General features: G+C 45.1%; 1 protein-coding gene and 2 pseudogenes across 1 annotated transcript; 2 read left to right on the forward strand and 1 right to left on the reverse strand.

Annotated features, from left to right (window-relative positions):
- Nucleotides 1-8,933: 8,933 nt before the first annotated feature.
- LOC115324947 lies at nt 8,934-20,127 on the reverse strand (annotated as a pseudogene).
- Nucleotides 20,128-20,940: 813 nt separating this feature from the next.
- On the forward strand, nt 20,941-22,188 carry LOC115324945. The gene has a single exon (XM_040210401.1). The coding sequence runs from the start codon at nt 20,941-20,943 to the stop codon at nt 22,186-22,188; it is 1,248 nt and encodes a 415-aa protein (XP_040066335.1).
- Nucleotides 22,189-24,881: 2,693 nt separating this feature from the next.
- On the forward strand, nt 24,882-28,322 carry LOC115330241 (annotated as a pseudogene).
- Nucleotides 28,323-72,089: the final 43,767 nt, after the last annotated feature.

Here is a 72,089-nt window from a genome sequence, read left to right on the forward strand (position 1 = left end):
CGACTGAATGCTTGAACTGCCATCAGACGGCACTTGAACGCTCCACAAAAGCGTCGTCGGAGGAGCATTGGAGGACGGCGCCCAGAACATGCCCACAATTCCGCCGCACGACAATCCTTCTCACACTGCGGAAAGAGCCACAGGTTTTGAAGAAGATACGCTCTTTTCAAATAACGAAATAACACAGGGCAGAAGCATAGTTAGAATCAAGCATAGCTTAGCAAGCACACGGAACACGAAAAAGGTTGAAACAGCAGCCCACTTCGCAGAAACAAAAGGAAGTTGCTTACCGGCGTTTGCACGAGTCGTCCATGCTGTCCTAAACTTACGGGCGTTGGCACGACGCAGCGTCTCCCAACTCACGGTCATAGCTTGCTATTCTTGAACACGGTCGTCGTAAGGAAGATAACTAAAATATCCGCTAAAACGGCTAAAACGTAAAAAGAAGGAGATTTCTGAAGCCACTGCAACTCCAACGGCCGTTCAACGTCAGCCCCAACCGAAACTGGTTGCAATAGCGCTGGTCTTGCGCAGTCTTCAAGAGACGTTTTTTTTTTTCTTTTTTAGAACGAAAGGAAGCAAACCATTATTATATTAGTAGCAATATGAATTTCGCTACAATAATGATGTAAAACATTTTCAAAAATTTACTAAATCTTAGATTTTATTTAAACTTTAGGTTGTTTCTTTTTTTGTGCAAAACCGAAACTAACTCAAGCAACGCAACGTTGCTTGAGTTAGTTTCGGTTTGCGCGCGTGCATGCGTGTGTAGGTGCCTGCGCGCGTGTATGTGTGTACCTGCGCGCGCGCAAGCGTCTGTTTGTGCTTTCTATTGAACTGCGCCAGCAAGACGACCAATTGAATGTCCCTGGCCACTGTTAAAAACGCACTTATTTATTAATTTTATTAGGATTTTGATTATTGTCGTTGTGATTAAAGCATGGCCCTGTGTCTATAGGCTCGTAAAGAAAATTTATTGGTTCCCTGGCTTTAGGCACAGGGCCCTAGACTTTTCTATAGCTGGCTGTAGCTGAATGTATAAATTTCTAAGGCCGACCATACAAGGCTATAAGAGGTGATAGCCTGTCATTTAATTTTCCATAGACGACCATACACCATTTTTTATGGGATGTCTCGGACTGGTTAATTATGGGTTCTGCCTCTTTATGTCTGTGAGTTATTGTGCATGTAATCATATTTTCGCGTGAACATATAATCTAGGTTTACATGGTAATGTGACAGGTTCTAGCAGCACGTCATGAATATTTGTCGAACATATTTACTTTATTTTGATTTCATGTCATGTTGTCTGATATAAACTCGAGACTAACTGAATTTCTTGCTGTACACTTCCATCAATAAATATTTGTAAAAAACGCAAGTATTCAGCATTTCTCCTTGCTTTCAGATTTCTGAGTGCGGAGTAATTTGTAAGAATATTAGATATGAACTCAGATATAAAATTTCGTTTGCCAACATAAAAATTGTATGCAAAAGAGACACTTTTTTATCAGCTATTTGCATGAATTACAACTGACATAATAAAAAAAAGACTACTAACAAGCGTTGGTGTTCAAGCAGAAATCTAATCTGTACGTTATGAAGAGAGCCATCTATAAGCTTTCCAAAACCTTTTCGTATTATTTATTTAGCACCCTCTTCTACACCCTTCAGTAAATGGAGGGTGTAACAGGAAACAGCGCGCCTTTTAGGTTTATTAATATGAGGGTTTATTATTAGATTTAAAGGTGATAAAAATGTGTAGCTCATGGTGTAAGTTGCTACAACACCCCTTGTACACCCTTAAATGTGTGAAAACTTGTACGGGGGGGGGGGGGGAGTGTACCTCCGGTAAGGAGTCTGATACTCCCGGAACGTAGCGGAAGCGTATCCGTTAAAATAAAACCGAACAGAAGAATCGCGACAAGTTTTCAACCTCAATGTTTTCATTCGACGCTTGTCAATCTGAGCAGCTTGCAAGCACTGCATGTGCTCCCTTTAGATAATGAAAATAACACATGTTCATTGACTTCTTTGTACTATTCCAAAATAAAACAAGAAAGCAGCTTGATTTTTTTTACTGATACTGTTGATATTTTTTATGAGTTTACCTCAAGTGGTACAGCTTGCAGCAAGAGGACTGGTACAGGGCAATGCATGCAATTACAGGAAAAATGACATTATTAGAGTCCCTAGCTCATTAAAAAGTTAAAAGTAATGTTGGAATGAACGGTTGCTTTCCCTTTATTGAATAAAGTTGAAGCAAAACAAAAATGAACGCAATTGCTCAAATAATTATCAGTACTTGAAAATCACTTACCCGAGGTCTCGTTTACCGGTTAAAAAGGTATCCGCAGGCAAGTTGTCATCGAAAAGATATGCCCGCATACACACACGCATACCGCTCTTTCTTGAGCATTGTTTGTAATCCAACTCTATCGACGGCTACAGTTTTCTTCCGCATAAGTTGACGACATCCAAGGCTCTACATAAGTTCACTCGTTTATCTATCATCGAGATGTTCTCAAGAGCTTGGCTCAGAATAGTCTAGAAGGTTTTCCGTAACCTCAACAAAGTCGTCATGACATCAAGGATGACTGGCCACCATCAGCTGTTTCTGAACTATGCAGCTGAATATATGACGCACAAGCAACTGAACAGACGCGATCAAGCCACGAAAGGCAGGGTCGGCTGACTTGGTCTAGCAGAAGCATAGCCGCGGCATTCCCTACGCTGGCCAATGGTTGTTGAAATAAATCGCTCTCAAGCTACAATCTGGCACTCAGGCTAATTATTCGTTAACCCTAAATGGGCACCATCTGGAAGGATGGATATCTCAAACTTATTAAAGATGTCCCGAACTGAATTAAACTACTTAAAACGTGAAGGAAACCCGTAAGAAATTTACTCGCGCAGGTGTTCGTAAACGGGCAGGAAGACAGACACAGAAGTTTGTTTTCAAATCTCCTAGAAGTTTATTACGCACAGCATGTCCCGTAGATAAGTACAAACGTGGAAGCGCTCTGCGAAATGTAAAAAGGTGCTTCTAAGCTTTTATACAGCTGAGAAGATTGCAAATCATACAAGAACAGGGGTAATTCTAAGGTATATATTGCCTATTCTCCCGGCAGCTGGAAAAATAATTTCCCGAAATTCTACCTGTAAACGCCTCTCATTGGCGGTAACAATCAGCTTGTCGAACGATGTTTCATCGACAGATTGTTTTATAAACAGCTACTGTGAGTAGCCTTTTTTTTTTGTAAGAATTCACCCCAGATTGTCGCCGCAAATTTCTTGTAGGGCGGGCCCCGTGGGATAACGTTTCTGTAATGAGCCGTTGCAGAATGTCACCGCGAAGCTACGTGGACGGGACTGCTGGCCAATGATCGACACACCCGCGAAAAAAATGTCCCCGCAGTGTGAAATTCGCGTAACGAGTGTCGGTGATATGTTAGTGTCGACAAAATGGGTCCATCAAACGCGCATTCACGAAAAGTCGCCTATGACACATGTTTTCACGAAATGCCGAGAGAACAAGAAAATAATTGTTGTCCGGTATAAGTTTCCCATAATTTCAGCCAGCTATTTAGAGGCGACTGCGGGCAGACTTTCGGGAAATTATTGTCCCGTCTGCCGGGAGAATAGACAGTCCCTGATTCTATAAATAATATTGAAGAGTACCCGTAGACCAGTGGTCACTCGTTTCCAACAAGTCGGGTTCAGTGAACTTTCCATAAACTTAGCGGACTTGAAAGATGTATTCCGAGATATATGTCAATGCGGGCCCTGCAGAACAACCTCACAAAAACGGGAAAAAAGTGGTCCGTTCAGATTCATTTAGCACGATGTGGCAGAAGCAGTCACTTCCCGAACGCACACTAAACGCGTCAGAATAATTTCTTAGGCTTCTTTGAAGAAATCGCTTGTTGCCGTTATATGCAAAGGCCTTTTCAAATACTGGTTGCCTTGGATACGTTGTCATGGGCGAAATCTACAGCAGCCCCGCAGGTCGCAGCATAGCACAAAAGAAACTACGCCAGGAAGCAGACATTCCGGGATTGGAAAAGGCTACTGCGTCATCCGGGATACCTTTACAACGTGATCACGCTCCTCAAGTTACCCGCGCCCAGAGTGCGGAGTCAAGTGATAAAAAAGTCTCCTATTGATTGGTTCGGCGAGTTCGCACATTCTTCCACCCTTTCAGCTCAGGAAGAGAGGGGAGAAAAGAGAAGGGGTAGGAAAGTAACAGCTCCTTCAAGATCAAAAGGGTGTTGTGCTCACAAAGGCTTATCTTCAGGGGTATCCCAACAATGAACACAACGAGAGGATTTGTGACTTATATCCTCTTGAAAGTTCGACCCAATGTTGATAGTGCAGTGGATGTTATCCGTGGCCTTTGCCCTTGGGAGGTGCCGTGCTCTTTCTTATATCTTTCCCTTGTAAACTGTAGTCACGTGATCCTACCCGGAGACACGATTGGCCTAAAACAAGCATTGCCTCTACTCTGCTGTCACTACCGCGTGAACAGGACAGCTCCATACTTCCAAAGAAACTCCGTAGCCCGAAAATGGCCCCTGAAACGGGAAGCTTGAAGATCCTAATATAAAATGATGAATTAACTGCGACCACATTGACCGCGACTACGTTGACTGACAGCGTTCGCTCTGCGAAAATTTGAGCGTGGGACTCTCGAGCAGCGTTAGCTTGCTATTGATGCAGGACGCTGCTTTATCGTTGAGAATCTTTTGCCGTGCGAATGCGAAAACGTTCTCGTGCCACGCGTACCCTACGCAGCAGTGCCTGTCAGCAACGGCCCGCGCAGCATCACAACCTTTTTGTATAATCAAGATGTGAGAGTCGTCATGTTTAGGCTCATCCAAAACACAAAGCCCGAAAGATCCAATCTTATCCGATCCAAGCACAAGCTGTTCGGGGCGCGTGGCTAGCGCGGCGGTGTACTAATGCTGGGTGCACTGATACACCTATAGGATTTTATAGTGGAGGAGGGGGCTCATGGTCGGTGCACCAGTACACTGGTTGGGTAACGGAGGGTGCATCTTCCAGCAAAGGGGTGCATGTGCGCCCGATGCACCCGACTACAACTCTTCTTTACCTCTTAGAGTGCAGTTGGGAAGTCAATATGTAAAACACTAACCAAAAAAAAAAAAAAAAATTCGCGCTGAGAGTGCCGCGCAGCGACAGAGCGATATTGTTAGCGCGAAGATGACATCGGCGCTGTTTTCGTATTTTATTTTCAAAGAACGACGGGCAAAATATTTTCCCACTTCTGGTAATGTTCCAAATGAACATATCACACGACAGTGCTAGTTAAGACAGTGCTATTTAAGTGCCTTACAAGTATAACGAAAAAAAACTGAATAAAACGGTGATCGTTTGTTTGCGCTAACAGTGTTCGCGCGATGCACGCACTACAATCCTGCCAACCACTGACTTATGATGCTTCTGTCGTTGCCCGTCGTCATGGCAAAGTTTCGTCAGCGTGATGAAAGTTAAGATTATGGGTGTCCCTTCGGCGAAACTGAAAATCAACATTCCTGGCCAGACATTTGCCGGCCGTGTTTATGTCTTCGGCGGCCAAGCTGAAAATCAGCACTTCTGGCCAAACACTTGCCGGCCGTGTTTACGTCCCCGGCGGCCAAGCTGAAAATCAGCGCTTCTGGCCAAACGCTTGCCGGCCGTGTTTATGTCCCCGGCGGCCAAACTGAAAATCACCACTTCTGGCCAAACACTTGCCGGCCGTGTTTATATCCGCGGCGGCCAAGCTGAAAATCAGCACTGCTGGCCAAACACTTGCCAACCGCGTTTATGTTTCCGGCGGCCAAGCTGAAAATCAACAGTTCTGGCCAGGCGCTTGCCGGCAGGGTTTATGTCTCCGGCGGTCAAGCTAAAAACCGCTAGTTTGTGGCTGGACTCTTGCCGGCCTTGTTTATGTCTCCTTTGGCTAAGAACTTAAAGTGGCCAAGCTGTCCAGACACTGGCCAACCGTCGGCCGATCGAAAGTCACTTTCTGGTGCTGCTTGGGTTCAGCCTCCTTGAAATGTTAACATAATGTGACACACAGAATAACAATAAACCCCGTAATGTTGGCGAACCTTTAACTTTCGTGGCTTTAATTTTGCGGAATTCAGTGGCTGCGATTATGTCCTCTGTGACCGATTCGAGAAGAAATAGGTGCCACGAACATAAGAGGGTTTTACTGTACATCGGAGGAAAGAGGAAGTCCCTTTTGTTTGTATGCAAGAGTAAAACCAACAACAATCATGGTGTCGACACATGGTGAGCCTATCTGTGTCTATTGATTGTTATCAATTTTGTTTTAGTTTGTTAAACATTGTTACCTGTACACTGTGGGATGTCGTCTTCAACACGAGCAGTGATTTTCCTCTGAATCAGGCAGCATGGACGCGTGCCGCAGCACAACATAGTTCACTTGCAGGTGGTACCGCAGTTTGAAGGATGGTTCGCACAATATGGGGGAATCACAATTCAATGTTCTACCTCGGGCGTATACAAGATTTTTTATTCTAAACCATTTTGTCTAGAAATCGCGGATTTTGCGACGAACGTACCCGCGTGGTTGGAAGGGCCAGACAAGCCTTGTGAGTGCTTCCTTTTCTAGCCTCTTAGTCCTGAACCCACTCATGCACCTCATCTGTAGATGTTCCCATAGGTGGGAGCACTTATTTGGAAAATAGTGAATGGCAACTGTTATTTTTATCATAATTCTGTATTATGGTCAAAAGTGGACTGCATATTTGCCATACTTTTTCTCACTTAAAGATATGTCATACTAAAAATATGTAGTGTAGCCGATGACGAAAAGAGAATGGTTGGGCGTCCTCCAGCACGTGTTTGTGCTTTTCACCCCACTTTGGACAGATGTGCTCGCTCCAGGCTCATGAGGCGCTGAAACAACGGCTACTTCCCCCTGCCTTTCTTATGCTGTCAGTGAGCGTGTACTTCTATGCTCGAACTTAGCTTAACCTGCACAGAGCTGAGGAGAATAGGCTTGGCGAGTGCCCTTACTGAATATGCATTTCTACAGCTGAGGCACTTTCTGAATCCAGAACATTGTGCATCTTACCTTCAAATACACATCATTTTGGGGGTGCAAAAGGAATTCTAATGCATATTTTTGTTTGTATTGTCCTATTACGCATCGACTCCTTCAACTTAATGCGGAGTCGACCCACCCCGTTAAAAAATTTAATGCCCGCCAGGTAACTGTTTTGCATTTAGTTAATATATCAGTATTCAGTTAGGTATCCCAAGTCATTAGTCGTTGAGATGCAGTCTCTCTGTAAGTCAGTCATGTTGAACATTCATAAAACTGCTGGTCAAATAACGGCACTGTCGAGGACATGTACTCGGCTCGAACAATCGCTGTGCACAAGCTGGTCGTGTGGTTACAGGTAACAAACATCCCGGTTGGAACGTCCTACCTCGCAATGTAGCTGAAGACTAGGTCAGGACCCCACCCACAAACGTCTATACTTTGCATCTCTTTAAGCTGGACCACTTTTGACACTACAAGCCATTGCAGCAGAAACGGTGTGATACATAATTATAAGCTCGACGTACCATGGCATTCAACTAGAAGGTCACATGGCTTGCAGCTTCTGCCGTTGTTAACTTTAAGCTGAGATAGTTTGGAATAATGCTCTCGGTTTTTAGTGTTGCCCGGCACGGTTAACAATTTGGTGATATAGTGATGCATTGAAAAGTCGGCCTTCATGACTGTATCACCTTATGAATGCATACTAGCTATTAAACTCTCCGTTCTGCAGAGAAATGAAATGCACTTTGCTTCCAATCGCAGCTACTTCTGGAACTTCATGGTCAGAGCTTGCACCTTATGGCTGCAAGCTCTGACCGATCTTGTTCTCTGGTCTGCGCAGGCCCATTGCAGGGAGTCACTCCGAGAGCCTCACCAGAGTTTCCTGCCCGTGGTCGTTCTAAATTCTTTTGTTGTAGGTATGCATCCTTTCTGTCTTTCCCTTAGTTGTGCTCGGGCGTTTTCTTTTCATTGTCGCAGATTTGCCTCAAAATTGGTTCAGCACACAAATGGACGCTGTACAACTGAATCCCACCTATTTTGTTCAGGATAACTTTTCTTTGCGAACTTTAAATTTTTTTTATGAAGGTTAGTCTTTTTTTGTTTTTAGTTACAAATTTATTTGAGTTTCCATTGCCAACACTGAAACGTTATGCCAGGGGCAAGGACAAGTTCGCTGCTCTAACTTGTTCTCAACTGATTGTAAGAGATTTTGTTAATGTCGTGAAACCTTTTTCCAGCGCTTGTTGTGCAGCATGAAAACAAATTATACGTAGGACATACTCTGTTTTTTAGAGTGCTTGCTCATTCTGCAGGTCTGCCTGCTATAGATGTCGTGCTACTGGAGAGGAGGCGAATTCGATTGTTAGTTTTGCCATTGCTTTTTTCTTAGCCGTTCTCTACCTAAAAACCCAGTAGACATTTTTCCAGATTAATTTAGTCTGGATTATGGAATTGGGAATCCATCTGGAAATCTATCTGGATCGACAGCTACTGGAACCGTTCTGGAAATCAATCTGGGTATGTACTACTGGACCCATTCCGGTAGGGTGTCTTCTGGAAATCCAGCTGGATACGCAGTACTGGAATCCCGTCTGGAACGCAGTATTCTGGAAATCGGGTCGAGTTAGTGGCCTGTCGATGCCATACCTATTATATATATGATAATTTAACCGGATAAGGGGATATCACAGCTGGAATCGCTCCAGGTCATAAGGCAGCAAACCAGTACTAGGATGCTGACAACCAAGCGTACAATAGCACAACCATGACGTGCTACATAAAACCACAACCATGACGTGCTACATAAAACACAGTACAAAATATGGCGGCTCTGCTTTTTATTCCACTTGCCCATTTAGTTCTCCTTCTTTGCCCTGCGAGCAGCTGCCCTCTCATCAGCACGGTTGTTGTCACACAGGAAGTTAGACAACTTCGTCCGCATTGCTTCTAATCTTTCCGTTCTCGTGAACTCACCATCTGGAGTGTGTCGATCCGCGGACCCAGTGCAACTGAAAAGAAGAAACAACAACCAAACGTCAAACTTAAATTTTGTTCTGTCATATAAACATAACAGTTAACATGAAACTGACTAAGGAAAGCATAGCAGTAAGGTTCAATTATTTGCTGTTCATTCAAAATTCAATTGACACATTCCCTAAATATAAGCTTATTTCGCTAATATCAACGATAATAGCAAGCTAATTATTCCTAGATGAATAGCACTGCACTCTAATTTACTTGTCTGGACACTAATTACTCGACAAGCACCGGCACTGTTGAAAATTTAGTGTGGAAACATGCAATAACTAAATACAGTATGGCAAGGGCTCTAAACTCAAACCTATTACAGTTAAATCTCGATGTGATAAAGTCCCGTGGAGCTGAAAACTATTCAATTAAATCTGGGATTTCCTTTTTCAGTGTTTCGATTTGATAACTCCAAAGTTTAATGTCGCGGCTCCAAGAAACTACCGCGGTCCTGTAGGAGTCTGCACACACTGGAAATGTCAGCCGTGCATTTATAAAATCAATCATCAAAAGCAACCCACACCATGCTTGGGCATAAAACGGAAATAAGCCCTGAACTTTCGAGAGAACGACAGATTTATTTGTCTCAAAAAAGCCTATAATCTTTGCCTACAAGCGCCTTGTAAATAGTAGGTTCACATAGTTCTTGTAACCTGCAAGCATTTTCTGAAAGCCAATCACCAGCTTTGAGTCTGTCTATGTCTCTACTCGCTGCACATTAGTTTCCCAACAATCCCATAGCGTTCTTCAAAATGCGACAGCGACGCAGGACTCCCCTAAAGTTGTTGCACACCGACAAGCAAGCAAAAGTGACCACTTTCTTTTGCAGCACTTCTCCGCCTGTTAGAATGCATTATTGCTTTATTTTGTTTCACTGTACAAGCTTCCCGATTCAACTGCAGGAACACTCTTAATGCACAGCAATAAATACAAGCATGCCTTTTACATGGTTCAAGTTTGTACCAGGATTTGTTTAAAGCCACCCACCTTCCATGGCATTAACCTTTATAGGGGTCAGCTCTTTCTTGGCTGTGGCGCCATCCTTCACCAAGCGCCGGCAGGGCAGCCCCTTGACGCCCCTGTCCAAGAGTTCCTCCGGCTCCCACAGACTCCGGGCGATCCAACCAATAAACTTCGAGTCAGTTTTACCCATCTTTAGGGAAAGGTCCATCCGCTTCTTCGTTATAAACACGCCATTCCTCAGGTGCACCTGAAAAATGTTAAAGAAAAGCAAAGAAGTGTTGGCCCTTTGCATAAAAAAAAAGAAAAAAACTGTCTACAAAGAAATGTAAAAAAAAACATTCGAGAGATACACTATTATCGAGTAAAAGGTGTCCAAGAACCAGAAAGGGAGCACTTTTATGTCTCTTTTGTAGGTGTCATATTGGCTCGTATAATGTGCTAGTACTACAAAAGCAAAACATCTGACAGGTTAATAATTTTTTTACCAGAAACAAATCTTGAGAAAATTTCTTGCCAGAAACTGATTACTTGTCAAAACCGAAATTGCAGTTCCCTCTGCCTGGTCTCATAGACGGTACAAGGGAAAATCTTTCAGTGCCTATTTTCAGACTCATAAGAAGTGACAGGTCAAGAAAGTGTACGAACTGAAGAAAGTGTACGAGCTGATGAAGGAAGCAGGCAGAAACTCGGTGTGCAAGAAAGGTTCCTCCTCTCCCATCTGAGCTTCCTCCTTTCGAGCTTATACACTGTTCTTGACCCACCACTGACAATAGGAAACCTAAACTCCTTAAAGTGCCAGTTGCTCACTTGTGAAAAATTATACGAGGATGCCAACGTAGGTTTGCAAGCATGCACCCAGAAAAAGCTGATGAAGAGTGCAAGAAGGTTGCCTCCCACTTTTATATTCACCGTCTTCCCCACGGGTTAAAATGGGCTGCATAGCAATAATGGACAGACATTGCAGTTTTGAGCCGTAACAAGCTGAGCCAGATGTTTCTCAGCTTTGATAAAGCGCACATTCAATAAAATAAAAGCAATCCAGATGCAGTGGTTGCGCTACGATACTGTCAAGACCGGTTATAGCGAAGTCAACGGGAATCGGAAATCACTTCGATATATCCGCGGTTTCATTATAACCGACTTCGGTTAACAAAGTGCAAAAGGGAATGGGAAATTGTGATCGCTGCGCTGTAGCCGCTATTTCGTTATAATCGATTTCGTTATAACCGGTCTCGACAGTACATGGCGCAAAGATTGTCCCTTGAGCCTTAATTATAAGTTTATGAGATCCCTTTTACAGACAGGCTAGTGTAAATTGGGCAGATGGGACAATACTTGAATAATTGATTAAAATACCATGTCAGTTCCTATAAAGGATGCAGGTCTTTAGGCTTGCCGGTACATTGTGTGATTGTGCTAGCAAACTGTGCTCATGTAAATGGCCATATATTTAGACTGCAGAAAGCAACTATTGCAGGAGAAAGTCAAGGCGTATGTGATACAAGAAAGAAGGGATAAGGGATCTACCTGTGCAAGCCAATCTTCTATAGCTGTGTTAGGAAGTAAGGTGGCATTTAAAGTCCCAGTGAGCATCTCTCTTTTTTAACTGATGTTTGTCATGTTTACTTACGTTTGCACGTTGGTAGATTAGATTTCAGAATGTTGACATCACCATGCTATAGGCTAGGCTTGCAAACACCATACCTGAGCACAAATGATTCTACCGCGCGTCCCGCGTGCCTCGGCTACTTGGGCACTAGTGGCGATTAAAGCGACAGTTCTTCCAATTCATACTTCTGACTCTTCTGGGACATGACAGGATAAGAGCTGACCACCCAATCAAGAAATGTATGGAAAGTACATTTGATTCCAAGTACGACACATGAAGAAAGTGTTTTATAAGCGTTTTGAAGTTTGTACCAGCCATTAATTCATTATTAAAGGTTTTTGCCTCCAGCAATGAGCTAGTATGCTTTTTGTGGAATAGCATTGGGGAAGAACCCGACCACTAGCGCACATCCTTTGAAACAAAAACCACCACCATGAAAGGGTTAATAGTGTAGGACGTTGACAGATGAGCCAGAAATGTGCACAGGCCCGCCATACTGTTTAGTGGCGCTTTCTGGCTCAGTTCTGTAAGTGTAGTTTTATGTTGTGCTCAGAGATGGCGCTTTTCGTGCAAGGTGACAGTGTAGTGCACTACCCATTGTACGGCTTCAACATTCAGAACAAGGTTGAAAAATAATGAAGTAGAATGCCGAAGATGTGCAAGATATGACCGCCGGCGAATCTTTCAATGTGCAAGATTTAGACGACGCTATAACACGAATGGGTGCCTACCACACTCATAATTCTGTGTCAATTAAGAGAATGTCATTAGCTCAGAACTGCAAAAGCATGTTGGACATCATTGCCGATCTCACTATGACTAAAGAAGTTGAAAGCAAAGAGGACATGGACAAAAAAACAGTGATCACACAAAGCTCACGTTTGCAGATGGGATCATGGCCCTCGATACTTTAAAAATGTTTGTCAATATGCACGGCTGCACAGAAAGTGAGGACGGGCCGCGAGTGCTCTAGACTCTCCTTGTTGAACATTTGATCTAAGCACCAAGTAGCAATCACAACCTCTGGTTCGATGCTGCAACTGCTTGATAAGAAACGTGTTGTTGACCATTTGCTGGAAGCGCCGGGTAGCGATCATAAGCAGTCTGCAATGCGGTCTAAATTCCCCACGATCGTTAAATTATATTTAAATTAAATTGTCATGTTAGACTTGCTTCTTATCTCATCTGTAGCCCTGCTGAGCATTAATGAATATTACGTCTTCCCAGATAATAGGGTTTTTTATGCTAACCCATTGAAAAGACATATAAACAAAGTTTCATTAAATTTGCCTTAGCATTTTAAAAGAAAATTACAGGGATTGACAGTGTCCAGTACGTTTGAAAAATACAAGAAAACAAGAAAGCAGTCAAGCAATGATTTGGTTCTTTATATTTACCATGCCATCAACCTCCGCCAGCTCAGGAGGACAGTCAGGAGGGACGTCCTGCTGCTGTGCTGCAGCACCTGGGGCTATTTGCAGTGGCCGTAGCGGTGCACCGCCCGCTCGTAGCGGTGCAACATCCGGAAGTTCCGCAGGCTGTGCTCCACCAGGTTGGAGCCTTGCCTTTGCGATGAGCTCAGGTCGAGGACCAGCTGGTAGTGGTGTAGCCGCTGCGACGAACTCTGGTTGAGAACCAGCCTGTGCCTGTCCAGTCTCTGGAACAATCCTAGGCCGTGCGCAAGCCACAAGCGTCGCAGCCACTGCGACAGACTTGGACCGTGCGCCAGCCTGAGGCGGAGCAGCATCTGCAATAAACACAGAGCAATTTCAAAGCAGGTTAATGTAATTACAGCTAGAACAAGACATGCAAATGTAGAAGGAAGGCTATAAAGCACTATAAATTTCCAAAACACAAGATACATTACTTCACTAACACTTCTATCTGAGCCTACCTTTGCACTACAGAAGCTCATACTGGTCATGCAGTACCGATGTTGAGTAGCTTAATGGCATCGTCACTCCCAAGTTGTACAACCGGGAATATTTGCATCAATGATTAATTGGAATAGCTACAATGAATTTGTCAGCATCATCTGTGACAACAAAAAATATGAAAAAAAAACAAACTCTGGGGAGTATTTACACAAATATATAAATTTATAAAATAATAATATAATTACCTAGCTAAAAAGTAAACGCGATTTAAAGAGAGAAACTAGACTATCTAGTCGGGCTCGCGCTGGTTAGTCCCAGACAAACACTGACACAGCACTCGTATTCAATCCATGCCCTGTGGTGGCCTTTCTTGGTGACGCAATGAATTTCAGTACTACGGCCTTGCTACAAAGTGCTGTTGAAAGTTTCTCCCCTCCCCCCTCCCCCCCCACTTTTTTAACAGCTCTTCGATGTTTAATAGTTATGTTTGCAGCTCTTAGGCCGTGTCACTCAAGCCACCCATGAAATAGACTGCAAAAGGGGTGGCTTCAGCAATAAAATTTAAGCAAAGGAGGATGGGGTGCAGAAAAAGTGTACAACCTCCAGATTTTTTAACAATATAACACGACCTCCAACCAGCCGCTACATCAGCGCATTATCATGGCATGAAGCGGTGTTATCAACAAGTAGGCACGTGTGCAGAGGCCATATGCCACAATGGGGAACATCTGCCCCCGAGGCTGTTCCCTATCCAAACTTAAGCGCTTCTCCTGTTGTCAGCACCGTCCCCTTACCAGTAATCGCCGGTCAGTTTCCTGTAGGTGCAAAGAAATAAAAAAGTAACGAAAACGGCGTAGAAGCGAGTTCTGCTGGATCACGCAGAACAGATTTCTTGTTTATTGTATTTTGCATAAAATTACGCTGCTTGCTGAAAGAAAAAAAATTCAAATTTCATGAATAATTTGTTAGCGAATGTCATGGGTTAAATTTGGGTTAACAAAAACATTCAGTAAATGTTGGGTATTAACACATTACTCAACAACCCTGGAAGGCCCAAGCTGACCGACCAACACCAGCTATGTATGTGGAAGATTCGTAAAGTGCAGGTGGAAGGTTTCTTTCATTTCCGATGTAGCGTGATTTCATGGCAAAACACACCGTCACGCTCTCTTTTATTTTAAATTTTTTTAAAAGCGGCAAGCCATTTCAAGGGAGAAAAAAATGCAAACAGTGCGAGGTGGTGCACCCCTCTTATCCCTGATTCAGAGTAGAGAGAGTGCAGACCGGATGACAGGGCAGGGGCGGTCATGCATGAGGTAACAGCGTAGCAGACGATGCCAACACTGGCGCATGCCTTCTGCATACACGCTAGTCTCATTGATTTCAGCACTTCACGAAGTGGCGACACGGTGATTAAACAGCCGGTTCGCGCTCAGGTTGGTAGCAATGTCTGAAGAAGCCCAAGGCAATCTGCCACGTAAACACTTTAAAAGATCTTTAATGAGCTGTACATGTATAAATCCTAATAAAGGCAGTATCGGAGGTGTCGAGGTCCCATTAAACGTAAAATATTCGTATTTGAAAATATTTGGCTCAATTCACAGTCAAAATGTTGGTATTCGAACACCTCAACTATTTTTTACTACTTATATAAGGCAAATAATTCAAATTACACAAAGGATGGTAAGCATTATGTTCCCAGCTTTGTAGGCAATCTTACATGAACATCCAGCTTCCACTAGTTGGCCCTCCATTTCTTCTTCACTGGCAAAACCATGCGGCTCCACAGTGTCAAAGAGAGACCTCCGGACAGCTGGTGCAGTGCCCCTTGAAGGCTCTGAAAAAACAGAAATAAATTAATAAGGTGCAATCTTGGAGTAACATGGATTATAACAAACTTTTCAGTCTTGTAATGATACATCATTTAGCTTTTTTGTAATAAAAAATATTCATAACAAATTTAAATAGTCGCACCCATGCTATTAATTATTGATGCAAGCAAACTTGAAACATGCCAGTCATTAAGACTTATCTTTTCGTGCTCAAAGGTTTAAAACCCTCAACCCTTATAACTCTTTTATAGGGGGGAGGTGGGTTTATATTCTTCTGATCGCAAACACTGCTGCCCTATAGCATTTCTTACATTAAAGGTACACTGCAACTAAAAACAAAGCATTCTTTTAAACAGCCTTGTTAAGGCATGCATGTCACAAGTTGGCTTTTCCCTTGAAAAACAATAATTGGAGCAATGTTTACAATACAAGACTCATTTTAGTTTGCATCTTTGCCATGTGCTAGTGCGCATTGACTGGAAAGTGGTTGCGACACATCACACCGAGCAACCCTTTTTTAGCTTCGCCTAGGTCATCAAAGAATCCTATTGAAACATGTAACTATACAGCACTCGACACAGCTGAGCTTACAAGGCAGCGGAGGCTGCATTTGCTTGCTGGACAAGCAACTGACGGTCTTGCACCACATCATCCGACTCTGTGTGCACACACAGGCATAGTAAGAAGGGTCAGACGCAGGTGATTTATTGATTAGGTAAGCACATAGCTTTTACCACATTGTCACCATTGCGCCTAACTGAGTGTGGGCGAGTAACCTTGGAATAGAATGAATCTTCAGAATATCTTCACAAAAGGAAGATGCAATTGCATGCAGTACATCCACTGACCTACGACCACTTCAAATTCTATGAATGCCTGTAACACGTACCTGTAACACCCGAGGCATTTGAGCTCGATGCCCCTTGCCCGCATTTGCAGGGTTCTACGGTTTCTGTAAGAAAAGGCATGGGAAATGAATATAGAATCACATTTTTTTTTATCTGACTGCAGTGTAACAATGCTATGGGAGTGAGTGGAGCCTATTTGATTTCTAGGTGCCCCAAATAGCACCATGTCCTATTTACAGCATTACCCACTGATATTGTGGCTGAGTTTTGTGTCACCTCATCAAATTCTTAGTTAGATATAGACCGTTCCATTAGGGTCATAGCAGAGAGGGTAAAAAAAGAAAAAAAATGCCCTTTCCCTTCACCCGCGTGTCGCCCGCTCCGCCAAGTGGGCTGTACCTAGCATCCGGCTGGCGTACGAACTCTGTTTCAAATCGCGTCATTTTGGAAATTTCAAACGCAGATTTGGGTATGCCAGTTATCGTATAATACTATGCTAGATAAAAAGACTAACAGGGTCCAATCGCGCTGTAACCTGCGTGCAAATAAAAAAAAATTTGGGAAAACTGTGTCAGATTGGCCGGTCTCTCCGGCGAAAAATAAATCCGGCTGCTGTACCTTTTTTACTATACAAAGTTTGTACTGGTGCAGGCCTTTAGCGACCATGAGTGGAAGTCTGAAATAATAAATAAAAATGTGCTCTCCTGCCGCAATACACGCAGTAGTTGAGGGTAGTATTGCTGGCTGACTAAACTGCTAATTAAGTAAAGGAAAAACGATAAGCTAGTTGATTGTTTACTGAAAAATAACAACAGAGAGCTCTAGGCTGATTTTGGAGTAGCCGTAACTATTCTAAGAACGTGAACCACATCATAACGGCAGCCACGAGTAAGAGTTCGATGTTCTGCACAGCCCAAAGATGGAGGATGGAAACCTCCCGGTCTGTCGTCTGCTAGCGGAGTCGGGCGCGTGCCCTCTCTCTCGTTTTACCCCGCTGAACCAAAAACCCACTGAATTTCCCGGATGTATGGAGAGGGCACTGCTGTCGAACAAAATGGTGCCGTCCAGACAGCGCTAAATGGAATGGTCTATATGCACCACATTATGCCAGTCGAGAAAGGCATCCGAGGCCGAGATCACATAACAGTCTTACGATGAAAAACGTGCATAAGAATTCTACGACAGCTTCCAAGCTGTCTTGGGAACTCCTTAGCGATCAACGTAGCCACACATCGCCTGAGTGACTTGAATGCTTTGCCGCGACAAGCAAGGGGCATTTGTTATGTGTGCTGCTCTCATGCGTCCTGACTTCAACAGGGGAAGAAGAGAATGAAGAGCGTGAAACTACACAGGCAGGATGCAGCCCAGGTTTCTGCTGAGCGACCGAACTCGTCTCAATTCCCCAATTAGGCATAGACACGGCTAGCGTGACGCGCCTTGATGAACCAATGCAAGTGGTGCCCGTAATACATTGAGGGAGAGTTTCCTTCCTTCTGCTTGTTGGTTGACCTTTAAGTATCCTTGGGCCAGAGTAGTGCTACTACACCCATGCAAAGTGAAAAGCTTTCCAGCAATACAAAGGGGGTATCTAGAGGCTCGCACCGAAGCCTCTAGATACCCCCTCGGACGAGCAAGTTGTATTTCGCAGGGCTTGGATGAAGGCCGCCCTCTCCGAGCAGCTCAGATTCCGCTCATTTAGTTTGGCGCTAAAAGCTTGCGTTCCTTCTCGGGAGAAACTGCGGGTGACCACACTGAACCGCTCTCCGCCGCCACCGCCAAGGTTGGCCGCCACAATGTTCTCAGCTGTTCACTCGCTCCCGCAGCGAGCGCTGTCCCATAATTCTCCCCGTTCCAAAATGCGATGCGTCCTGCCGTTACATGGGTTGAGTGAATGCGTATTCGCCGTCTCGATCCACCTCTGTCTAGCGACTTGAATGCGATGTGCTTCCTTAGCGCATTATGCCCTTTACATGACCGCATTGAATGCGACAACTGGATTCGATACGACTAAGTCGCATTCACGTAAACGAGACTTATGTGAACATTACTGAATATGGTATAATATACTGTACAATAATAAAAAATTATCAAATAACATACCTTGCTTCCCTTGTCCTCAAATATTTTCGGAACCACCATCCGGGACTTTTTGCTGAGTTCCGTAATCAGAGTCTCTTTTGAATCTGCGATCCAAAAATAGATATCTTTGAGGCATTGACGCAAGGCAAAGACCAACCACCAATAAGCAGCTGGTCAATCAAAATAAAAGTAATGGCTTATTGGAATTACAAAAATATGTAGTGCCTAGAGTACCGTCCGACGGCACTCTTGCAGAGCGTTCAAGTGTCGTCCAGGTACTCCACTCACACGTTGAAGTGCCGTCCAAAAGTTTAGTGTAAAACGCATTGTCAAAACAAAATTTTCAAAGCGTGGTAAGATGTCTGCCTCAGTACAGGCTTAATTTTTTTTTTTCTGTCGAGCATTTTTTTTTTATTTTAATTTACGATTAACACTGAAAATAAACGAATGTTGTCGACGAAACTTCGCTGAACAAAACAATATGTGACTTCCTTTTCGGAGGTGCATGGGGGCCGGCGGGGCGGGGCGGGGGGGGGGGGGGGGGGTCGGACGGCACTGTAGACTACAGCCTTAAAAGTATGGGCTTATAATATCCACAGAACGGATAGGAACAAAGAAGTTTAGGAGCCAAGTTACATCATAGGCTAAGCCCGAGATTATTCCGATTTGTTACAGCGCTGTAGAGGGGCAATTTCGTTAATGCTCTACGGCGCCTGAAAGTCGGTCGCGGCCTGAACATCGGTTCATAGTTTATAGGTGTTCATTTACACAACTTCCACACAGCCAAGTGCCGGGCTGTCTCCTCGGCAGGGAACAGACAGGGAACATCTCGACCTTACGGTCCGCCAGTTCCAGAATGAAAAGATAATTATTCTCATGGCGCACAAAGCTCTAAATGACCAGGCAACAAAGCAAGACAAAAAAAAATTAGTCGTTAGAAAAGACGATTTCTTACCTCCAAGGAGTACGACGTTTGCATCGTAATATCCCTCTTCTTCTCCATCACTGCCGCACCAATACGCACTAACAACTTTCTGAGGTATGTCTGAAGTTCATTTTGGAGCAAAATTCTCTATTAGGGAGACCGGCATTATCGCTCGGTGATTATCTTTGTATTTAACAAGCGCAAACATAGCGAACGGTTTAAGGTAACTTGCACAAAGAACTTGACCAAAACAAACGCGTAAGTGCCAGCACGTGCATAAACCGGGCTATGACCTTGGCTTGGATTGGATATGCAAGTATCTAAATTCGGGCGGCGTAAAAAATTATTTCCACGATTAAATACTACCCATTACAAAAAGCATATACTTGGTTCTAAAAGTTAATTATTACAGTAATATTATGTCATTGCTCTTAAATGCGCATTTGTTTCTACTTTTTTCGCTAAATTATTGGTTTTGATTTGACCCAGTTGTCTGTCTTTCCTGTAAAGCGCAGCGTATTCTGGGTGATTCTGGCTGTTTCAAAATAAAGTTTCGACACTAAAATCAGGAACTCAACGTATCAAATAGAAACTTACCTCGAATACGTCTTTTACTGGTCCAATTTACACATTTAAATTTTAAGACTCAATTCCTGTTAGAAAAAAAATAAAAAAGTGCCCCAAATGGATTTGTTATTTTTTTTATTTGGTTTGCACGTAAAATAGAGACTTGCATTTTTAATTTGTAAATGGTAGTAGTAAATAACGTATTTGATGCAAGTTTCAACTAGGTACGTTCAGTAGCGGATTTTTTTTACATGCCATTATTGAATACGTCTTTTACTAGTCCCATATAAAACATTTACACAACTTACCTCGAATACACATTTTTCCTGTCGCGTTTACACATGAAGATTTCAATAGACTTCTTCCAACATCGAAGCGTCCCAACGTGACGAAATACCACCCAGTGCACTAGCCACTCAGTTTCGGTTTCGATTAAGCAGCATCATTCCTTGTCATCACACCGTGGCCGAATACGCTGCTTGCGTTTTCGATTATCTGACTTTTCACGAATGTACAATACCCTCATCCCCGAGCGATACAAAACGAATACCGGGGCACTTTCTTTGGTTCACGAAACGCCGGATATTGTGCGTGCGTATACAAACGCAGTAAGACGTGGCTTAGCCACCTTACCCCACGATTGCATCTTTGAGCTCAATTTCAATAATCCTGTCTAGTACCAGTGAACCACAACAGACATTTGGTCACCATGAGCCCTATATGTACTTTTTTTGCCAAACGTCCGCTTCTTGTTACTTCATTCGGCGAAAAACCAGCAGCATCCTCACAGGAGTATCAAAGTTGAGCCCTGCGTATTTGTATTTAGGGTATTCAGAATTCGTAGTCATTGAGTAGCTAGGTGACGCTAAACGTCGTCCATTTAAAAAAAAAATAATTAACCCCTACGCATACACGGCTCTCATATACGGCTCTGACGGCTCTGTGGTTTATCTATCCAGCAATGCTCGCGACCGTGACGTTGGCGCTGTCTCTATGTAGGCTGTGGTGAGCCGTTGGTTGTGCTCTCAACGCGGCCACGCGGCGTTGAACGTTTTTTTTTTTTTTTAATCGCAGTTGGGCTTTTTTTTTCTTTTCTTGTGCCTCCTTACGTTGGTTCATTCATCTTCTACCTACATGGCGGACGCGCCGCCAACGCGACGCAGGCGGCTGGTGTACATGGAGAAGGGTGGATCTCCTTCTATCCCCAAGTCAACGTTGTGTCGCATGAGAAAGGAAGGACTAAGTGGCCTCGGCAGCAGCCAGGACAGTGGCGATGCAGCCTCCGATACCTGCGATGTCGGCTCCAGCGGACATGATACTTCAGTGGGGCATATCTCTGAAAGTGACATTGCAAGTGAGAGGCTGGAATTGAGCGACGTAGATGTCGAATCGACAAGCTTCCCGAGTGCAGAACCAAGCGGCGGTGATCTTCCTCGAGCTGGTGCGGCGACAGGCACAAATGCACTGACGTCCGCCCTCAGAGAATTGGGCAGGGAAGGCTTACCCCACTCTTGTACCACCAAGGGGGAAGCAGTTGCCATGGTGATGTCATTAATGGTTGCTGGCGGGCTAAGCTGGGCCGACATCGACAATCTCCTAGTAGTCATAAATGCCATGTTTGCACCAGCTGCAGATGTTCTGCCTCGAAGCAAGTATTTGTTCAGAAAGTTATGGACAAAACAGACTGATGCCCTGATCCAGTATCATTTCTACTGCACATGCTGCTCTGACCGCATGACTGGAACACCTGACAGTGAAGAATTGATGTGCCGAACCTGCAGTCACCGTACCAGTGCTCGGCAACTAAAGAATGAGGGTGCCTTCTTCGTGACGCTAAATATGCATGACCAGCTGCAGCATGTAATAACAAAGACCAAGACATTCCTTCAAGACGCCCTGACAAAGGTTCCCCCTCCTCCTGGTGATATCTCTGATGTCACAGAAGGTCGAGCCTGCCGGGAGATGAGAAGTTCAGGGACATTGAACAATGATGATGTCACACTAACTGTAAACACGGATGGCAGCCCAGTGTTCTCATCGTCGGGCGCTTCAGTTTGGCCTATTCAGTTTCTGGTGAATGAACTGCCTGCACCGGAGAGGTTCAAGCACTGTACACTTGCGGGGCTCTGGTTTGGGAAGGGCCATCCTAACATGGACCTCTTTTTGGAACAGTTTGTTGATGGACTCAACTCCATGGATCCTGTGGTGTGGGAGCATGACGGGCTGAGTCATGCCTCTCGGGCGTACATCCTGTGCTGGTGCCTGGACGCCCCCGCAAGAGCAGCTGTGCAGAACTGCACTCTGTTTAACGGGTACATCGGGTGCCCGTGGTGCCTAACAAGAGGGGAGCACCTGGATGGTAAGACAAGTAGCTCGCTGTAGAAAACATTAGTAGATTATTTTTTAATCTAGACATGTACAAAGTATGTTTAAGGCCGGTTCAGACATTTGCATTGACTGCACTGCATTAAGTTGTGTTCCATTATGCTTAGTTGCCACAGTAACACGTCGTACACTGCTACCCAAACTATTCTAGCCTGCAAGCCGCCAAGTATGTAACTAAGCTTGCCTTGATCCCTCCTCCATGACAGCTACACATATACAGGCTGCGGCTGGTGCTCATTAAAATCATATTTCTTAAAAGTCATTGTTTCTTGCAATTGTCGCCAGCCTCTGTCAGTGTTCTCAGCATTCTTTCACTCAGAATGCCACCTTCATCAGTCAGTTTTCAGACAGTAAAGAAGTCAATATAAGCCATAGGAAAATCTTGCATATCGTTTTTTGTTTATTACTGCAACAGAAGCTAGGGGGATACTTTGCAGTTTCGCGCCGTCGGTTGCGCTTCACTTTCGGCATTCTTCCCAAGCACTCCTTGTTGCCACTTAAGGACGTTTGCATGGGTGTCTACGGGGCGGTGCTAGCATCTCAAACGATTATTCACGGGAGCGGCAGGTGACTCTAATGTAAGCAGCTATGGGGACGTCATCCAATGGTTCTTTATGTAAATGCATTGCGGATGACTCGCACACGTAAAGTATGCTCTGCATCCGAGAAGCAGAACTTAGAGCGGAAAAAGGAACGAAATCGACAACATTGGCAAAATTCCGAAGTGCGTGCAGGGAATGCCACTCATTGCGACTCAAGCGGCAATCTGATGCATATCCGGTGTTTTGGACCCCAGAATGCGCAGCGAAGAAAGAGAGATGGCGGTCGGATCCCAAGCTTTGAACACAAAAGCCTAAATAGCCGATAAATTTTTCTTAGACTTCACCACCTCTACTTTTTGCAAAACGACGTTAGCGTGGCAAATTTAAGGTAGGCACGTTAGAAACTCGACTTTTGCAAGGCCTGCCAGATATGCTGGTTTTAGGGTCATGCCCTGTACATACCTCCTGCAACTTTGAAAGTCTCTCCATTTTGCCACCACAAACGTCTGGATTATACAATGAAAGTGGCACTGCATGATGCACCAGCGTAGACGACGTAGCCTGGGCCATTGTTTTTTTTTTTTTTTTTTGTGTCATGCCTGGAAGCTTGCATGTCACTGTGCTCTTCTAATGCAGAAAAAGACATTGGGGTCCGCGTCTACGAGCTCTTTGCTATGCAGAATAGCATGCAGCATGGCTCAAGAATGTTTTTTTTTAATTTGGTCCCGACCACCCCCTGGGAGTAGCGTGCCACAGTTTGGGAAGCACTGTCGTAGTAGCGTCTCGTCGCAAGTGGTTGTAACTCAATCCGTCGTACTTCAACAAATGTCTGAACTGGCATTCACCATTCAGGTTCACAGCGCAACACTGTTATCACAAACAAGTAATCACCGAGTTTTGCTGTTCAAAAATTATATTGCTGCTGTCAAAACTACCTGTGTAGTGGAGACCACTTATTTCGAGCTTCTGTGTCAGCGTACCTTGATTCGGCAAAATGTGAAAGAGCGCTAATACCGTGTTCGTGCTAACTGTGTCATGCAGTGTATATCCAGTCTAGATACATTTCATTGCAAATACCAAATTTGAGCATACTGTATTACACTAGTGCTTTGGCTTTGTGCCTGAATATGGTAGCTCATTGGTTGTCGGCTGTTGTTGTGCAAGATAAGATATTACCTTGCTGTAGCATGTTGGTGTTTCGTGCCTAATGTCATGAAGCGGTACTGGCGGTGGAACTCTTTGGGGGATGGAGATTGGGTGGCGGAATGGGTAGGCGGGAACGGGGTTTAACCGCCTCCTTCCCTTCTTTTGTTTACTATAAAACTGAAATGTCTGGTAAGACAATCGCCGCCCCCCTCCTCCCCCCTCCCTTTTCCAATGCCACTGTGAAGCGGACTGTGGAGTGTGTGTCCTATCGATTTCATGGTAGGACTGTTGCTAAGTCGTCTACATTTTGATGTGACAATGTCTTACATGAAGTACGAAGGGGTGCATGCAGAAAAAGTTCATGCATCGGAAATGGACCTTGTTTATCGTAACGTTACGTCCGGCTCGGAATTTTGACTCTGGGTGCGCCAGTAGTAAATCGCTGTGATGGGCCATTGTCGGCTATGTATTCTCAATCAACTGCTCACATGTCATTGTTTGCCCGTGTTTCTAAAATAACATAATTGCTTTCTATGGTACTTGAAGTGCAAACGCGCAAAGAGACCATGTTTTTTCAATGGGCTATAGGCGAAACTAGAACGCCTAGGTGCATCCTGGGAGTGGGAGCATGCAGTGTTTCAGTTTTCTCGCAGTGTGCATCTATCGTCTGTTTTTATCTCGGCAACACCTTTGACGCTGTTGACGGGCATTGCTCCACGTTCACACTTATGCACTAAGCATTCTTTTTTCTCTTGCCCGTATCAGATAGTAAATAACAAAACAATTGTTTCGTTAATAATAATTCATAAATAATGAAATTTTACATTCACATGTAAAATTTTGATTGAAGCAGACACCTCAATACGCCACAACGACGGAGACAAGAAAAATTAGATCGACTTACTATGAACTCTGTACTAACTCGCTGCATGCATTTGTTTGCGACCTTAAAAACACCCACTAAGATTAGTACGTAATCATGTTTATTTTTGCTCAAAGGAAATGTACTACCACAGCATGAGCAGCTACGTAGCCAATGCTCCCATGGCAATCAAAGCATGTCTGCTTGAGGCTACTTCTGAATGTAGGCTTGCTGCGAACCACACTTTATGTGAAAATCGGTATGGTCGATGGCAAGATTTTGACTTTGTTATTTGTTATCACATTCTGTCAAAAATGGCACATTTTAATTTTGTCCCCATTGTAATCTTGCAGGAAGCATGCGGTACACCAACCTGCAAGACACGACCCCCCGGACATCTGCAGGTGTCCTTAGGGACATGAAATTGGCCCTGAGCTTGGGCGGTACCTTTCCCGTCAATGGGTACTTTGGCCCATCACCAGCTGTGAACCTCCCACATTTCAACCTTGTTTGGGGGTTCACAGTTGAATACATGCACGCCGTGCTGTTGGGGGTGGTCAGACAGATCACAGAACTGCTCTTCAGCTCCTCCAACTCTCAAGAGCGGTACTATGTCGGTAAGTTTAGAAACAAATTTTGGGCTGCATTTGGGCTACAACGTTACATTAGACATTTATAGGCAAATGCCTAAACTTGTCACTTGAGCACTGCCCTCAACTCAAACTGCAGCTGTAAGTTCTTCAAGGCTCATCTCACATCATGTAATGACATTTACGTCCAGTGTTACATAGTCCTGTCACATGGAAGAAGCGGAGGAGGCCAGCTTACTATATAAAGTATATCAGCATCAATGGCATTTTCTTCCTCGTTGGGAATGACTTCTTTCATTTTTGTTTAATAGGAGTCCTTTGTATGTTCTTTGCTTACTTTTCAAACTTCCCAAAGTATGGGGTAGGTAGTTATGCAACAATGGTGCATGCTCAGTATGTCACGGTAGCTTAAATAAGAGACTTTGGCAGCAAACATCAGGAAAATCTCCTGTTTCATTCTTTTTAATTCAGGGTGCCAATTTCAAAACTATTTGTACAATCTTTAAATAACTTTTAGCACAAGGAAGGAAAAGGGGGAGGAGGTATAATGTCAGTTCACTACACAATTCTAGAGATTTCACAACAGAACAGTGAGACACCCAGCCAGTTGGAACCAGATTATTACATCTGTCACTGTGGCTTCCAGGTACTTTACTAGCTTATTAATTTGTGGAAGAGCTCTAAGAATTGTGAAGACTAATCGTCGAATTCACAGACCTCACTTCACTTGAGGCGCCCCTCCACTTCCCCTCGGCTTCCTTGAGGAAATAAAGGGGCGCCTCAATTGGAGTGAGGTTTGTGAATTCGGTGGGAAGCCTCGTAAGACTTCTGCAGACTGACTGCACTGAGCAATAAGACGAATAATTGGGCTGGATTGTGTAACATAGGAAGTTAAAGCGGGAAAAGAGCATGGGCAAAACTGGGAAGCTAAACCACGCAAGGCAATTTGTGCTTTGTTTCATCTAAACTAATCTTTTTTGCTGCGCTTTTTGCCATACTTAGCAGGCAGTGTGAACTGATTTCACTTACATATTGGGAGGATTCCACCTTAAAGCTAGGCATTTGTATAAGAAAACCAAGTGTATGTTTTATCAGAGTAATGGCACATGGAATTTGCACTCTTTTTATGAGGGATAATTTATCTAAGCCAATTGTTTCATATTAATTGATCAGTGCCAAAATTATGCTCCAATTTTCAAAAACAGGCTGCCAAATGCTTTTATATATTTAGCAACTTTTTATTTTGCAGGACACACTGCCTCTCTTGCTGTCATCAACAGCCGGCTGGCTGAAATCAAGCCACCACACAGCTTCACGAGACTCCCAAGGGCACTGAGCACACGGACATTCTGGAAGGCTTCCGAATGGCGCCATTGGCTCCTGTACTACTGGCTTCCCTGCATGTACGGGGTCCTTCCGGACCAATACTGGCTGCACATAAAGAAGCTGGTGGAGGCCATCCATGCACTTTTGAGGGACACTGTAACTCCAGCATCCATTGTTGTTGCTGGTGAGTACTTCCCCCTTCGGTTTCTTTGTGTCCTGCTTCAGGCCAGCCTTAAAGGATACTACAACGAAATTTCGGCACTAATGTTTTGGTGTATATGTGTTCAAAGGAGCAGTATCACGTCGGACACACCAATATCCTGTTAAAAGAGACATGAAAGGGAACTGTAAAAGAAATTGAACGATTACCAAAGAGCACCTGGTGGATGTCGCTAATGCCTCATTTGTAATGCTCGTCTAGGAACCTTGACTGGTAGTGACGATGCCTGTCTCGCCTCCGGCCATCACAAGAGAAGAGGGGAAGGCGGAACTCCCCTCTTACCGAGAATCTCTTTTGTGTGTCTCAAAAGTTGCTATTGTCCCTCTACAAGATTATAGAAGATTAAACCGTCGCTCAAAATTCGTACAAAACCAGCCGCTTCGGTGGCTGCAACGGCTAGGCCATCCTCTCGACGTCAGCCTCGTAATAGCTTTGCTCGTCTCGAGACCAACTACGTCACAATCGCGGGGGATGTCACTCTGCTGGCTGCTCTCCGAGCGCTTGCCAGAGTAGGTCGTTCATAACTAGAAATACAGCCACCAGGCTCAATATACAAACTTGCGATTGTCATTTACGGATATTTTGGATCATATTCAACCTATTTTTGAACCCGACGGGTATATTTCGTTGAAGTATCCCTCTAATAATGGCATACTGTGCTTTCAGAGAAACTCCTCCGGACCTTTGTGGGCATGACTGGGAGGCTGTATGAAGCTGCAGCAATGACATTCAACCTGCACCAGTTACTCCATCTAGCGGAAGCGGTGCGGCAACTGGGGCCACTGTGGGGCCATTCTGCTTTTGAATTTGAAAGCGGTAACGGGCAGCTCGTGAAGCTGGTGAAAGGATCAAATGCTGTTCCGTGCCAGATTGTAGAAAGGGTTGTGATGTCGCAGCAGTTGGATCAAACGTTGGAGTCTTCGCTTCTAAGTGACAGTGTCAAAGTGATGTGCTGTGATATTCTGGGATACCCTAAGCTCCAAAACTTCAAATATGCAAACGATGTGTGCCTGCTGGGTTACTCTTCGAAGGCATCATTGAGCAATGAGGAACAGAGTTGTCTTTCCGCTGGGTCTGGGGCCTCCTTTGATCAGGCTGCAGAGTACAAACGCTTCGCATGGAAAGGGCAGATTTTTCACAGCCGAAACTATGCCAGGAGTAAAAAGACAGACTCCTCTGTCTTTCAAACAAAGGATATGTGCTATTTCGCCATTTTGAGGGTTTGTCTTTGAAAGGTGAGGTAACGCTTCTGTGCAGGGAAGTTATCATCACTTGTGCAGGTCCCTTCCCACAGCACATCAAGCCTTGTTTTCTTTCTCATGTGAACTTGCAGGCTGTTAAACCACAGCAGCTGAAGGCACCATGCCTTTTTCTCACTTTCAGGCAGCCCTCAGTAAGCTATGTCTGTGATCTGCCAAACCTTCTTGAGCGCGATTGATGCAATGTACCGGGGGTGCCTAAATAAAGTAACTATTCCCTAGGAGTTGAAATATCCAAAACTACATCCTGTTATAATTTATCCCTGTTTTTTGGTCGTTTCAACAAGGGAAATCTATAGAGATTGAATCTTTCACATCTTCAGACTTCTTGTTTTGCTCCTAATGTGTTGCTGCAAGTAACTCTACGTTCATAAGTGGTTTTCTTTGTTTACATTTTGTTATACTTTGTGTGCTTCATTTGCTCTTATGAGTGTAGTCGAGCTAATTTGATTATCGACCTGTGGAAGATGGCCATTTTTTAAGTAAATCATCTCAATGTCTCAGCCTGGTAATATGTCTTTCCCTAACCTTTTTGACACAAACGTGTGAAGCTTGTATGGGTAGCAGTAGGGTAGGCTTGTTTTAACTGCAAGCAGGCATATCAGAAAATAACTTTTTTGTTATTATGTAACTTGAAAAATCTGAGATGGACTTAGACCTTTCGTTATTCTGTCTACATTGCATCATAATTGAATAGCTTCAACAACCTTCTGTATCTGTGGACCGCAAAGTGGGCTTTTGTTGGTAGCATTTCACATCATGATTTGATTGATTTTGTTTTCATACTTCTGTGTTAATTTTGTCTAGTTAATCGTTTTAGTAACTATAGGTTATGTATGAGGGTTATAAGTTCCTGGCTCTCTTAATTACTGTACTGTTATTTAATGATTTGTCTTTCATTTAATGATTTGTCTTGTAAGACCTACAAGTACTTGTAAAAATCTTGTTCTAGCACAAATAAAACTGATCAGCAAGGTAGTTACTGATGTCTGTCTACTGAGTTTTCCAACATAAATGTATTTTTTGGGGGGGAGTTGTCCTTTGAGGTTATTGCTTGAATTAAGCATTTGTGCAAGTTGTTTTAAATTCATGTATAGTGTCTCATGGCCTTTTAGTGTCTTGGGGGTTCTAGTGATAAATTTTATTTCTGAGATCAATCATAATATACTAATAAATGTAGAGCAAATTCAGAGGATGCTAACTGCTCTTAATGGATTGCAATAAGGTAGAAATGTTTGGTGACTTCATTATGAAAAAACAATTACTTTTTCATTTAAATGCTTCTAGAAATGCCTCCTGCACTTGTTGGGCCAGCTGCATTCTTCAAGTTTGCATGAATCAGCCTAGAAAGTGCTTTTAGCTCTGCTTAACAAGGCATAGTAGCAGTAGGTGATGCCACGGAAAAACCTAAGTTGACGTTTAGCTAGGACTGCTCTACCTTAATTTAACTATCCACTGGGCTGAGCATTTTCAGTTCTAGGTCTACTGTAAGCTTTGGTTGGCAGGAATTTCATTTGTTTTTCTATGTTAATTGAAGTTTCCAGGGACTGGTATAAATATATATATATATATATATATATATATATATATATATATATATATATATTTATAAAGTGGGAAGAAAAAAAACCCTTGGTGAAAACAGCAACAACAGATGATTTATTCTTCGACGTTTCGGCCGGAGTCCAGCCTTCGTCAGGAAGCTGACGAAGGCTGGACTTTCGCCGAAACATCGAATAATAAATTGTCCGTTGTTGCTGTTTTCACCAAGGGTTTGTTTCTTCCCAGTTATATACCCACGCCTTCGGCCTCCTGCCACCATGTCCGTTGTGTGTGTGCATATATATATATATATATATATGCTTTATAGTCTAGGCAACTCCGCCTTCAAATCTAATACCTAGAACTTAAATTCATTTAGCTTTTTGCACTTTGGTGGGCCAGTATATTCAGTGTACTGCTCAGGAGCTATATATATAGCTCTCCATCTAGCTGCTCCCAGCAGCAGCACCAGGCATTTGCTTCAAGGGGGAAGGGAAGGGGGGGGGGGGGAGAGGAGTTGAATCTTTCCCCCTATGTCTCTCACAATGACTGCAAGAGATTGATAGGAACAGCCCAACGACCAAAAAAATACGAACGACATGCATATCCGAGGTATGCATGTCGTTCAGATTTATGCTAAGTGGGTCTTAATGATACATTCGGGTTTCTAGGAACCACATTTTGTTTTCAATATTCGTTTCAATTTGCATAAACTGACTTTATCCCATGGCATAACCGGATTTTAATTTTCAGGTAATGGTTCACTAACTCCATTCTGGAACTGAAAACTTCCAGAGCAGAATCCAGATACTCCATTCTGGAACTGACATTTCCAGAACCAAATCCAAATTCTCCAATCTGGAACTGACGTTTCCTGAACCGCATCCAGATTCTCCAATCTGGTACTGACGTTTCCAGAACTGAATCCAGATTCTCCAATCTGGAACTGACGTTTCCAGAACCGAACCCATATGCTCCAATCTGGAACTGACGTTTCCAGAAGCGAATCCAGATTCCCCATTCTGGATTTCGGGTTTCCAGTTAGTTTCCAGATAAAAATCAAACTGGGTTTTTAGGTAGGGTTGTCTTAATAGTTCTTGTAAATTTAAAAATTTTCCTAAAAAGCAAGTCGGGAAGAATATGTAGTTTGAGTAGTTAGCTGAAAATAATGATTTAGTACCCTCTAGTCAGTAAAATAGATACAGTGTGCTGCTGTTAGTGTCAAGTCGAGATCCACGCTTCTTAGGCATTTTCCGCAGAGTAACACCCATTTTTATTGGTTAGCCTCTTGGTGCGCCAACTAAACTCTTTCTATCCAGACACCTGCCCTTTCCTTTTATTTGGTAGGCTCTGGCAATAAAATGATATAGTGTCATTCCTCGGTGGCTTAAAAACGTAAAGAAAAAAGTTTCTTCATGTTTAAACGCAAACTTTTATTCAGGCAAAAAAGAAATAAGCCAGTAGCAGACGACGTGTAGCCTCAACAGTGCTCCGCGCCGACAGCGTTGCGTCAAAATGGCGGTCGTCTCCTCTTAGCTGCCTTCTCTCTCCCTCCTTCGGCGTTATCCTCCCTTCCCTCCTCTCCGGTGCCTTCGTCGCCACATCCACTGGCTAAACTCTCCCACTGTACGGCTCTGCATTGCAGTAGTAGTTTTTTTAATATTCTTTAGAGTTAAATGTGAAGATTTGACAGAAATCTCTCAGGTTGGGGTGAAAGAGGGTTAAATGAATGCATTTGATCATTCGCCTTAATTCGGTACCCATCATTTGATGGCCTGTGTGGCCTTTTCCTGGGGTGTGACTATGACTGTGGCTGTGAAGGAGCAGTTTTTTAATAGGTACAAGTACAAAGTATAAAAACAAAAGGATCTATGTGCTGATCACAAAAGAATATGCTAGCCATTCTAATGTAGCTCTGCCAAGTACTTGATTGTGATTTGGTTTTATCTTCAGCTACTTGGGTGCCTCAATATCTGTATATCCTAGTGGCCACAAGCTTGGACTCAATCTTCTTCAGTGGTCCGGCCAGGACCATGGGGGAGGTAATCCCAGCAACAGGAGCATCACAGTATCTCCCTGCCTGTGACTTTCGATTAGCATCACGACAAGGGAGTCCTCGTGCCACCAGGTGTTAGGTATGCTACTCGAAAGAAGCGTTCTTACCTATTCCTTAAGTGAAACAGCAAAAGCACTACTAAGCCTAAAATGCAAAAAAAAACATATTCAAATTTTGGGTTGGATGGAGTTCCAATTACAAAAAGGAGTCTCCAGACATGATTCACATGTGAACTTAAAGCCCTCGGATGTAGGTTGGACGGAGTCACAGAAACAACTTCCCGCAGATGGCTTCGCTAGTGCTATACCCAAACAAATTCTTAAAATAATCATTGTGTTACGTTGGCGTCATTAATCTTAAGTACCTACCCCACCCAGCAATCGGGAGATGTGAAATATAAAAGAAAACAGGAACTTGCACATCGTCAGCTCTGCAAGGATTATATGGTGAACCGAGCATAGTACGTTCAACTTGAGTAAGAAATTCAGTGCAGGCCTAGTTTTAAGGTTCACATATGTGTTATTGCCCTTCATAATGAACTAAAAACTGCTTAAGTTGTGGCCCAGTACAGGCTTTCTATTAGTGTTAAAAGTGTTATGGTGTTTTAAACAGCCCGCACCAAATATTTTCTTGAAATACATAGGTTTATGAAAATAATTATGTGGATGTTTGCAGACAGTCATGGTGAGACCAATCTTTAATGCCAAGTGTTCCACTTATTCAGAGTTAGTTGAGTCGCATATTAAATTTTTCTGGTATGCAATGAGCACAATCATCTGTAATGACTAGCTCTACCTAGGGGAACTTTATGCGTTTACTACGGCAAGATGGTTTCGCAAAACTAAGTATTTAGTTCATTCAACTCCTGCACTAACCTTATCTCTAGAAACTCTTTATATTCTTTACGATGCTGAGATAAGATTCTGGAAGTAGTTTTTCTAGAACTACGCTAGACTTTCCAGTTCATAATTTTTCGCGCAAAGCATTCCAGAGATCCAAACGCTGTAATATTCCGATAGAACTCACAGAACGATGCGACTGGCAGTTTGAAACATTGGGCACTGTAACAGTAATAATGACATGTCACTTGCTTATGTAATGATCATTGTCGCAGATCAAACTGCTTTTTTCGTCTACACTCATTTTCAGTAGACTCATTCAGCAAAGTCGCACTCGAGACTGCAGCGCCGGGTTCTGCGAAGTAATTTGCATGAATATAGATGAAACAGGTTTCTTTGAGTGTGCGTCTAACACGTATTCTTCATATTGAATCTGCTAACTGCATTCATGACCATATTCATAATTGTATCCACATTCCACCTTATTTTTATTTTGACATTAGAGTTTTCTTCAGTACATTTCTCAACATCTGTGCTTGTTGAGCCGTACTCAAGTCCATACATCTTGTCTTTCGCTATTACATCAATATATAAAACTGTTCATGCCAAATGAGAATTCAAGGTACCGAATCTGTCGTGCGATTTAAATAAGAGCCAATAAAAAGCTCTACAAAGGAAATTTTTGTTAAAGGAGGCTGTATGGCCATTAGGAAAACACACACCATGCTAAAAAAAAAATACAAATTCTTGTTAGGTATGCAAGGATAACAGTGCTGTGCCGTTTCTGATGTGTCACAAAAAAAATCAGTGCCATGCGGTGTTCCTTATGGATGTACAAACTGTCGAATTCGAAGCCTAGAAGTTTTATTCAAGAATGTTCCTCAATACAAATGTATTTAGATATCTGAGCCACTGACTCAAACATGACTATCTGGCAAACATTCATTTTCATGTGCATTATAGTTTACAAGGTCTAGTCTGCATTGATTTGTAGCATTCATGCTGAAACTGGGAGGGGTTCTCTGGGTATGAATAAAGCGATAAACATTTCTTCAAATCAAAACATTTGAGAACGGACAAAAGGAAGGATCCGAGAACGGTATCTTAGCTTCTCTTTTCTTTTTCTTATCTCTAATTTTCACTTTATTTCACCTGATGCATTTAGTTTATTTAGCGCAGCTCTTAGCACCCGTTTCCGCGTTTTGCGACGTCGCTGTCGGCGTAACCGCCCAACTAAACTTGGAAGGAAATTGAATTAGTGTTGCGGTCATGGGACGTTAATATTTCCGCTAAGTCTAGCTGAGAAACTGAATTTCTTTATGTATGACGTGATACGGTGATGCGACGTCATTTTCCCCACTACTTTTACCCGGAAAACTGTATTTGTGTTGAGGTCGTGTGACAACAATTTCCGCGCTAAATTTAGTGGGAAACCTAACCCGCTAAATTTATTGGGGAAATTTTCCCACTAAATTCAGGAAAATTTCCCGCTAAATGGGAGGGAGCAGAAGAGGAGGAGGGGAGGGGAGGAGGGGCAAACTCTACCGTCCTTCTCTTTAAGATCTGTGCGCTAATTTCACATTACATATAATTGTAAACGTCTCATATTGCCGCGCGCAGGGCTGAGAAAGCAACGCTCGGTCACGGACCTCCAGAAAGTTCCCGTTTATTCATGTAGCGCACGCACGTAACTTCTATTATTTATATCCATGTATCTTCTGCTTTTGTTTTCTAGAAAGTGCGTGTTCATTCTCGCCCCGATCACGCGACGCTCGAGCCGCTTTCGCCGAATCTTCGAGATAGCGACGTACTCTAGATAAGAGGCCGCCCGCGACCTTGTCGAGTCAGTCTCGCCTCAGCGTTTGATCGTGCTGCTTCGCCGCCTTCGACGCCCGCGACGCTCTGTTGTTATCTTTCTTTTGTACCCTTTTATTTTTGGCACAAGTTCGCCACATTAAACGTTTATTTATTCCTGTTTATTTCTTGTTTATTAGTCACCACCCGTGACATTTTGGTGGAGGTGCGGGGTACCGCATGTTCGTGCAGCGCAGCCCCCCAAGTTCCCGCACTGCAAGTCCGAACCCAAGCTCCCGAGGACCCAACGAAGACCAGATCGAGACTCGATCAAGTCGCCGAACCCAAGGGCTACACCCGGAATACGGACCTTTACCACCCAGGACCAGGCAGCCGACGATGGCCAACCAGTCGCAGACCCCCGCCGCTCCTGCCGTCGTCTACCTACCCGTCGCTCCTCGGACACCGGCTCCATTCCACGGCGAGCAGTACGAAGACGTCGAAGACTGGATTGACCAGTATGAACGCGTTGCCCGCCACAATTGCTGGACAGACGAGCAGCGCCTACACAATGTCTATTTTTCGCTTGAGGGGACTGCCAAGCACTGGTACGAGAATCATGAGTCCTCCCTGACGTCGTGGGACATTTTCAAGAACGATCTCAAGGCTACCTTCATCAACCAGCACCGCCGAGAGAGAGCCGAGGACCTACTGCGAACCAGAACCCAGGGCCCCAACGCGAGTGTCACCGGCTTCGTAGAGGACGTCCTGCGCCTCAGCGCCCGCGCCGACCCTCGGGCTGCAGAGGAGAAGAAGCTACGAATCCTCATGCGGGGCGTGAGAGAAAACATCTTCGGTGGCCTTGTCCGCAGCCCTCCGACAACTGTCGAAGACTTTGTCGCCGAGGCAACGAACATCGAGCGTGCCCTGCAAGCCCGAGCCAGCCACTACCAGAGGCTACCCGGCGTCAGCGCGGTTCCGCCGTCCGCTTGCGACCTTGGCTCCAGCATTCCAAGCATTCGCGAGATCATTCGCGACGTCGTCCGGGAGGAGCTGCGAAAGCTACTACCCGCCGCGGACCGACCAGCTTCGCTCTCCATCGCTGAGGTCGTGCGGGAAGAGGTGCAGAGAGCCATTCAACCAGAGGCTCCCATCAGCGCAGCAGTCTCCGAAGAACCCGCGCTAACTTACGCCGCAGTGGCCCGACGGCCACCGCCTCCTCCTCGCGCCTATGTCGCGCCGCCCCGACGCCAGTCTGCTGCGCCGCAGCACGACCGACGCCACGGCGACCAGCCCCTGCAGTACGCCAGCCAGGAGCCCCGTGCACCCCGGAAGACCGATGTGTGGCGAACGCCCGACCGACGCCCTCTGTGCTTCCACTGCGGGGAGGCAGACCACACCTACCGCCGATGCCCATACCGTCGACTCGGGCTGCGCGGATTCCACCCAAGCGACCCGCGCCCCCGGTATGGTGAACGCCCTCGGGAGATCGACGAGTACCTGCGACGACCCCAGTCCCCCGAGCCTGCGTCCCGCCGAGATTTCCGGTCGCCGTCACCGCGACGTCCAGCTTCGCCGATGCACCGACCCCGACGTGAAAGCCTGTCGCCCCTCGCTCCTCGCCGGGGAAACTAGGCGCGGCAACCCCTGGAGGTGGAGTTGCCGAAGACGACCGACGTAAAGAGCCTCCACGAACGACGGAGCGCTCCCACTCTCCCGACGATACGCATCACAACGACGCTCCTGCTTCGGTGTCCAACAACATAAACGTTGTTATTGACGGCCTCGACTCATCGGCACTCGTGGACACCGGAGCAGACTACCCAGTCTTGAGTGGGAGGCTCTCTCGCCGCCTGCGAAAAGTCATGACGCCGTGGGATGGACCCTAAATACGAACCGCCGGAGGACATCTCATCACGCCAGTCGGGAGATGCACTGCTCGCGTCGAGATCCACGGTGAAACGTGCCCTGTGAAGTTCGTCGTTCTGCAAGACTGTTCGAGAGACGGTATCATCGGAATGGACTTTCTCTGCGAGTATGGCGCCGTCATCGACCTCGGGGCAAACCAGTTGACGCTGCGGAAACCTGTTTTACCGCCGGTGGAGACCAACACAACATCAACCGCGATCCGAATTATCGCCGACCATGTGAACCTACAGCCGCGGTCTAGTGTTTTCGTCACCGTTATGGCCGAAGCCACGCCATGCACGGTGAAGCTCTTCTGGAAGGCAGCGTCCAACTGCTCCTCGAAAAAGGAATTGGCGTCGCAAGAGGCGTAACGGATCTCCAAAAAGACGTACAACTGTTCTTGTGACGAACTTTCGAGAGGAGCCGCAGCACCTAACGAAGGGTACCACCGTGGGCCACGTCGAGGAGCTTCAAGCGCCAGCGGTGGTCACCGCAATCTCCGAGGAAACCTCGTCGCCACAGCAGAAAAGCACGACGCCGCCGCCGCTCGACATTGACCCCGAGCTCCCAGCTACGAAGCGCCGGCAACTGATTGATCTCCTTGTCGAATACAGTGACTGTTTTGCGACGACATCAAAGATTCGCCAAACACCAATGGCGAAACATCGCATTGTTACCGACGACGACGCACTTCCTGTCCACCAGTCGCCGTATCGGGTCTCCTTAATGGAAAGGAAAGTGATTCAAGATCAAGTCCAGGAGATGCTCGACGACGACATCATTCAACCCTCAAGGAGCCCATGGGCGTCCCCAGTCGTCCTTGTAAAGAAGAAGGACGGAACGCTGCGGTTCTGCGTGGACTATCGTCGACTGAACGCCGTGACAAAGAAGGACGTCTATCCGCTCCCCCGCATCGATGATACGTTAGACCGACTGCGCCACTCTCGATATTTTTCGTCGATGGACCTGAAGAGTGGTTATTGGCAGATTGAAGTCGACGAACGTGACCGGGAGAAAACTGCCTTCGTCACTCCCGACGGACTATACGAATTCAAAGTGATGCCGTTCGGACTTTGTACAGCACCAGCCACCTTCCAGCACGTCATGGACACCGTGCTGGCAGGTCTGAAATGGCAGAGCTGCCTCGTCTACCTAGACGATGTCGTGGTATTCTCACGAGATTTCGACGAACACCTCAGACGACTTCGAGCCGTGCTTCAAGCCATCAAGACCGCCGGCCTGTCACTCAAGCCAAAAAGTGTCGGTTCGCCTATGGGGAACTAAAGTTCCTTGGCCACGTCGTGAACAACAAGGGTGTTCTACCTGACCCCGAGAAGACCCGCGCCGTAGCTGCATTTACGCCGCCGTCTGACAAGAAGGCCGTGAGAAGATTTCTCGGACTCTGTGCCTACTACAGGCGCTTTGTTCGAGACTTCGCCAAGCAATCCGCACCGCTGACACACCTCACGAAGGACACCGTAAAGTTCGAGTGGACAGAAGAACACCAGAGGTCATTCGACGAGCTCAAACGAAGACTCCAGACGTCCCCGATTCTTGGCCATTTCGACCAGTTTGCTGAAACCGAAATCCACACGGACGCCAGTAACACCGGACTGGGTGCGGTACTAGTCCAAGTGCAGGACGGAGCCGAGCGAGTTATCGCATACGCAAGTCGGACGCTGTCTAAAGCGGAGAGGAACTATTCAACGACCGAAAAGGAGTGCCTCGCTGTCGTATGGGCAATAAGAAAGTTTCGCCCATATTTGTATGGAAGTTCTTTTCGCGTAGTCACAGACCACCACTCGCTCTGCTGGCTGGCGAATCTGAAGGACCCCTCCGGACGCCTCGCTCGGTGGAGCCTACGACTGCAGGAGTTCGACATGGCCGTGGTGTACAAGTCCGGCCGGAAGCACAATGACGCCGACTGCCTGTCAAGGGCCCCAGTCGAGGCCGGTCTTGCATGCACCAAAGAGGACGACGATGAGTGTTTCCTCGGCGCTCTGGATGTAAGCGACATGGCAGCACTCCAACGAGACGACCCTGAGCTGCGAGCACTCATCGAACGCCTAGAGGGGCAAGGAAGCGCCGTTCCCCGCGGTTTTGTTCGAACACTGCCAACCTTCTCCATCCGACAAGGCGTACTGTACAAGGAGAACTTAGCGACAGCAACACGGCGTGGCTGTTGGTGATCCCTTCCAGTCTTCGAGAAGAAATTTTTCAAGCCTGCCACGATGACCCGACGGCGGGACACCTTGGTTACAGCAGGACTCTTGCGAGGATACGCGAAAAGTACTACTGGCCCAAGCTTGCGAAGACAGTACACCACTACACCCGATCTTGCCACGAGTGTCAACGAAGGAAGAAGCCACCGACGAGACCGGCAGGACTTCTTCAGCCTATTGCGCCGCCATCTGCCCCATTCCAGCAAATCGGTATGGATTTACTCGGACCTTTCCCACCGTCGACGCAAGGAAACCGATGGATAATCGTCGCAACCGATTATCTCACGCGGTACGCCGAGACAAAAGCCCTTCCATCAGGAACGGCTCTTGAAGTCGCCAAGTTTTTCATCGAGTCCATTGTCCTCCGGCACGGCGCTCCCGAAGTCCTGATCTCAGACCGTGGATCATCATTCATGGCCCAGCTGACGCAAGAAGTCCTTCGTCTCAGCCACACCAGCCATCGTGGCACCACGGCGTACCACCCGCAGACCAACGGGCTGACGGAGAGACTCAACAAAACCATCGCCGACATGATCTCCATGTACGTCGACGTGGAGCACAAGACATGGGACGAGGTGTTGCCATACGTCACATTTGCCTACAACACGGCCGTACAAGAGACCACCGGAGTGACACCCTTTCAACTGGTGCATGAGCGCAAAGTAACGCCCATGCTGGACGCGATGCTGCCCCATGAGCCAGCTGACAGTGAGAGCGACGACGCCCAGGTGGTTGCTCAACGGGCCGAAGAAGTCCGCCAGCTCGCCCGACTCAGGATTCAAGACCAGCAACGCGCCAACGCGGGCCGCTACAACCTTCGTCGCAGGGACGTTCACTTCCAGCCCGGAGACAGGGTGTGGGTTTGGACGCCCATCCGTCGCCGCGGCCTCAGTGAGAAACTGCTGAAACGGTACTTTGGACCATACAAGGTACTTCGTCGCCTCGGCGAGCTGAACTACGAGGTGATGCCCGACGGGACAAGAACATCGTCACGCCGCCCACCACGACCTGAGGTCGTCCACGTCGTGCGCCTGAAGCCGTACTACGCTCGATAGGACTGTGGACCTCATTTGCAGGCTCCAAAAGACTCTTGAGTTTATCGTTCTTTTTTATTTTGTTTTGTTTTACACTGCATCGGGGCGATGCACTTTTAAAGGGGGGAGTAATGCCGCGCGCAGGGCTGAGAAAGCAACGCTCGGTCACGGACCTCCAGAAAGTTCCCGTTTATTCATGTAGCGCACGCACGTAACTTCTATTATTTATATCCATGTATCTTCTGCTTTTGTTTTCTAGAAAGCGCGTGTTCATTCTCGCCCCGATCACGCGACGCTCGAGCCGCTTTCGCCGAATCTTCGAGATAGCGACGTACTCTAGATAAGAGGCCGCCCGCGACCTTGTCGAGTCAGTCTCGCCTCAGCGTTTGATCGTGCTGCTTCGCCGCCTTCGGCGCCCGCGACGCTCTGTTGTTATCTTTCTTTTGTACCCTTTTATTTTTGGCACAAGTTCGCCACATTAAACGTTTATTTATTCCTGTTTATTTCTTGTTTATTAGTTACCACCCGTGACAATATTTCATCCCATGTTTATTCAAGTTTTATATTGCAGGTGCGCTTGCAGCACAAATCTGAGTTGTGCTGATCATCTACGCACAAGTTAGGAACTCCTGAGTGGAAAGAGTGGGAGTTTGGTCTGAAAACTCAAGGGACACCATTGTTCAGTATTGAATTTTATATATCTTCTTTTGAGCAAAGTTAAGCTTTGCTGCATGAAATTCTTTTAAAAATAAATACCTCCAAACAAATTTACCAGGTCACTACATTTCGCCTCTGCTTTTAGTGCTCCTGGTGAGCCTCGGATAAAAGCTTACTGGTGTGCAAACATCATGCTTGTTTGAAACCACTCACTGATGTAGAAACTCGCTGACATCGTGCATTCCAATGAAACGCTGGATGTCCACAAGTCTTTCTTGAACGATGCAAGCGGGGAAGGAACCATACAATCGTATCGTATTAGGGGACATTCTACAGGGTGGTTTTTGTATGTTTTACAGATTTAAAAAAAAAGCCGTAAAAGCTACATTTACGTGGTCTGTACACATGAGTTGTATGGCCAGGGGGGCATAGTATAAAAGGCTAATTCGTAATGATCAGTTGGCTTATTACAGAGAAGTGCCAGACTTCTTTCAGAAAACTAGATGGAGGTTCATTCTAGCGTAGGTTTCTTCATGAATCTGTATATCCTGTTAGTTTTCCACAAATATAACTAAACGTGAGAAAACAAAAAAAAAAAAACAAAAAAACATCCGACCAGTAGTGGCATCGCAAGAAGACCTTTCGGCCGCCAGGCGTGTGTCGCTTAAGGTCCGAGCGTCCAATCGCAAGTTTTCTAGGTATATGTTCCCGCACTGGCTCCGGTCGTGGCATATTTTTCTGCCCTTTTAAAAAATAGCACTTGCGTGCATAGCTTTGGCAGGCACTGAAGATGCGTGAGCAAAGATTTCGAAAACTGCTTTTGTGACGTCACTTTCCGGGGAAGTGCCTTCACAGCGCTTTAAAAATGATCCTATGCAGCCTCGATTCACCAAATTACCAAATAATTTTGGTGTTTGAGGTTCTGGCAGTAAAGTGAAGAAGGTTTAAAGTGTTTTCTCAAATGCAATACCACTTCAGCCTTTCTTTAAGTATAGTATGTTCCTGAAATTTTTAATCAGTGAAAATAGACCCATGGTTCCAATTAGAAACTTGCTGAGCATCATCAAAATACACTGAATCAACTTTCTTTGTGAAGATATAAGAGAAGAGCAGCATTTCACGGCGTTCTAAAAAAAAAAAAGGTCGATTTGGACGCGTTTACAGACTTCGGTTTCTTACCAGAGCGCATCTTTGCGCCTGCGGTCCTGCTGCCCGGTGGCCGTAGTGCGAAGCCGCCCCCTCGCCTCCCTTGTAGGATGGAGGAAAGCAAGGCGCACGTGTGTTGCGCGTCTAAGCCCTTGGGGAACATGACCGTGGGCGCAGAGATGCGCTCCGATAAGAAACTGAAACCTAGAAACTCGTCCAAATGAAGCGTTTTTACAGAACGCGTAAAACGCTACAACTGCATTATATCCTTCTAAAAAGAGTTGATTTTGCGGTTTCCAATGACTCAGCAAGTTTCTAATTTTAACCATATTTTCGTTTTCACTTATGAAAAGTTAATTAACAAATTGTATGTAATTCTCTGACTGATCGTTACGACTAGATCCCTATACTACGTATGCCTGGCCGTATAAATCGCCTGCACAAACCGCATTAATTTAGCTTACACGACCTTTTTAAACAAATATGTAAAGCTTAAAACAAATTGCCCTGTACAACAGTGAAAAGGCAATACCAACACGCTGGAGCCATATGGCTCCACCATGCTGGTATCGCCTTTTCGCTGGTATAGGATGTCCCATATTACGTTGTGCAAGTATGCTTCCGTCCGCCTCCATGGTTCCGGAATAATCCAACACGCTGGTATAGAATGTCCCATAATACGACACGCTTGTATGGTTCCGCCTGCCTGTATCGTTCCGACTTTATCCACTATACTGCGGCCGCCTTTTCGGTGGTATAGGATGTCCCATATTACGGTAACGCTTGTATGAGGTTTTTCCATCGTCTTTCCATCATCGAGATTTTCCAACAGGGTGAAGTCGTCTGGGAAGAGCTCCGCAAGATGCTCCCCGCTGCGGATCACCCATCCTCACTTTCACTGGCCGAGGTCGTCCGAGAAGACATTCACCGAGCCTCCAGCCGAGACTACCTTCACCGCAGCAGAACAGGAGGAGCCTCCCCAAGCTACGCCGCAATGGTCCGACGAGCACCACCAGCCCCGCGTCCGTTCATGGCGCCCCCCTCGCGAAGGGCCGTGCGAAGATTCCTTGGGTTATGTGCTTACTCTCAGCGGTTCGTCTGCGATTTTGCAAGGATTTAAACACCGCTCACACACCTCACGAAGGACGGCGAGAAGTTCGTATGGGCCGACGAGCAGTAGCTTGCATTTGACGAGCTGAAGCGACGACTCCAAGCTTCTCTTGTACTTCCACACTTCGACCGGGATACGCAAACCGAGATTCACACGGACACAAATAACGCTGGACTTGGCGCGGTACTGGTTCAAGTGCAAGATGGCATTGAGCGAGTCATCGCCTACGCAACTTCGATACCTTCCAAGGCGGAGGGAATTTACTTCATGACTGAAAAAAAATGTCCTGCGGTCGTCTGGGCAATCACGAAGTTTTGCCCCTGCTTGCTCGAGAGCCCGTTCCGCTAGTCACGCGCGACCAGTCGCCCTGCGGGCTTGCAAACCTCAATGCCTCCCCAGGACGGCTTGCTCGATGGAGCCTTCGACTGCAGGAGTTGAACACGACTGTGTTCTACAAGTCATTTCACAAGCACAACAACGCTTACTGCCTGTCCAGGGCTCCCGTCAAGACACCTCCTGGCAAAAGTGACGATGGTGACGACGAGTGCATCCTAGCCGCAGTGAACACCGACGACGTGGCACGACGCCAAGCAGACGGTCCTAAGCTGTGCGCGCTAATCGAGCATCTCGCAGGACGAGGGGTTACTATCCCCCGTGTCTTCTCGAGAGCCCCGCCGACCTTCACCATCCGACAAGGTGTATCTTACAAGGAATACTTCGAAGACCACAACTCGCCATGGCTGCTGGTAATCCCTACTGGCCCTAGAGAGGAGATCTTCCAAGCCTTCCACAAAGACCCGACTTCCGGACACTTTGATTACAGCCGACCACTGGCCCGAATTCGTGAGAGGTGTTACTGCCACTTAGTTTGGGGTGCAACGACTTTTACTAATCTAGAAAAGCTGCCTGCGTTGCAAAAGAAAGCACTTAGAGCTATATGAGATGTCCTGTTTGACGTTCATACAGCCAGCTTATTAAAAAAAATTTAATGTCATAAATTTCCACACATTATATGATTACAGGCTTGCCACTAGCCTAAAAGTGGAGCAAATTAGAAATACAAACTTTTTTAAAAATCTTGCACAAATCTCGAGACATATTCTTAGTTCCCCTACCCACGGAGCTGAATGGTGGGAGGTGGTCGCACCGAGAACAAACTATGGCAAACAAACGCTGAAATACGCTGTTCCTAAATTGTTTGATCTGTTTTTAGCTAAAGGTATTGATTGGGACAAGCTATGGTTGAGTGAAGTGAGGTCACCCTTTTTTCACTGATGGTTAGTGTAGTTGCTCTCTTTACTCTGTGTTTTGTTCTTAATACTATGAGCTTGTTTTTTTTTTTTTCTTTTTTGTTTGTCCGTCATGCCCTATATGTCAACATTGTGATCACCTAAGGTAGTGTGCTTAACATGTTGTGATAGCGATAATTTTTCTTTACATTTGTGTTTTTCATTTGATTGATGTATTATTTCCCTACTTTGTCGCTGCTGCTGTGGGCGGTCAGAAACCCGCCAAGCTGTACCTCACAGCTTTTTTTCCTGATCGCCACCATCATCGTATGGTGGAAATAAACACTATTATTATTATTATTATTATTATATTATTACCTCCCGGAGACCGTTCGGCAGCGGTGCAGATGGTTACCAGTCGCTAATCTACTCTGTGTTCTTCCACAGCTTCCCGGCCTCGCGCTGCTTTTCTGCCTCGCAAGACATCGCCCCGTCATCCAACGGAAACATCGCCACGTGCCGAAGCGAAGGAAGACCAAGGCGCCGCTTGCGGCGAAATTCGTCCATATAAGCAGGCAGCACACCAACTCGGACCACAGTTCGGCAGCGGTGCAGATTGTTACCAGTCGCTAATCTACTCTGTGTTCTTCCACAGGTGAGAATATATTCACTTTCCTGTTTTAATTTAGAGAACACTCTCTGCACTGCTGCCGAACACAGCCACTATTGTTTTTGCTTTTGTTTTAATTCCACTGATTGTTTTGGGCTAGAACTGTTGACGTGTACATTTCCCTAATCACCCTTGTTCCTAGTCAAAAATGAGCAAGGATAACAAGGAGCTTGCGAAAGCACTTGATGATTTGCGACGGGAGATCAGGGCTGACCTAAGGACTGTGAAGGACAGCGTGAAATTCTGCAATGATACATGTGATGGTGTTAAGGAAATTAGAGATGAGATGAAAGAACTTCGCAAAGAGGTACAAGAACTATCAAAACGAAACGAGGAGCTAACTGCCGAGAACAACAGGCTTAGTACTAAAGTAGAAGAACTCGAGCAGTATCAACGGTCTAATAACCTTGAAATCAAAGGAGTCCCAGCGGAGGGTGACCCTTATGACATTGTTCAAAAGATCGCGAGCATTCTGGATGTTCCGATCTCTGACCATGATTATGCCACCGCGTCCCTACCTTCAAACCAAACGAAAAAAACATTATTGTCCGTTTCGTACGGCGCGCGCAGAGAAATAAAATCCTGGAAAAGGCAAAAAAACAAAGGCTGACAACTCAAGATCTTGATTACGGGGGCCCTAGCTGTCCCGTATACGTAAATGAGCATCTGACCAGCAAGAACAAGAAACTGCTTGGTGCAGCAATTGCGCAAAAAAAAAAGGTGGGCTGGAAGTTTGTTTGGTCCTCCAGCGGTAAAGTCTTCGCGAGAAAAGATGTGAACACTGACGCCCTAAAAATTACTAGCATCACTGACGTTGACAGAATTGCAAATTGAATCGAGTAACGCTCACAAATTATAGATCGTTACCATTCTGATGGAAGACTTGCAACCCGAATGTAATTATTATGACTGCACGGCCTTCAATAAAATGTACAAAAAAAGCAAACGACAGTTTTCGGTAGTACACATGAACACGAGAAGTCTAAAAAATAAGGTCGATACAGTTGAAGCTCTCTTACATTCTGTAAATGCAAAATTTGATGCAATTATATTTACTGAAACCTGGTTAACGAGTATTGACTCACCACCTAAGTTTCATAGTTATAAATGCGAAAGTCTGGTCAGACAAGAAAAAAGAGGTGGAGGCGTAGCAATCTATATCAAGGCCAATCTACGGTACCAAATAATTGACGAATTCACGAGGATTGATGAAAACATTGAAAGCTTAGTTATCAAAATATCGAACACAGTAGTTGTTGCTTTATACAGACCGCCTTCGGGCAATATTGCTGAATTCATGAATACGCTTGATAATATATTGTGTGTTCTAGGATCAACTTCAGCGCCTCTCGTGATTCTGGGAGATATAAATATAGACACCATTTCCGATAATTCACAAGCAAAAGAATTCAGAGATTTGCTTAATGAGCATGCCTGTAATAATGTGATATCGCTGCCAACAAGGGTGACCTTAAATACTGCCACCTCTCTCGATGTATGCATCACAAACTTAAATAAAAATGATGTTATAGCTGGGGTTTTAGTACAAGACATAAGCGATCATCTTCCAATTTTTTGCTTGGGATCTACTCCTGAAATGGCTCGTGTAAAAGACTAGAAAACGTTTTGGCATCGTACAATAAGCAAAGATACCCTGAGCAAATTTAGTTCCCTTATAGAACAGGAAACCTGGGATGACGTTTACTCTGAAAACAACGCTACAGTAGCTTATCAAAACTTTCTAGTAAAATTTAAAAACTGCTATGATACAGCTTTTCCTCTGAAGGAAACAAAAGTAAGAAATAAAAAGATCAGAAAACCGTGGGTGACTGCTGACCTGCTGAAAAGAATAAAAGATAAGGATAGGAAGTTTCACGCTTTTATTAGGCATCGTGACCTAAGCATGCTCGCTGAGTTTAAAAAGATAAGAAATAAATTAAACTCGGACCTAAAAAAGGCGAAGTGCGAATATTATCAAAATAAATTCGAACGCAATCACGATGACCATAGAAAAATATGGGACACAGTAAACGATCTCACTAATAGAAAGCAAGCAACCAACCACGTGGAGCATATCCTAATAGATAATAAAAGTGTATCTGGTGAAGCACTTGCCGAAAAAATAAATCAGCACTTTGTTGATATCGGCAAGTACGCTGAACAACACGACTACATAGCTGAATACACAACGACCGCTAATCCGTCTGCATCTATAATGCTAGCTCCGACAACGCCAAGGGAAGTTAATAAAATAATTGACAGATTAAAAAATAATGTTGCCGCCGGTGATGACGAAATAAAGGCACTGCCGATTAAATATAAAGCAGCTCTGCTGAGTTCATTACTATCCGACGTTATAAACAAGATGCTTGTGAGTGGTGACTTTCCTGACGAACTAAAATTAGCAAAAGTTATTCCTGTATACAAGGGAGGTGGAGCAACAGATATTCATAATTACAGACCAATTTCTCTTCTGCCAATATTCTCAAAAATTTATGAACGCGTGATCAATGATAGATTAACTAGCTTTTTTCTGAAGTATGACATAATAACGAAAGAGCAATATGGCTTTCAGAAACATAAATCAACCGAGCAAGCACTCCTAGACATTAAGGACAAAATTGTAGAAAACATTGAAAACAAACAGCTCACGCTTGGTTTGTTTTTAGATTTTAAAAAAGCATTCGATACTGTTCAACATGATATCCTGCTAAAAAAACTTGAGAGATACGGTATAAGAGGAATAGCGCTAAAACTAATAGAATCTTATCTACAAAATCGTCAGCAGTACGTCTCTATTAACAACATAGCATCTAGTAAATTGAGAATACAGCACGGTGTTCCTCAAGGTTCCATTCTCGGTCCTTTATTATTTCTAGCTTACGTGAATGACATAACGGCAATACCAGGCTCCCCTGAGTTAGTAATGTATGCTGATGACACAAATGTCTTTTTTACTGGTGTGACTAAAGAATACCTAGAAAATGCTTGCAATGCTTACCTCATTAATTTATCGAATTGGTTACGAGTAAATAGATTGAAGCAAAACACAAATAAGACAAAATACATAATCTTCAAACCTGTTAGTAAGCGAGACAACAGCTCTATTAACATTATATTTGAAAACACCGTTATAGAACAAGTTGCAGAGCAAAAGTTCTTGGGGGTCTGGTTTAGCGAAGAGCTCACGTGGTCCACCCATGTAAATAGAATGAAGGCAGAGCTGTCTCGAGTTGTTGGTATTATATATAAAATGCAAAATTTGATACCCACTTGGCTTAAAATGACGTTGTATTATTCTCTCTTTTATTCTAAGATCAGTTATGGTATGCTGGTTTGGGGTACGACCACTGCATCTAACTACAACAAACTAATCATCCTTCAGAAAAAAATTCTTCGTATTTGCGAAAATTACAGAGGTAATGTCAGAAATTTGAGCACTCAACCACTTTTTGTTAAATATAATATGTTGAAGGCAGACCAGATATATCACTTTAAATTATTTCAGTGGATCTACAAAAACAACCTCTATTTGACACAGACACCTCCTTCTAGTGCCTACACATTACGAGACCCGAAACGTAGAATCCCAAGCATACGAACAAATTATGGCAGGCAAAGTTTATCGTACATGAGTACTAAATTATTAAATTCCCCTGGCATTGATGTTAATTTCACTTCCCCTTTTCCAAAGTTCAAAAGAGACTGCAGACGAGCTCTGGTTTGCAGTGATATCGCATTTTCATCTATTTAAGGCATGCATATCTATTTATCTTTATTTTCAATAAAACGTAACGTACTACGAAACTTCGAAATTCTCAATTTTGGCTTTGTAGCGTGATTTTTGGTTTTGATTTAGCTTGTTTCCGCTTTCTCTTATAAGTCCTTGTTTATAAATGTTTAGTGGATATGTAAAAAAAAACGGTGTCTATTTTTGTCTTTATCTTTATTTTTATTTTATTTGACTTCTGGGTTATGATAAGCATATCGCCCGCATTGTTCAAGCAGTGCCGCTTGTGTAGTTGTTTGAGCTGAGTCATTGTTTCTCATGTGCTTTCAGATATTTCTATAATAATTGTTTGGATTTGTTTTTATGACGATGGCTGTCTTGTTATTTATTATCACTATGACTTCTTTGAAATGCTATTTCCGCTATATGAACTGCAGGGGGCAGAGGCGCTGTCAGGCATCATGCCTTTATCTCTGCCCCCTCTGCGGATTGAAATCCGCAAAACCAATAAAGGAAAAAAAAAAAAAAAAAAAAAACCTCTACACACGATCGTTCCACGAGTTCCAGTGACGCAAGAAACACCCGACAAAGCCGGCCGGTCTCCTGCAGCCAATTCCTGTCCCGGTAACGTTGTTCCAGCGAATCGAAATGAATTTACTGGGCCCTTTTCCGCCGTCAACGCCGGGAAACCGCGAAATAATCGTCGCCACAGATTAATTCACGCTGTATGCTGTGGAAGTCGCCAAGTTTTTCATCAAGTCGGTCGTCCTTCGCCACGACGCTCCCGAAGTTCCGATGACAGATTGCGGGTCATCTTTCATGTCACAGCTGATGCAAGAGATCCATTGTCTCAACCACTCGAACCACTGGCGAACCTGTAGTGTACGTAGTGTAGTTGAATGTAAGATGAAGGAACGCCGATTCAGTTGTACGCCTTTTCATCGTCTTCTTCCTTTTTCATCTCATTTCTGCTTCGTCTTTCTTTTCTTTAAACACTACATTTCCCCCGTTTTTTAAAGGAAATGCACATGCTAAAAGAACCAAAGCAGAAAAGAAGCATCTAAATAAACAAAGTTGTCGAGTCAACGAAAACCCGAGTGCCTATATGGCAATGTTCATGTCACATAACTTCCTAGTCTTTCCGGAGGTTTTCGTTATCTGCAACTCCTGCGAAGAGGTTGGAGTTGAAGTTCTTGTCGGTGGGTGTCTGTACCATTTGACAATGATCTCGATTCCGGTCGGTCTCCCGCCGGGGAAAACTCGAGTGACTGGGGCGTGTTTGGTGGAGGATTCCACGAAGTGGCAGGTGACAGCCCGTTGTCTGTCCCCGAAGTAAGTCGTGGCAGGACTTCTTGTGGTAGTTTTGAGAGTTTGCTTGCATTCCACACCTTGTAATCGTCGAGCACGAATGCATTCGATCCTCGACGCTCCAGTATCTTGCGTGGCTTGGAGTATCTCAAACTCCCCTTGGCGTGATGACCTGGCAACTTCACGCGAACGAAATCGCCTGGCTGAAAAGCTGGCGTACGTGCGCCTCTCTTCTGGTTTACGTACTCTTGAGCAGCAAGCTGCTGTCTTCTAATTCGCTCTCTCAGCTCCGTCATTGCTCCGGTCGGTTCCGTGAAAAAGCTTTCTGATGGCCATCCGACGACATTCAGCTTGGTCCGCGGATGCCGATTGTGCAACAGGAATGCGGGCGACACACCCGTAGTTGAGTGTGGTGTTGCACGGTATACTCAGACATATTCGGTCAGTGTTTCTTCGAGGTTTCGTTGTTCAAGGAGAGCCAGCTGAATAAACCCCTTCAGCACTCGGTTAAATATTTCAATCATACCATCTGACTGTGGGTAGTAAACGGATGAGAACGTATGTCGAATGCCACGTTCCCGTAAAAATTCTTCGAATTCTGCCGATGTAAATTGGCTTCCGTGGTCTGAGACGATTTCTGTCGGATATCCTTCACGGCTGAAAAGCGTGCGCAGGAATGCAGTCACTGTTTCGCTGGTTACCGTGCTAGCCAAAACAATTTCAGGCCAGCGACTGTAATAGTCCATGACGGTGACCACGAAACGATGTCGTTGGGGTGCTTTTTCGATGGGACCAACGATATCGAAGCCCAGCTTCTCCCAGGGACGTGCGGGAAGCGGTATTGGTTGTAGTGGAGCAGGAAAAGTCTTTGCAGACTTATCAGCTGTCTGGCAGGTCAGGCAACTACGAACAGCGTGTTCCGCTGCTGCATCCATGGCTGGCCACCAGTACCACTGCCTCAATCGTTGCTTGGTTCGGACGATTCCCAAGTGTGGATCATGAGCCAGGGCGATGATTTTAGTAGTCATTACAGTTGGAACTACGATTCTCTCGCCACGTAGGAGCAATCCATCGACCTCTGACAGCTCGGATCTCACTTGGTAGTAGGGTAACACTTCAGTAGTTACCTTGGTCTTAGATGGCCAGGTTGTAACGACGAAATGCTTGATTTTTTAAGTACCGAGTCAGCGGCTGTAGCAGACTGCAGGTCGTTCTTCGAAATGGGTTGTTCAGTTATGACGGAGATAACTTCCTCTTCAATCAGGTAAGGAGACGCATCAGGTAATGGTAGTCGGGAAAGTGCATCTGCGATGACGTTGTCTTCGCCCTTCTTGTATTGCACTACAAAGTTATAGTTGAGCAGACGTGCTGTCCATCGAGCGATTCTGAGCGGACGGTGACCCGTGCCTTGAGAGCTCAGTAGGGTGGTAAGTGCTTGGTGGTCTGTGCAGAGGGTGAATGGTCTTCCCCAGAGATACACGTGCCAATGCTCTAGTGCCCAAACGCATGCGAGGGCTTCCCGTTCCCCAACAGAGTATTTGCGCTCTGCCGGTGAAAGTGTTCTTGAAGCAAACGCAACGGTCTGCAGATCGGATCCGTTGGCCTGCTGGAGCACTGCGCCAATACCGTATCCGGACGCATCCGTTGTGACAAGAACTGGCAATCCTGGACTGAACATGGCAAGCGCGTTGCAGTTGGCAATCAGCAGCTTGATTCTATCGAAGCACCATTGTGCTGTGTTCGTCCAACCGAATGTCTTCTCGCCACGTAGAAGATCTCTTAGTGGTTCAACTTCATCCGAGTAGTTGCGAAGGAACCTTGCGTAATATCCCGCAAGTCCTAAAAAGGAGCGCAGGGAATGATGGTCCTTTGGTATAGGCGCATCTTGAATAGCTTGAACGTTTTCTTGTAGAGGAGTCACACCTTGAGAAGTGATAGTATGTCCTACGAATGTCAATTCTGTTACTCCGAAAACACACTTGTCGTTTAGCTTCAGGCCAGTGTCTGAGATGCGCTGCAGAACTTTTGTCAAGTTCTTTGCATGGTCCTCTGCGTCAGCACCAAAGATGATAATGTCGTCGAGATAGCAAAGGACACCCGAACATCCTACGCAAATGTCGTGCATCATCTTCTGGAAAGCTGAAGGTGCAGATGCCAAGCCAAAGCACACTCTCTTGTAGCGGTAGAGGCCTTCGTGTGTAATGAAAGCAGTAAGGTCACGGCTTTCAGGCGACAAAAGAACCTGGTGGTAAGCTGCTGTTAAGTCCAGCTTGAAGAATACCTTGGCTCCATCCAAGGCGTTGAGTAGCTCTTCCGTGTTTGGTAATGGAAAGCAGTCGACGACAATTGCTTTGTTGGGAGCACGAAGATCCACGCATAGTCGTAGCTTTCCGTCTTTTTTTCTTACAACAACCATGGGTGATACCCATTCAGATGCGGTGACTGGCTCGATAATGTCCATATCGAGTAAACGCAGAAGCTCTTTAGACACTTCTTCACGAATGGTAAGTGGCAGTAGACGAAGCTTTACTGCAACAGGAGCAACGTCTCTCTTCACCTTGACTAGATGCTCGTAACCTTTTGCCATGCCTATTCCTGGTGTGAACAGGTGAGCGTAGGTAGAGTCGATGATAGATTTCAAGTCCGTAGAGATCGGTGTAGAGGTCTCCATGCACTGCAGGGTAGATCCGTCAATGCGAAGTCGAAGTGCGAAAAGTCCGTCCAGTCCCAGCAATGTTGATCCTTGTGAGACGACGTAAAGCACAAGTGATGCTGAGGACCCTTTGTACGTGACTGTTGCCACGAAACATCCAAGAAGCGGAATGCGCTGCCTTGAGTAATTTTGTAGTTGTACTGCAGCTGGTTGGAGTAGATGTTTGTCCGCAAATTTGCTCTGGTAGATTTCATGGGAGAGAATGGAAACTGCAGAACCAGTGTCAAGTAGGAACTTGACATCTTGTTGTTCTACTTGCATTGTCACATAGATTCCAGCTTTGCGCACTTCTCCAACTTCCAGCACTTCTGTAACTGGGTCACGTTCTTTTTCCTTTTCAAGGGAACTGAAGTCTTCATTAGTAGTGGTGAAAGAACTCACCACCTCCATTGTTGACGCCGTACCCCGACAAACAGAGCTCAGATGTCCTTGTTTTCTGCATTTGGTGCAAGTCTTGCTCCTTGCGGGACATGTAGCAGCATTTGCTAAGTGATCTGCTGATCCACAGCGGTAGCATGTTCTCTGCTGTCTGGATGGTGCGTCAACGCCTGGCTGAATTTTGGACTTCGAGCTCTTTCCCTTGGTTTTTCGTAGTTTGTGGACGACCGCAGGCGGGTCTGTGGATGCCTGTACTTCTTTCTTGGACTGTTCCACGCTGCGGGCCAAGTTCAAAGCCTTTTCGAGGGAAAGGGCAGAACCTTCTAGTAGGAGTCGTTCTCGAACGTGAGTCATCGAAGCTCCCTCTACCAGTTGATCACGTAGCGCTTCGTCCGATGCGGAGCCGAAGCTGCAGGTCTGCGAAAGTCCTCGTAATGCCGTGAGGAATTCGTCAATCGTTTCACCAGGAATTTGTGTACGCTTGCGAAACTTGCGGCGTTCTGTGATAACGTTGTACGTCGCTGCGTAGCGGGCCTCCAGAGTCGCGAGAGCATCTTGGTACACGTCAGTGGTAGTAGTAACACTTGACGTGGACGCGGTTGCGGTAGGAACTGTGCTAGGGGAAGCAGCAGAGACGTGAGGCAACGTGAAGAAGACTCGCTGTCCTTCCGTTCCTAAGGCATGTAGCAGCAGTGCCTTCTTTCGCTTCGGCGTAAGGGAAGACTCTTCGACGCAGTCAAGGTAGTTCTCGAACATTCGGCGCCATTGGTCCCACGGAACCGGGGGTCTTCCAGGCCGTTCAAGAAACGAAGGAAGCGGCGGCAGCGTTGCGTGACTCATTTCTAGGTCCACATAGTATGCGCTGCAAGATCAGTAAGTTGAAATCCACTTTACCTCGTCGCCAAATGTAGTGTATGTAGTGTAGTTGAATGTAAGATGAAGGAACGCCGATTCAGTTTTACGCCTTTTCATCGTCTTCTTCCTTTTTCATCTCATTTCTGCTTCGTCTTTCTTTTCTTTAATCACTACAGAACCACGACGTACCATTCTCAGACTAAAGGGTTGACAGAACGCCTAAACAAGACCATCGACGACACGATGTCCATGGAAGTCTACGTGGAACACAACACGTGCGACGAGGTCCTGCCGCATGTCACATCCGCCTACAGCACAGCGGTCTAGGAGACCACTGGTGTTACACCATTCCAACGGGTGCATGGTCGCAAGGTGACCACGATGCCTGACGCCACGATACCTTACGAGCCAGCTGACTGCGACCCGCGGTGGTTCACGTCGTTCGACTCAGCGATTTTACGCTCGATAGGACTGTGGACCTTATATGTTCCAAATGGCGCTTTAGTGCACCGTTCTTTTTATTTGCTTTCTTTTGTTTTGTTTTGTGTTGCATCGGGGTGATCCACTTCTGAAAGGCGGGGGAAAGGGAGTAATGCTGCGCGCGCAGCTGGCCGAGTAGGCAGCGCCGCCGTGGCCTAACGATTACCGCGCTTGCCTCCCGCGCGAAAAGGTCGAGGTTCGATTCCTAATAACGAAAGTGCATTTTGGTTTTTCCGTAAATGTGGCGTTCTGACGAATTTGACAACTATTTTGCTTTCTCGAGATTAGAATGTTGTACGCAGCGAACCTTGTATGCCGATTACTCGAAAAGCTCACGTGTCTGCGTAAGGGGCTCCACGTATCGAGCCGGGGTCAGTCTCGCCCCAGCGTTCGATCCTGCTGTTGCGCCGACATCTACGGCTGCGATGCTAGCATTCTTCTATCTTACTTTGGGCAGAAGTTTGTTCCATTAAGCGTTTAGTTTCTCTAGTTATTATCCGCTTCATTTTTTGTCATTCGTGACATTATATTTTCATTTAAAAAGGTTGATTCTTTAAATGCATTCCGCTCTACGTTTACCGCTGTCGTTCCAGATTGTTCGCAAAATAGTTTGGCAAGTAGGTTTGACACAAACAGAGAAGGATTGAAACGCAAGTGAGTTACCGTTTGAACAAGAATGTATATTGAGAAAAGTCTGTTATACTTCATTATTACTTGCATGCGAAAGTTCGGCGGCGTCATGACGATCGCGCTAGAAATGTTTTGATTTCAAACGCCGGCATCATCGGAATATTTGTTTCTTCAAAATTGGTCAAGAACGCCTTTATTCAGTAATTCCTACGTTTAAAAAAAAAATTTGAAAAAAAAGGCTAGACCTTGTGTATTTCGTCTACATTTGCGACCAACTTTTCTTCAAAGACCATCCGGGCATTGTTTTTATCCACGAGATCTCCCAGAACTTGGACGCCGGGTTTTTTAGTCTGTATCCAATATTCACGAATATTGAGCGTATACCGCGATATTCAGCCAAATATTGGGCCAGGATACCTACGTTTACAATGTATTGGCCGAATAGTTTGTGCTAATTGTGACGCTAGCGTTTTGATATATTGTTCAATTTAGCGTTTTCAAAAACGATTTTATATTTAAAAAAAATTTTGTTCGAAGTACTCTGAGAAAATAAAACTCAGTTTTCTTATTTTGGTAACATTCGTAAATCCTAATATATACTATAAACTTCGTTATTAGTTTATTGTCTCCGTGAAGACAGTATTAGAGAAAGAGAACAATAGCTTGGGGACCGTCGACACACTACTAAATTTAGAAACATTTTTTTCTTTTTATTTATCCACAAGGAATGACAACTTTCGACGAGCAGTCAAGAATCAGTATTAACATCACTTCTCATCTCCAGACAGGCATGCAGTATTTTCCGTGGAGGTCACCCCTTGGTTCGCGGCATTGGCAGACACCAGGACCACCACAGTCGCTATCCGTCTCGCACTGAAAATAAATGTATAATTTGTTTTCTGTTAATCACATACGAGCAAACTACAGCACTTAAAGGGAAAATTATAAGATAGTAAATATTAGAAAATACATTCCTGCACTCAATTAACGGCCCAATCTATCGCCTTCGAGGTAAACATCTCAAGAGGCGCACTGCGTAACTCGCTTCCTTTATGTCATTGAGCGTAAATATTACGCTACTTTACTGAATAGCCTTTTCCACAGCACTACGCTCTGAGATTACCGCCTACAGTTAAACCGAAACTCAACTTCCTTTTTCTCTCGAATGCCACACTACCTTCCGAATTATCGAAACAATCAATTCAACAATTTGATGTCAATATGAACAATGCGCTTTTTTTTTTTTTTAGAATTTCAGGTTGTTTTTACGGAACCAGTCAAATCTGCACAAATGCTGTTTCTGGAGGTGAGCTACATGGTCAGGGGGACGTAATGTAGGGGGCTAATTGTCGCAATAATATGGTGAACTAGTTTCTATTTATTATTTTACTTTGTTATTTAGCGAATGGCAACTGACGGGTCCAATGATTCCAAATAAACAATGGTTCCAAATCGGTCAATTTAGAAATATTCGAGGCGTGTGTGAAGCACGCTGGCAGGCTAAAATGACCCCTCGGGGTACAGGCACGAGGCTACTGAGATCAAAACGCCCCCGCGCGGTTCTTCCATTCTATTGTCCCTCCCGTTTTCCAAATCCCAACTCCGTTCCCTGTTGCATGAGAACGCGCTGCAACTATTTTAAAAATCTGTCTGGTTTAGTTGTTTAGTTGACTCTCAGTAGTTTCTAGATGGAGTCATAGGTTTATTTTAGATAATTCAAAAGTTATTTAACACATTTTAGTTAATTATATGTCTTATTATGGCAATCAGCCACCTGTAATTGGTAGCGGAACTAGTAGCAATAAAAAGATGTCTCAAGTAGGGTTGTCCATTATCGCCACTGCTTTGTATAATATACCTCAGTAGAATGGAAACACAATTTAAAGTGTTCAATTCAGCTTTTTATATCTCGTATATTGAGAGGGAATAAAGTATGACAATTTATAGTAGGATTGTTCTACGAGAACGACATTGTATCGCTAGTAGATAGACGGGTTGGATTACAAAAGCTGACCAATCTGTGGTGAGTAGGCGATTCTTTGATCGAAATTCAGAAGCGACAAGTCATAAATAATGGTCTTTAATGGCGTAAAAGAGGACACACTTTAAATACGAGACATTATAATAAAACACGTGGAGAGGTTTGAATTTCTGGGTATATATTTGAATGAAGAAAACAATAATTTGAAGAGGAATATAATATGCCAAGGGAAAAAAAAAAACATAGCGCAATATGCAAATATAATATATGAAACACTTAGGGAAATATTAAAAGGTGTCATGGTGCCGGGCTTGTGTTCTGTAAACTTGGTACTATCTACGAAATCTGAAGTCAAGTCGAGTTTTGAGTCCTGACAGAGGAAATTCGGAAGATTTGGACTGGCGGCACATGGAAGTTTACACAATAAAGGAGTGCAAAGAGGCATGGAATAGACACCTTTCAAGATTTGAGAGGCATTCTGTAAAATGAAATTTCAAGAAATACTAGACACAACCGAGGATCCACTGTTAGCGAGTGCAGCAGCCAATAGTTTAGAGTCGCCATCAACGCATATGAGGACTCTACTCTTTGGCTCGAGCCCAGCGGCACGTGGATTACACAGAAAATTTTGACCTATGTTCGGAAACCATCACTTCCGTCCTTAACAACGAATGCTCCACAAATTCGCGACCCGGGCGTGACGATCGACTTCGAGCGCCCGCTATCCCGGGTAACGTTCTCCGCGACATGGGGCACGATTCGGCCTCGTAGTTCGGACGAATACGCGGGAGCACATTTCCCTCGGCCCCCGTATCCGTAGCCTCTGCCACTCCCTCTGCCCCGGCGCTTCTGCCACCGGCATTTCCCAGCAACGGGCTGAGAACACCTCACTCACCCCGTCGACTCGGCAAGTCTACGTTTGTCGGAATTTCCACCACTGCCGCGTTCCCTAGTATTGCCCCGACTGCCGTGGTCATCTGTGTGGCATGGTGATGGCCTTGCACAGTCGCGTGCTGTTACACCATGTGGGGAGTAACATTACACTGCATCAACCCCGCAGCTGGCCCACATCTCCCCTGGCGCCCGAGTGGGGCTAGAACCCACAAAACTCGAAGCCACAACACTATTAAATCATTGTTCCCGATGTTTGCTGCCTCCACTACACGTGGCTCGAATCTTATCTATAACCTGTGCGGTTCCCGCACGCTGTCTTCAGCAATCACTGCTCTTTGCCGCGTCATTCCGCTCGCAGCACAGGCCAAGTGCAACGGCGCCACTCACGAGCCTCATCGGCTGCTGCTCACATAATCGTTCCGTCCCCTGCAGCCTGCTGCAGGCTTGAAGGCTACGTTTTAAGGCGGGCAGCTACCTGCCGCAGCCAATACGTCCAGCACCGCTACCAACAGAGACGACGACTATACTCTTTGGCGCGAGCCCATCGGCACGAGGATTAAACAAAACGCTTTCACCTGAATTCGTAGTCGGTCGTAGCATTTCTTCCGTCCTCAGCAACGAACACGCTATAGCGAGCAATGTATATGATCATTATATATGAGGAGTCTGAACATTAAATGGACAAACCAAACGCGAAACCTGAAATTTAGATACCAACACTGAAGTGCTGGGGCAGAGCAGACTACCTTGTTAAAAAAGGTAGTGAAGAAAGTCGAGAGGAAATCATGGGAGGACGGAAGGCAGTGAAACTCGGTTTCAAAAGTATCATATTTCACGAGGGAGTTCGTTATTGTATCAGGCTACAAAGGCTCTATTGAGAACTGAGACACATAGGAGACACATAGTGTAGAGAATGAGAAAATGAATAGGCGGTGTATCGTAGGTCGAGGGGCAGACGAGTCAATAGAACACGTGGTATTGGAATGCATAGGATTACACCCCCCCTCCTCTTCGCAACTTGGGTGATGGAGTTCGCCGGAGCTCTGGGGTTTGCAGATGAGAATGAAGGAATGGATGAAAATGGCATTGCAATAACAAAGAGGGGATTAGAAGACTGGCGAAAAATATCTAGGGAAACTTGAACGACGCATAGATGACTATCATTGCTGGGGACGGGTGGGACAGAGAAAAACTGGGATTTTCCCCCGCGTGGCTCCGGCCGAAGATGTCGACCCTGTCTCCTTGCGAACGCGGTGTTTCGGTGGTGTACACAAGGTTTGGCAAGGGGAAACTTGGCCACTGCCTCGCAAGAGTAAAAAGAAGGAATATGATGCGTTTTTGCCTTTTCCCGATCCTCCAAACTTCATTATTGGCGCTATCCCACAGCACCCGGTGATTGTTACAAAAAGACAGAAAGAAAGGACCTTTATGAAGAAAAAGAGTAATACTTTCGGTTTCTAGGCTAGGTGCCGAGAGGTACGGGTCGTTATAAAGGGTGCTGCCGTTGGAATCCATACATCTATCGGATTCGAGCCACGCGACCTTGAAGTGTGTATTAAATTTGTACGGAGAGGTTAGCAGCAAATGAATTTGTATACGGGTTACCGCTTAGATCTCAGCTAAAACTTGGAAGACATAGGTGCTATGCCAAATTTTGCAGCGATTATTTCATGCCGGACTGGGTTAGAAACAGACAAAAAGCGATCACTTCCTTAGGCCCGCTTCAGACGGAGCAATTTCACCCAGCAACTTGACGTCGCAACACCAGCAGCACCGGCCGCCCGCGTTTACACGCAGCAACCGAAGTGCTCGGACTTCCCATCATCATCATTAAATTTGATTCTTCTTTCACTATTTACACGCCCAGCTACGTGCTAAAAACGCGTTCTTATATCTTTGAACGGCGTTGAGAATACTAACTCATTTTTCTGAAACTGTTTATTTCCAAAAACGATCCATTCCAAACCAGAACTAAGTCTTTACTGTCATCATCACCACACAGGGGTGTCGCGTGAAAATATTGCATCTCTGATTGGCTGCAGCCGCTTCAACCGTCTTCGAATTGCTCCGAGTTGCTCGCTGGTTCTAGCTAGAGCCACTCTATATGGCAGCGTAGCTGCCAGAGCAGCGACACGACGCAAAATTATCTAGATACACGAGGTCAGAAGCGCCTATAGTGATCTCCATTTTGGGCCTGGGAGGTTTCTATGGTAACCGTACTGCTAGCGACGCCGGGCGGCAACCTTTATCTAATTGATTTCTCCATTCGTTAATTGAAAAGTGGTAAAAGACCTAAAGGACGCTTTGCATGGCGGTACGGCACGGGCCTCTGGAGGAGCGGTGTCGGTTTCTCCTGTGAAATGAGAAGATTTGCAGCGTGCACGGACAAGGAGAGTGGTTTTCTGCGCCGCCGGGATGGCGGCGGCTTCGTGGGACGAACGTACCGTCCTTGTACTTTCGGACTTCGCTCCTATGGAACAAAATCCGATTACGCCGGCCACGACAGGACGATTGCCTCAGGACATGACTGCTGCTCGACTGTTCCATAGTGGGCGAATGTATGCTCAGGATCATATTTCTTCAAGACCCAATCATTCATTCAAGATGAGATTATTGCACCGACTGGCGGGGAGCGACGTCGACGACGGTATCAACCTCGTTTTGGGCGATGAACAGTCGACGGGGTTAAACCATGAAGGACAGCACGGTGGTCTACAGAGGATTGTTAACGCAATCAAAAGAGACGGACGCCGGATATGAGGTGTTTTTGCCGACAGGCGAAGTGGTCGTCCGGAAGTTTACCGGCATGCAAAATGTCAATATTTTTATCTGGTGTAGCACGCATACGCATACCCGTGTTAAAGGGGCCATGAAATGATTCTTTAACTTCTTCTTCCTTAGCTTTAATCCTCAACTCAAAAGAGAACAGTGGAATCACGCGGTCGTGACATGCTAGGGCACCGGTGCGATGACCCCAAACTTCCACCGTGCTTTTTAAACACACCATAGAACTTGTCATTCGCAAGTGCACTCATGTGCACTCATTGGCCACGAACGTGAATTCAAATATTAATGGCCGAATTGATTGTTGACAAGCGCATACGTCCGAGTGACGCAGTTTTCGTTTCAAATGTGTGAGCTGGGGTCGGCTGACGTCATTTTGGTTTTTGTAGGCATTGCAAAGAGGATATTTAGAACCATACACACATGATGATAGCATCATAGCGCACGGACATAATGAGTACAAAAGGGGCCCAGTTACAGAAAATAAATATTACACTCGTAAAAAATAATTGTCTGTAACTTGTTAATTACAAAGACGAACACACCTCTGAGCATATAAACTTAATAGTGTGTGCTGATGCATTCTTATAGAGCAGATCATTTCATATACGTCATTTCAGCAAACACCAGCTTGTCACTTGAAAAAAAAATACTGCGATCAAATGCAAGCTATTGCAACGAAAGGACGTTTATCAAAGTCTTCAGAACTGTCATTTCGTAAAATCGTCGATTAGTACAAAAGGTTAAAGGTAGCAGGCGCTTCCTCGCTTAAAGTTGCTGTGATTATTCGGTGACCTAGGGCTGAAACAACTGCCCCTAGGCCCTACACACGACGTATACCTTTCGTTTCGATTCTCAGAAATTCCAACATTCAAAGGGAGCTAGAAAATGCGAAAATGTTATCCTGAAAGCTATATCGTAAGATCGTTGATTAGTACAAAACGTAAAGATCGCAGGAGCTTCCTCGCTAAAAGTTTGTGATTACGCGGTTACCTGCTGACACAACTTCCCCAAGGTCCAACATACCGACGCATACAATTCCCATTGATTCTCAGACATTCCAAGGTTCAAACAAGGCTAGGCGTATGCGAAAATTGCATGCAAAATGTTTTATCGATCCTCGAACACATCCAGGAATATGAGCACCGCTACTGCGATATGACTGATGCTGTCGCATCAGTCATATCGCACCAGTCACAACATTAGTCACAGCGATCGCATCAGTCACAGCGATCTTGCACAGAAAAGGTATATAGTCACATTATTTCAGATTTTCACGTTATACCTGCGTCAGAGAGCACGAAAAAGCCCGAAATTGTTGGCAAGCAGCGGCACATTACGACTACCGCGCACCGAACAAACTCGTATCCACCAGCTCTGGGTGCTGCCATCTTACCGTTGACATCACGGCTCTTGCGAGGTCACGTGACGAGTATTCACTCGGTTGCTAAGGGGACCGAGCCAGCTCAGCTCGTTGCTATGGTACCGCGTGTGACCAATCACGGTGAGAGGCGGCACAGGGAAAAGCGTGGCGCTACTCTGGCAGCTACGCTGCCATATCGAGTGGCTCTAGTTCTAGCGGGGGATCGGTGGCCGAGTGGGCTGAAGCGCACACCCAGCTCGACGCACGTGGAGCGAAAGCTCGCGCTGCAGAACCCAGGGATCCTGGGTTCGAGCCCCACCCCTGCCCGTTTCGATCTGGATGAGCATCGTACCGGCGTGCGGTCGTGTATCACTACTGCGTGGTGCACGTTAAAGACCCCAGGCTAGCGGTTGTACTGCACTGGCTAAATTGCTCATCTACAGCGTGTGACTCGTCGCAACTTTAATGGCTGACCAACTACACGCTGTATAAATATCCCCACAACCCCCCCCCCCCCCCCCCCGCCCCCCAATTATTATTGTTCTAGCCAGACCCGATCTCAGCAATTCGCGTCAATCTAGGGAAAGCTAGGAAACAACCCGCCAGCAACCTCAAAATTGCAGGAAACGTTGTCCCGTTTGAAGCGGGTCTTAGGATGCGTCTAAAAAATGGCTCAGCGTTTGTGTCCTAACCTCACCGATTTTACAAAATAATTGAAATTTGTTTAAAAAAATAACCATCGGAACATTTGGGATTCTAGAAAATGTGCCGTAGTTAAAACATTAAAGACGTTTACAAATCTATAACGCGAAGTTGGAGCACTTGAGGAGGAGGGGAGGGTATGCTCCTCCTCCTTCTCCTCCGTACCCTCTTTTCCTCATCTCCACCTCCCGTCCTCCCCCGCCATCTTCCCCTTCTTCTCTGCTCCTCGTCTTCCCCTCCTTTTCTCCACGTCCCCTTCTCCCCCTGTCCTCCTCCCTTCCTCCTCCTCTCTCCTCTTCCTCCTTTCCTTCTCTACCGTACTCCTCGTCCTTTCATCCTCCTCCTCTCCCTACTCGTTTCTTCCTCCCGCTTCCTCCTCCTCCTCCTGCGTTCTCTCTCATTCTTCTTCTCCCTACCATCCCCTCCTCTTCCATACCCTACCCTCCTCGTACACTTTCCCTGCTATATTTAGCTGTAAAATTGACGCCACGTGACCTCAGCAGCAATTCAATTCCCCGCTGAATCTAGCGGGCAATAGAATTTATGGTGAAGTCACATGGCGTCAATTTTTCCGCTAAATTTAGCAGGGAATCGAATTGCTGTTGAGGTCACGTGACGTCAATTTTCCCGCTAAATCTAGCGGAGCAACTGAATTTGTTCGTAGGTGACATGACACCAAGTCATGTGCCCTGATTGTCCCCGCTAAATTTAGCGTGGCAGCTGAATTAGTCTTGAGGTCACGTGACGTCCATTTTCTGCCTAAATCTAGGAGATAAACAGAATATGTTCATGGGTGATATGACACCAAGTCATGTGACGTTACTTTCCCCGCTACATTTAGCGGGGAAACTGAATTGGTGCTAAAGGTCACGTGATATAATTTTCCCACTAAATTTAGCAGGGAACTGATTAGCTCTTGAGGTCACGTGAAGTCAATTTCCCCGCTAAATCTAGCGGAAAGACTGAATTTATAGCATGTGACATCATTTTCCCCGCTAAGTTTAGCGGGGAAACTGAAGTGGTGTTCAGGTCACGCGGTATCAATTTTCCCGCTAAATTTATCGTGCAATTAAATTGCTATTGCCGTGACGTCACGTCAACATTCCCGCTAGATCTAGCGGAGAAAATGTATTCGTTTATAGCTGACATGCCACCAAGTCATGTGACGTCATTTGTTTGTTAAATTTAGCAAGAAAACTGAAGTACTGTTGAGGTCCCGTGACGTCGATTTTCTCGCTAAATTTAGCGTGTTTAACCAGACGCCAACGCGGACGCCGCGAAACCCGGACCTGGCCGCCCGTTGGAATGGCATGTCAGGACATTACAAAATAGTTGTTTCACTATAGAGGTGCGTAGTTTTTCTATAAAAAAATAAAAATACTAGGCCCAATTCAAAGTTCCCGCCAGTGCACAGCGACGTAACAGTGTACCGCAAGCTGTCGGGTCGGTCAGAAGGGAGGCATCGAACTACGTCACCAAAAGTGCGTTCGCAGGAAGTCACGTGAGTTTCACTCCTCGTGATCTCCGCGACCGTGCCTAAGACTTTTTTTTTTCTGTTCTTTGAAAACGAAGTTTCAGTTCCACTAGCTCTTTATCGCCGCACCGTTGGTTAGTTTGCGTGCTGTATAAGTTAAGAACGAAGAGACAGTGGATCGACGTGATGGAGGTCAATGATGAAAGCGTTGCGAATGCAAGCCAGTGTACGAGTGCATGCCGTCAGTCCGATGATACAGAGCTATACTGGGCACAAAAGAAGCTATCAAGTTTTAAAAAAAAATTTAGAACGCTCGCAGAAATTAGTTTTTCTAGCGTACGACACGCCCAATTGCATTGCTGAAGGTTCGGACACCGAGGTCGTCGAATCATCGTATACTCTCCAGGCTGAAGATGCCTGCCGTCTCTCGGAAATGCATGCAGTGTGATCTATTCTTCAGTTGCTGAAATACCGCGACAATCCCTCACACAGCAGCTTCTAGGCATTGTAGTTGATCACGTCAATTCACTGACTCCTCTTCTTCCACCTTTACAGCAACATTAAGCGATGAAAAGCAAATAAAAGAAACCTTGTCTGCATGGATCGCTCGTGGAGGTGAGGGGAATAACAAAAATATTAAAAAAAATAAATACACGCGCTCGCGGTAAGCACGAGGAGGGATACAACTCACGTGACTACTGGTGATGCCTCTCTTCTGACCGCCCCGACACCTTGCGGTACACTGTTACGTCACAGTGCACTGGCGGGAACTTTGAATTGGGCCTCGTATTTCTATTTTTTTTTATAAAAAGAACTACGCACCTCTATAGTGAAACAATTTTTTTGTAATGTCCTGACATGCCATTTCAACGCCTAGCATGAAAAAAAAATTTTTTTTGGCGTGTCAGAGGCTCTTTAAGAGCTATGTTCTAAATAATTGCAATATTATTAAGACGGCAAAACGATTCAAACTAAAGCTAATTTTAACAGTCTCCGAATTAAAATGATTACTCCAAGATATAGGGAGCTGCTCATGCGCTGTGAAAAATCTGGTTAATTTAGGCTGCCAGTTCGAATCGATGTTAATTCCGGAGAATATCACCTACCCAGAGGCAACACTCCCAATACACTTCGAATATAACCAGTGAAATATGTCAATTGAAATGCCATGTGCAGGCACCACTTTTAGTCAGTCTGCTACGACCAACATCAAGCTTCAGGACTACTCCTCAATGATGGACGGCATCGGTCAAGCAAAATATTCGTACATGAACGTCAGTGATGTTGAACACAACGCTCAGTTCTGACGGCACCAAAGGAGTCATAGACACAATCTTTTGTTCGGCTACATAATTAAACGATCTCCCCTCCGCTCCCCCCTATTTCTTCTTTTCGTTTTGGTCTATACGAAGAAATTTTTATGCCCTCATGATAATAACACTCATGGCGTATTTGTCGCCGGCTGTTCGACGGCTTACATACCCGATGTCACATGCCTGCTGACTGCCTAATTTTCAATAATCAAAGTCTCTGGGTCTGTAGGCCTGGTAGTTCCTGCCCTTGCCCAAAACGTTTTTCGCATTTTAGCCATTCCACACAACTGCCTGAAGCAGATCGAAGGTTATCTTACTCAAAACTCTATGTCATTCCGATAGCCGATCTTAGTTATCTGTCACACGCGGGAGTGATACTTCTAGTCGGCCCCCTACCGTAGGCAATGCCGGAACCGATACGCCTGAGCAGGAAGACTATCATCTTCACCAAGAGTGAATAATACTAAAATTTTGCATTACTATTATCCTTTTTGGAAATAAGATAAGTATATTTCTTAAACTTCTAATGAATCAAGTTATCCCTCTTAACAGTTAAAAAAGTTAGCCATAGAATTGAAAAAAAAATGTTTGCCCAGCTGCAAAACTAGGATGCCACAATGGCTTTGAAAATCATCGTGGATTCTACTTTCTAGAATTCCCTATCAATAAAAAGGCAGTGAGTGCGCAGGTGAGCTGGTGGATGTTGAGCATGATGTAGAAAATCCGAGACCGGTAAAAGCAGGGAAACCCTGTCGAAGAAGAAAGACAAGGGAAATAAACGTCTCAAACTCAGCTACTGCGTTTATTTTCTCAATGCCTTATATATCCACAACCTAACCGCCGACCATCGACGTCACAAGGTCAAACTTTGTTATCTATCAACCTTATATAGATAACAAAGGTTGACCTTGTGACGTCGGTGGCCGGTGGTCAGGTTGTGGATATATAAGACATTGTGGAAATAAACGCAGTAGCTGAGTTTGAAACGTTATTTTCCCTTATCTTTTTTCTTTGACCAAGTTTCCCTGCTTTTATCACAGTCTGCAATTTTCTACATCATGATTAGATTTCCCTGCTACCTTTCTAACATCTTATCTTCCTGAAACCCGCTCCCCTACTCCTTCGAATGTGCAGCAGTCGTCTTAGCCGCTCTTTAATATTTTGACAAACCAGTACCAAACAAAAAAGAAACGAATGTATGACAGTCGCATCTTACCAGTGAATTAGAACATTGATCCCAATCAGGCCTAGGAATTAGAGAAAAAAAAACAATTAGGATGTACCATTGCAGAATATGTCTATTTTCATTTATTTACAAAGTAGTGTAGTTGTGGACAAATTATTGGAATCCGTCTTTCTGTTTAGCGCGGGAAAGTACTCTCTCAATGGACAAGCTTTCTAAGTTACAGTCATCGACATCCTAATCAGCGCTGGACATGGCGAGCCCCTGCGGTCATATTATCGCTCCTCAGGCAATGCGAGTGCGGCAGTAGCCGAAAAGAACGCCGAAGGACAAATCACGGAGAGTGAATCGGGAACATAATAGACACCACCCTTTATTTTATGCGCTGCCGGTGACTATAATTAACTCACGGCTCAAGATAATATATCAAAATGCAGTCCATGGGCTCCGTTTTGAAGGGGAACTATCTTTAAACATGGTCAACAGTAACGAAAAAGGTAGGAAAATATAGAATATTACAGCCGGTATTTTTCTACCTTTTTACGTTTTCAATCATCTTTTTTGCTTACCAGCTAGCCCAGCTTACAACCCGTCTACGGAGACAATGGTTGTAATTATATGTTGGGGACCTCTTAAGATCAAAATGTTCTCAAAGTTGACAACTAGCAATTGTAAACATTCGCGGCTCCTTCACAGCATACTTTGATTTACCAGATCCTAAATATACATATTGTCCTTTATACCACCCTTACTATTGCTTCTGGGATTTCGAAGTGGGTAGGCCGTACTATTTATAAACATTTTGTAAGTTTGATCAGTAAAACTGATACTGTCTTCTTTTGTACGTCGGCAAGTTAGCTTCCGAGGCCCCAGTGCAACCCAGAAAAGTTGCTGTGCGAGGTGGCGTTGTCCACGTCCTGCATAACACGTTTATTGTGCAATAGGCCTTGAGCACAAACATGCTCTTCTGCTAAAGAGAGGCTAGAAAACTTGACCAATTCTCACCGACGAGAATGTGTGTCCAAAACTTTAACGCTTCATGAGCCTTTGCACTAAACTAATGAAGCGAGGATTTAGTAATATAAAGGTCATATATTCATGAAATAATGTGTGGATTAGATTTGCTAAAAGATACTGCAGTACGTCGATCTCAGGACTAACTACGTGCTACGTAAGAGCCCAGTCTGTAAGCTCATTAGGCCAGACTAACAGAGCTGTTCTCAACTTATGAACTCAATGAATATTGAGAAGATTCAGATTCTCCGACAGAACAAATAAAGAATAGGTACTTACATAGCGTCCACAGTAAGGGTCCCCAGAATCAGCAAAGCAGCAATGAAAGCGGCGTTCATATTGGCGTGTTTCCGTGAAGCGCTCCAAACCTCGGCTGTGAGAAAGCAGGAGCAACCGGCACGTTTTATATGTTCAGCGAGTGCGGAAACGCGAACAAATAATTTTATTTTCATTCTTTTTGTCACGCAGTATTTACATTAGAAAAAAGAAAAAGGCTTGTATCCATCGACACATGTGGTACCCTGTTTCCAAACAGGAACATTTGTTCAGTTTTTAGATAGCTTTGACATTTCTAAAGTAAATTGTCTGGCGTGAAGCAGTGAAGCAGAGTTCTCGCAGCTGTTAAAGAAATGTTGAGTTTGTGTGCAAATGTAATTATAAAACATGGCACTAATGGCAAATGAACCGCCGTATAACTCTCCTAAAAATACAGCTATATTAAAGAGATTATTGCCGCAGCCAGAGTGTTGTTAATTTTACGAAATACGGTGATGTATGCAGTGCAATTGTGATTTCACCATCGTAGGGTGGCTCACCCAGCACCAGGAATTTTTTCCTAATTTGAAGTCAAAGATCATCCGCGTTATTTGTGAATAGCCAATTTTCAACAAAAACAAGTTTCGATTAATTTAATTATTATTCATATTAGCGTGGTGTATCATGCGAGCTACGGTGTATAAGAATAGAATTTATTCTTCAGCTAGCACTTAATCTGAAGGTAATGCGGTATTTCCTACGTATTTACAGAAATTTATACAAAAGCGGTGCCAATATTTTAGAATACAACACTGCACCTCTTTATTTTATTTATCCCACTATAATTATTTTGTTTATTACCCACGAAATGAACATGTTAGGGAAGTCGTAAAATCGCTACGCAAAATTAAAAAAAAACAAAAACAAACACGCATTGCTGAAGAACAGAAATAATATTCGAATATATTTAAATCAGTTACCGGTGTTTGTTTTTTCACTTAATTATTTTAAAACTGGACGCAGAAAGTGTGCCAGACTTTCCTTTCAACGCATTCTTCTTTCGAGAGCTTCATCCCTATCTGGGCAGCGCAATGTCAGTTTATTGATCAGGGACCAAGGAGCTTGAGTCTTACCTTAGAGCGATAAACCGCAACCCACTGCCTGCAGCGGAAATGGCACCCCCCCCAGTTGCCGCCATCTTGCTTGTTTGCCACATTTGTGATCACGTGACGTTAAGATGGCTGCGCCCAAAGGTGGGCCAGATCAGATTGGCCAGATGGCGGTCAGCAGATGGGCACTCGGGGGCTGCGTTCGAATCTTACTCGAATGGCGCCGAGTTATTCCGGCGGATCAAGTCACGTGACAAGAGAGATGCAGCAACGCTGGACGTGGGTAGGTTTTCGAACGCAACGGGTACGGGAACTTCACTCAGGAGTGAAATAGAAGCTGCGTTCGATTTACTTGCACCTCCTGCACCGGTGCAAAAAAGTGCGGGGCGGTGTACTTCTGGTCGTATCTCAATACATATACCGGAAGTAGACTGCCCTACACTTTTCTGCACCGGCGCAGGAGGTGCAAGTAAATCGAACGCAGCTTTTATCTCACTCCTGCGTGCAGTTCTCGTACCCGTTGCGTTCGAAAACCTACCCGCATCCAGCGTTGCTGCATCTGTCTTGTCACGTGATTTGATCCGCCAGAATAACTCGGCGCCATTCGAGTAAGATTCGAACGCAGCCCCAGAGTGCCCATCTGCGGAACGTGATCTGGCCAATCCACTGATCTAGTGGGCCAATCTGACCTGGCCCACCTATGGGCGCAGCCATCTTAACGCCACGGGATCACTAATGTGGCAAACAGGCAAGATGGCGGCAACCGGGGGGGGTGCCATTTTTGACCGCTGGTTTACCGCTCTAAGTTTACTAAAGCTCGTTTTCAGGGGCACGCGGCCGAGGTATCGACGAGACGCTGGAAACGCCGACGTCACATTGCATGCATGGAAGGTTTGGCGCTTTACGTCCATCGTGTTTCAGAATCTGTCCAAGAAAACGCGAAAAGTGCTTTGTCAGTTACAATTGAAAACGAGCGTTTTGGTTAATAGATACAAAACTTGAAAGTATTAAACAGAGAGGACAAGGACGGGAACAGGACATCTTTCAGAAAGATGGAAGATGTCCTGTTCCCGTCCTCGTCCTCGCTGTTTTATACTTCCAAGTTTTGTGTTTTGTCAATACTTGAAAGACATTTAACATTTCGAAAATCCATTCAATGAACCTTTTACGAGAAGCGTTCTGCGCACGCGCGAGCGCCCGATGCCAGCGGTGGAAGTCGGCACGAAAAATCGAGGAAATTCGAAAGGAGGCTGTGGATCAGCGGGTAGAACACGTAATTACAGCATATATATAATTCCGTTACATAAAAAAAAAATGAAGTGGACGGAAAGCACGGATGCCCTCTTTACAGTCGCGTTGGGCACGCGCTGCAGCTCAGAGAGGGAAGAAACCGGTAGCGTAGTTCCCATTATCGATTGGTAACGCAGGTAGGTCACTTCCTTGATTTTTAGTTCGTGGAGCTACCGCCTGGTGCCGTCGGTATATGGAAAAGGTCCATTGGTTTAGCTTCTTATTTTAACTTCCGTCAAATCTGCAGTGAAATCCTGACCCACAATACTAGTAATTAAAAAGTTAATTACCACAATAAAGTTAATTAGCCAACTTATCGTAACAGTTATTGCCTTTTCTAACCTCCTCCGAGCCATTGAAATACACGTCAAACTCCAGGTCCTTTAAAATCTGGATGATTTAAAATGAAACCTCTTGTATAGCTTGTTTACCCCATTGTAATTATATTCTTACTGCACTAAAGCTATCGATTAATTTATTGCGAAGGCAATAGAAATTAGGTTATGCTATAGGACGCTTTGGCGTGACGTATTTTAGGTCATTAATGTCGCCGAAGCCATGATGATAAACTATCGCCCTATGTGATTCGATGTGCGGAGGCAGTGTTTTCCAGCTCCCTCGAGTTCGTTGTTTCGTGGTGATCGACTCCGTCAGCCCGAGTGATCGGCAAAATAAAATACCATCGGCTGGTTCTGGGTTCATTACGCTGTGACTTTTAGACACTCTAATCACCGTTAAGGGTCCAAATAAATTTAAACTGCAGTGAATATTATAGCAAAGATAAAGTCGGTAGTGTGCCCTCATAATTCTAGATATGAGTTGTTCTCTGCAGTACGGCATGTTTTAGAATGAATCCTTTCAAGAATGTTAAGTTGTGTCTCTCAATCTTATGAAAATGACGTTAACAAAGATACCGTAAGACGTGTGTTGTACATCGTTAGAGAGCCAGCAGGACCAGTGGCACACACCATGCCTTCAATTGACAGGGTGCTCACGCTGCTAGGTGACAAGCTCGACCGCGGGCTGGGAGACTTCAAGGCTAGCTTTGGTGAAGACCGGCCAACACCAGCGCCGATCCCTGGAGCCCCACCAAAGAGGCGCTGGACTCCCTGCTTCGCCGGAACTTCAACAGGCTCGTCTGCAAGCCGGGAACGCAGGAAGGACTTTCCAAACGCTCGAGACTGGTCCTAAAGCACTTGTGCATATCATATCATAATCACCATTACTTCATCTCGTATATTACATCATTACATAATTACCATCACTCACGCGGCCCAGCGGGCCTCCAAGGTACGATCTGGTATTTTTTTGCGGTGCCACGGCTCTCCTGAGCCAATAAAGATTATTATTATTATTAAACAATTGTAAATATGTTGCAACACTCGATAACCGTTTGAAGGTAAAACCTTAAGATATATTGATATTAAAAGTACGCCTTCAAGAAATATTCAAACACCTTCAGTTCTTTGGCATGGAATACCAGTTTTCAGAGCTTAAAATTCTGCGTAGTTGAACATAGTTGAACGTGAGCGCGTTGGTTTTCATAACCTGTTACAGAAAGAATGAACAAAAAGGACGGACAAGGACGGACATCTTTCGACTTTCAACAACATGTAGAGTTTTATTATATGTTGGCGTCGAGATCAATATTCAATATTTTGTAAATTGAACAAAATATTTCGAACTGGCATGTCTTATGCGCATTTTTAATTAGTGACACGCCTTTTAGCAGTGTGAATATATCTGAGTTGTTTCAATTCAATCCAGTGATGTTTATTTTTAATTATATTTTCCTATTCTTGTTGCTTAAAGAGCCTCTAATACGCCAAAAAAAGTTTTTTTTTCATGCTAGGTGTTAAAATGGCTTGTCAGGACATTACAAAAAAACTGTTTCACCATAGAGTTGCGTAGTGTTTTTATAAAAAAATAGAAATACGAGGCCCAATTCAAAGTTCCCGCCAGTGCACTGTGACGTAAGAGTGTACCGCAAGGTGTCGGGGCGGTCAGAAGGGAAGCATCACCAGAAGTCACGTGAGTTGTATCCCTCCTCGTACTTACCGCGAGGGCGTGTAATATTTTTTTTTATATTTTTGTTATTCTCCGCACCTCCACGAGCGATCCAAGCAGACAAGGTTTTCTTTATCTGCTTTTCATCGCTTAATGTTGCTGTAAAGGTAGAAGAAGAGTAGTCAGTGAATTGACGTGATCAACAATGCCTAGAAGGTGCTGTGTGAGGGATTGTCGCGGTATTTCAGCAACTGAAGAATAGATCACACTGCATGCATTTCC

Source organism: Ixodes scapularis, unplaced genomic scaffold, assembly GCF_016920785.2.
Source record: "Ixodes scapularis isolate PalLabHiFi unplaced genomic scaffold, ASM1692078v2 PGA_scaffold4__175_contigs__length_147842914, whole genome shotgun sequence".
In the NCBI taxonomy this organism is placed as follows: Eukaryota; Metazoa; Arthropoda; class Arachnida; order Ixodida; family Ixodidae; genus Ixodes; species Ixodes scapularis.

Coding starts and splice junctions, on each gene's coding strand:
- LOC115324945 (XM_040210401.1), top strand. CDS start 20,941: ATGGCGGACGCGCCGCCAACGCGACGCAGGCGGCTGGTGTACATGGAG.